General features: G+C 43.5%; 1 protein-coding gene across 1 annotated transcript; it reads right to left on the bottom strand.

The window, feature by feature from the left end:
• Positions 1–19108: 19108 nt before the first annotated feature.
• On the bottom strand, positions 19109–68123 carry mei4 (meiosis-specific, MEI4 homolog (S. cerevisiae)). Its single transcript, XM_035421039.1, has 5 exons — positions 67962–68123; positions 65575–65817; positions 63698–64215; positions 52729–52860; positions 19109–20075 (listed from the first exon to the last, which is right to left on the bottom strand). Exons 1-5 carry the CDS (start codon positions 67975–67977, stop codon positions 19800–19802), a joined length of 1185 nt encoding a protein of 394 aa, XP_035276930.1. The 5' UTR covers positions 67978–68123; the 3' UTR covers positions 19109–19799.
• Between the last annotated feature and the right edge of the window lie 3966 nt (positions 68124–72089).

Here is a 72089-nt window from a genome sequence, read left to right as displayed (position 1 = left end):
CAATTTGTCATCCATCTGCCGTATTTCAGGTCATTATGAGAAACACATCGCACCTCAGCAATTAAACAAGTCTTTTGTTTGAGATCCTCGTGTCTGGGGAGCGTATTTTGTATGCGTAGGCCTCAGGCATAGCTTCCCCAGCCATATGCTTTCTTCTGATAGGTGAAGCTGATGGTCTTATTGTGATGTCAATGCTCCAAGCGGAGGACGTAGCTGCTTTGCTACAAAAACTTTAACCCCCCATGGAATCGTACTTTTAAGACAGGATCAAAGATAACGGCTACAAATACGAAGAAAGCTCCTTGTCGAACGCTATCTTGACAGCCTGAAAACACTTACAGCATCAAGCGGGGCCCATTCATGTTGCCAGAGGCCCTAACAGAGCAAGCACAGGAAACACTTCTGAAAAAGAGACCTGCCAATTAGGCAAAGCTTTAATTATCTGGCAGAGACAGGCATCACAAGCAAGAAACAATTTCATCAAATGAGAAGAATGGAGTCTCAGCATCCAATGTCCTGTTCAGAGAACAGCTCAGTCAGACCAGGTCTATATGCACAAATGTGGAAAAAGTGAACAGAGGGATAAAACTGTAACTGAATCTGAACTTAATTTTGTAACATTCTTTAGCTTGCATATCTATAGTTTGATGGCTAATTTGTGTGAGTCGATATACTGTGTGAGAACAAATTATTGTAACCAGTTTATTTTTTAACAAGAGAGATTTATTTCCATTTTCTATTAATCCAAACTGACCATATGACAAACTGGCGAAACTGATTACATGTGAACACGAGCAAAGCAGTAATAAACCACGTGAACGGCATTTAAGCAACTTATTACAGCGTTTATTTATGGTCTAACACCTCAAACCCTGCGAAATACAACATAATCCAGGGTTTTTTAGGCTTGATATGTGTGATTCGCCCTGTAGCAGCTGTTAGTGATCTGCAGCATTGCAGCTACAACATGTTATCATTCATATTCCATTTCCATATAATTAAAAATAAATGCTCAAAATAACAGGGGGAAAACATTTTGCTGTCGCGTCTGGCTCATTTAGCCTCATTGCCCTCCCATTCCACAATTTAGTCCATTAGAGCTGCACGTTCGGCAACCCCGTCCGTCGATTTGTCAAAAACGAACCCCATCTTGACAGCCCCTGGTGAACGACGCGCGCGTTTTAGCTGTCGCGCCGATGAGCGAATTTCGCCAGCGTCAGGCTCTTCATGTAAACCAGAGGCAATTACGTATGCAGATGCTGAGAGTCGAACCTGTCAGAAGCTTGGATTGTAAAGTCAATTACTGGCATTGGGCTGCAGTGCATATTCCAGGCATGTGAGCACCCCTTTCAGGAACGGCATCAATGTCAAATTATAACGAATATGAAATAAGGCAAACAAAAGGCCTATCATCACCTAAAAAGGATCAAAAATACATTCTTTAAAGTGGGTATGCTGCCAAGATGATTGGCTAATGCATACCTGTCTGGTTTATTGAAATAATTAATACTATGCTTATTACCTTGAAAGAGTAATTACCCCTTTAAAGAGATGAAAGCAAAGTTAGCTTATGAAATAGTCATCAACATTTTCCCTCGACAATCTTCAAGTGAATGCCGTGTGAATGCCTTCCATAAAAGTCTAGTAAATCTTTTTTCTTTACAAGAGACTGGGCATAAAAAGGGTTATTTGTGTTAAATGGTGTTGGGAAGATACATTCTTCTGAGAATCAAAATAAATGAATAACATTTCAGGTAAAACTGGTAACAAATTCTCAAGTATATTATGACAGAATCTCTGTTGTAGCAGAAGAACTGACATTTGTATCTGAGAATGTATCTGCGCTAAGTAAGCGCTGTCATTAACAACACCGATGAACAGGGGGTTGTACAGCCTCCCAGCCTGTGGTCTTTCATTGGTGTTTAACTTAATATGAAATATTTAAGACTGTTTGGGTTGCAAAATTTTAAACTACTGACTGTAAACAACTTGCACCGAAAGACAAAGTGCACTATTGACACCGGCAGCTCAAAGGAAGTTCTGTTGGTATGTAAGGAGAACATTGGTTTCTTTCTGTGCTCTTCACCAGGCTTGCAATAGGTTAAACAAGTTTTGACATTACATCACAGATGATGTGTCCGAGCAGCCGTATGACAAATGAGGTAATGGGTGGCTTATGCTACAGTTAGATTGAATTTTCCATCATATGGTCAGTCATGGGGCGGCACGGTAGTGCTGTAGGTGCTTGGTTTGAATCCCGGGCCTTTCTATGTAGAGTTTGCATGTTCTCCCCAGGTCCGCATGTCCACATGTCGCCCCATTTCCTCTGGGTACACCGGTTCCCTGGTTTCTTCCAGGTACACAGTGCAAAGACATGCAGATTAGGTTAGTCTAAATTGTCCCAAGGAATGAGTGTGGAGTGAATGGTCTGTGTGCCCTGCAATGGACTGGCGGCCTGTCCAGGGCATATTCCTGCCTCTCACCCATTGCATACTGGGATAGGCTCCAGAACCCCCCGTGACACAGACCAGGAGTAAGCATGTTAGATAAGGGACGGGTGGATGGTCAGACATGCATAATCAATATTTGACTTTGAGCTTTGAAACATATTTATTCAACTTCCAGCCATAATTTATTTTTTAAAAGTATACATTCATAAACAGGGTGAAAAATGTATTTTCATGCTGTGTAATTAATTGTCCTCAAAATGACTAGCCTAAACTAGCACCAATGTGAAACATCCACCTGGATGATGCATGGCAGCCATTTTGCACCAGAGTGTTCACCACACATTAGCTGAGGTGGAGAGAACAATTTTTAGCCAATTAAACTAGGGGATGATCAGGTGGCAAGTTCAGATGGAAGGGAATTTAGTTTGGCAATTTAGACTGGACACAGAGGAGGCCCCTTCCTCTTTTCAAGGAGTGTCATCAGATCTTTAATAACCACAGTGAGTCAGAACCTGGGTTTAACGTTTCATCTGAAAGACGGCGTCTCCTATAGCAATGTCCCATCACTGCACTGGCACATATAATTCTTACAAAACTGAGGTTTATTTGACCTGAGGGAAGATCACCTTCCGGCCCACAAGTATTTTTTCATACCGAGAATAGCAGTTTATAGAAAATTTACTTACTTCATCATCCAGGAATTGCTTTTGAATTTTTTTACTTTAAGCAGTGTGTTTCCATAGTCAATGGAACAATGTGTTTTTTTTCCACCTCCAATTATTCTAAATTGATTTTTTTTTGTTTAGTTTGGAAGTTAATTTGAATGCCTATGAACATTGTTAGCTTGCACACACCACCTGGGGTTATTACAGAACCTGTTTTAATGTGCTAATTGCCCTCTGATTCTCCTAATTATGCTACAATTAATGGGCTTCTTTCAAACTATATTTCTTTAGCAGTCTGTACGCATTTAATCTCTTTTCTCATTGGTACAGGCAGCAAAGAATCAGCCACAGCCAGAAAATGGCATGATGAAATGGCATGATGTCGTGGGGGCATGTGGAACACGTTTCCCTGGTGGCACTCTTGTACTACTTTAGCGTAGTTTCCCCCTTATAATTGGAAATAGTTCATCACTGCTATGCTTCCTGTATGCACAGAGGGAGAACTGCAGTAGAAAAGGTGGTTTGAAAAGGCAAATTTTGCATTCAGTGTCTAAAAAATACTTTCCCTTAACTATGACTTACAAATGAACACAAGTGAGATTTTTTTTCTTTAAAAGTAGTTTGGCAAGTTGATAGTCATGATTGCCCAACTGGCCTGATGTTATTTCTGAAGACAGAAAACAACATTTATTGTCAGGTCTTCAAGCTTCAGCTGGAAAACACAGAAGAAGAAGTCTAAATGCTTATTTTTGGATGGTGAGGAGCTTAGTGTCTTTTCATGCTTTATCCTGAGTGCTACAGGTGTCTACCCATTATTCTCTCTCCTTAGTCTTTTTGAAAAGCAGATGTTCTTTTGTCACACTCGTGTATTTAATTGAGTCAAGACTCACTTAATTACATCCCACATTAACATTCTGCACGCATAATATGTTATGACCCAATTATGTTGAAATCTTTTTTTTTTTTTTACATTTGTGATCAATTGTTTGTTCATGAGAAAATCAGAAATGAAAAACCTACAAGAATCCCTTCAGAGAGAGAATATATTTTAAGGGATATATCCCGTATGGGATCAACACCAGCGCAGAGGGAGGAGCAACTGCACTGCAATACATGATGGCCATGCACAAACATGGTCCGCCGTGGTCTGAAGACTCCTCTCTTCAGACTATACCTGGACTAACTAACTATCACCACTCTGCGGGGCACTCCCAATCTGGGATTTTTTATCACTTAAATCCCCCACTTTCATGCTATACATATACCTCCTGTGCCACTTTCATGTTACATGTACCTCCATCCAGCACTGATATTGTAATTTGTATTATTATCTTGATGTTGCCTCCTAGTTACACTTAGCATAGGTTAGGTCAGAGAGTATTATTGTGTGAACTGGACTCAATATGTTCATGGCTATGAGTAACTGTTACCGTCTATCTTATCGGACCTGTATTTTGTAGTTGTTCCAATGACCTTCGGTGTGCACTTACTGCACGTCGCTTTGGATAAAAGCGTCAGCCAAATAAATGTAATGAGTGTGTACTATATTGCAGAGGGTGTTCTCTGCTCTCCCTGACTGTGTCTGTCACAAATACAAAGAAGTGCGTCACAAACTGCCTACCCTGGGTCCTCCATATCTCCAATCCTTTCTTCTTTCTTGACAATAATGTATTGTAATACATGAAATTACTTTTCAAGATAAATAGGCACAGGCATGGAAAATGAGAATAAATGATTATGAAAATCCAAAAAGAATGCAAGACAGTTCTGAGTGCATCTGTGACGATAGAAAGCCACTGACGTGTGATACCTGAACAAGCAGGAAAAAACCTTGGTCTCCACTCGACAAACTGATTTACAAGTGGTGAGAAAATAAGGTACCATGACACCAAAAATAGGAGCAGATACAATCGGCTGTCAATCGCCAACTTTTCCAGTCAAAAGGTTCTGCTTTTCACAATAAAAACACAAAACTTTTTAAGTCATTGGGTTACAGGCAGCATATGTTAGCTCAACCCATTTTAGGTGTCATGTGACCTAATTCTCCCATCACTGATATAAAGCCTACAACCTGGAGAAAGGAGATTTTGTAAGCCCGTTTAAAAAAACTGTCTAGACTAATAGTTCTTGAAAATAGTTCTTGAAATTTCTTGAGGTAGAACAGAACATTTCATTTTTCATTGCTTGTCATTTAAGATTAAGCAATGTTCACTTCCTTTTCCTGATAAAAGAGAATAGGCTGAAGATATGAAAATATAATGCGCTGCTCTCACATGCTAGGAAGGTGATTCATACACCAAGGGCAAATTCTTAATCCAACATTGACACTTCCTGTTCTGTGACATTGACCTCACTGACCACTTAGGGCAGTACCGAGCTTCCCACTCTCATCCCAAGATTAAGTTGTCAATATGTTTTAATTTTGTCAATAGGACATGTTCATCTCCTCAGTAACTTCCATTGCTTTTTATATCACATTTTTAATGGTTCAAAAATATTCCCACATGAAAAAATTTGGGAGCATTGACTACATTGGCATGAAGTGCATTGGTTGGGTGTGTGTTTGTTGGGGGTGGGGGGTGGGGGGGGGGGGTGCAAGCATCTTGGACAACCAGGAGTAAGCAGAAAAAGCCTCAATATTACACAACACCAGATAACAACAAAATTGTTGCTGTTCATCTATATTGTGAGAAAATCAATAATTAATTTGACAGCAAGTTTGCTCTTCAAAAAGATTTAGCTGGCTGGTGAGGCATCCATTCTGATTACCATCAGCTGAAAGTGATGATTTTCAGTATAATTCAGGCCTGCTGTTGATTTAAGGTGCAAGGGGAGAGAGTGTGAGATTTCAAATATCCTGCTTTGTAGTTGAATACAGTAGGATGCACATGTAATAACAGTATAAATACCAAAATTAACTTAGTCACTGTGTGGACAGTTGCATAACTATGTATAAACACTCATGTGTTTCTGCTTGTCTCTGGATGAGCGGTTCAGGATATTCACTCCTGCCCACAAGGCCTGTTCCTATACTTCTGGATGTTCTGTGCTTCTGGCTCTTCGTATTACTCAGAAGGTTGGCTGTATTTTCATACATAGATTCGGCTATAAATGCATCTTACCTGCAGTAAAATACAGAGAAAATAACAGTTGCGTCATTTTTTATTTCATAATCGTGTACTGTAAGACATCAACCTTTCAAAAGCCTTCATGCTTGGTCATTGTTATTTAAATTCTGATACTAAAAAGTATGCTATAAATGATTTTTAAAAATATAACGTAAATGTCTTTGAGAACATGTGTTACAATTACACCCATTGTTTATGGTTCAGCTACATATTGTAGATGCTGGTAAGATCATAACCTCCTTATATGGAAAGCAGTAGACTGCATGCATCATTAGACATTGAAATCAGCATTCAATGGGCAGTTAGACAAAAAGGCAAGATGCTAATAAACTACATTACACCGCACTATTTTCACAATACAATGTAGACAGCATATACAAATGCCAATTACAACAGCTGCATGAACTGTATACATAATGTGGAGGCAAGAGAATCTCAATGGGGTTTTTTTGAGCTGAGAGCAGACATTTACATTATTTCAGTTTCTAGAGCTTCTAGAGAAAAATCAGGCTTGGCTGGAAAACTGCAGCTGCACCCCCATTCACCCCAAAAATTGAAAAACGTGATTGATCTAGAGAGTCCAATAAGCAATTATCCTCTTCTGTGTGGTATTGTATTGTTCCTGTTATTCACCTGAACGTGTGTATAAATGAATCCAGGGGCTTAGTGAAACCAAAACTTTTGAGGGGGCACAAACTCAAACAAAATGTGGGTAGTTTTGTGCATACATTCATCCATCCATCAACCCTTCCATTATATAACGTGCCTATTTCCTGGTCAGGGTCGCAGGGGGTGCCGGAGCCTATCCCAGCATGCATTCATGAGCGAGAGGCATGAATGCACCCTGGACAGGTCGCCAATCCATTGTAGGGCACACACCATTCTCTCCCTCATGCATACCTAGGGACAATATAGACTCTCCAAACCGGAGTTAGTTTATATCCACAATACAAATATTTCTTTATTCAATCATTTGTTTCCCTTATTTTATTGCTAAGAGTGACAGTATTACACTTCCAGCGGTAAAAACATATGACCTAAAACACACTAAATACTGTATTTCAGCAACATACTGTGCTATATGGTGGTGCTATAAATCCATGAGGACAGCAGTGATCACATTTAGTTCACATTAAAAGTACAGACAATAGTAAGTGGATCTATACTGTACTCTGCATCTCAATCCCATACTTTCTTTCAAGGAAAGAGAGCTGCATCAGGACCCTAATTTTTCTAAAAGAAACTGTTCTGTCACATTGGCTAGCTACCTAAACTAGATAACATTATTCAACTAGCAATGACGCAAAGTTGCTAATAAATAGCTACAGTAGCAACAGAAGAAAACATGTCTAGAAAACTTGCTGCCACATGTGAATTCACAACACCGATCACCAACTTTTCATATCGATACAACTTTCTGAGCGACATTTACTTGGTCACTAAACATACCCCAAACCCAAACTTTAAACTCTGTCGTGTTTATTTTGTTTGTCGTCTTGCAGTGCGCTTTGCTTCATTTTATAGCAATCACTGACTGCCTTTTAAACCATTCTCCCATTTTCCTTGCGTTCAAACATGCTAATAAACATGAAAAAGTATATATTCTCAGCCACATAGAATAATGCTTTTGACTCGTATAATCTGAGATCATCATGCATAAATATTACAAATGACGAATAAAAAAAGTAAAAAAAAAAAAAAAAACACATCTGAGGGTGCACGTTTCCCCTTTTTTGATTGAATGAGCACGGCGTCACTGATTAAGGCTACATTTTACTGAGAATGTTTGTGTGTCTTCTTCATGTCTTTTCACATTGAATTGTGTATTACAATCAAAGTAGCAATAAAAAAACATGGAATGAAAGCCATAAATGTTTTCATGTAATCTGTGTAAAACACAGTCAAGGGAAATGATTCTGTATGTGAGAACTTAATATACATTTTTGATATCATTACTTCAATAAAACAAACCAGACTGAACCTGATTTCTCTCTAAATGTTGCAGTTACTCTTGTGGCCCTGCAAAATACAATGGCATGAAAACAGTAAAAGCATCGTCGACACAATGAAGCCATTTGCAGGACTGACTAAAGGTGGCAGTTGTGGTTGTGATTAATGTGTGAATCTATAAATCCGGGCACAGCACTATTTTCAAATGGATGCCAGCTGCCAGCTAGGAGACATTTCATCATTATCTTTCTTTTTTGAAGAACCCTTCAGTTTTCTTTAAACTCTCTTGGGTCATTTTTTCAACAACGTTTCTGAATTCTTCATAACTTAAGACAAAGTTTCCAGGATGTGATGTCAAATGATAATTTTTCTCACTCCCAGAGCAGGGCTTTCCTATTGAAACCCGCACAAAAGTGGGGGGTCAACGACAGAAACAGGACCTCACAAAAATAATTTCTTTAGAATTAAATACTGAACTCACTCAGTGATAAAATTCAATTTTCATTAAGCAACGGAAAATGTACACAACACTACATAACCTATATGACATACATGTCTGAGAATATGACATGTTGCCATAATTATGTTGCTGTTGTCAATATTTATAAAATTAAAGCACTTCATCTAAAGGCCCACAAGACAGGAATATAATAAAGGATGCTATATATAGGTTGTTAATCAACACCTTCTGATTACTGAAAGCAGATCAACAAAACACACTGACAACCGCTTGCAAAATAATGCAGATTACGTTCATTGAATAAAACGGTTAAGCACAAGCAAAACACACCCCGAATAAAACGTGGGGCACATACTCATAATATCAGTTTTGTGACAATGGTTATTAGGACACCCCCTCAAGGTCAACACTTCACTGAAAGCTAAAATTGCTTGAGGTAAATTAAAGCGGAATTTCTGCATTCCGTGTCACGCTCGCCAAATTGAAAAATCTAATCACGGCCATCCAGGCAGCAGTAATTTATAGCTGAGCGAAGAAGGCAGCGAAAGTCACTTCAGGTTGACAAAAAAAGGCAAGTGAACTCAGAGTGCCAGAAACAACTTAATGTTTTGTACCCCTGGCTAAATCCGTTTGGAAGTCCCACTGATAATAAACATCATTCGTGGCGAGTGAACATAGCAATATTGCATTTGCGACAGTGGCATCCTAAACGCCACCTACAAAACAGTGTTTTAATTAGCGTACGTGAAGAGAGTGTCTGATTTATATAACACAAAATGGAACCTCAAATATGTATAAATAAATAAATAATATTAACTCTGCATTCTGTGTGGGGACTTAGACTGTAGTTTAGCGGCAGTAGCAGGCTCTTATGATGACACATACGGAATTTTATACGAGATGAATCATTCAAAATATATTTTGTAAGCATGAGCAAGACACAGTTATGCACAGTTGTCTCATATCATGAGTTATTGCAAAATTTAATTCCCCTTCCTCGGCACATAATAAATTGGAGAAAACTTTGTCAGTCTTTCGGGGGTTCAGTACTACAAGATTTAAACTCTGCCCTGATGAAACCACCCACATCTTATGGTGAAAGTGAAATGATTGTACTCTGAAGTAGGCACGACTATCTATTATACAGCACTCAAAAGATGATCACAGTAAGAAACACAGTAAGTATCACAGTAAGAAACAGTCCGATAATGTAACACAGCCAGCAGAGTATATTAAATATGAATGCTTCAACAAGGCATTATAGCACACATTCTTTGCTAACTAGCACAAAATTATAATGGGTTCATTTTACATGGGGTGGGCTGCCTGGGATAATACGAGTTTCAGAAATTCATATATACCGATATACATAATGATGTAGACCTCTCACATGTCACACAATCTTTAGAAAATTTTCCCATTTATGGTAATGCATTTACAATTACACCAGAGGAGGCTTTCTACTATAACCCTGTAAGCATCCTGTGAATGGTCTTGATTGTCACAACCAATATCAACAATATTTGCATACATATTAATCAAGCAGGATTATCTCTACATCTTGCAAGGCTATTTTATCCACATGAGATGGTGCCATGGCAGAATATAAATTAAATCAAATTTTCAATTTTGTGAAAATAATTCAAAATCTATAAGAGATGTCTGTAATATATTGGGAGAAATTCATAAATACCTACAGTGCCTCACAAAATCTTGGTGTCTTGGCTATTTACTGATTCATAAAAGCTGAAGTCAAATGATCACAGATCGGTTAATCACATACTTTTCTCCCTTGTTAGGCTAACAAGCAGGTGGTCATCAAAATGCTAAAAAAACCCATAGCATGATGAGGAAACCCATGAATGCCTGGTGATCCAGTATCACTTATGCCCGTCACCACAGCAACATTGACAGCATCACTTACGCCCGTCACCACAGAAACATTGACAGTATTTCTTATGCCTCTGTCACCACAGAAACATTAACAGTAACTCTTATGCCCCTTCCCATTTTTCTCTTCAGTTTCTCTCCTGTTGATTCCAGAGAGCTCACACAATCACGTGCTGTCCTCCAAAGCAAGAGATGCCAGTGGCTGCTTCTTGTTGCACAGACATGAGTTGGAGGAAGACCCTTCAGCTGCCGCGATGGCCATCTCTAGCACCTCCCCCTCTTTAGCACCTCCCCCTCTTCGCACCTGCACTTCCAGAACACGTCTCCTGTCTGTTCTGGCCCCACGATGGTGGAATGACCTCCCTGTGGAGGTCAGAACAGCTGAGACACTGACCCATTTCAAACGACGACTGAAGACTCACCTCTTCAGGCTGCACCTCTCCCCATCCCTCCCTACCCCCCTGTAAATGACTGTAAGCTTAGGGTTGTAACTAGGCAGCTGTTTCGTAGGTGACTTAGGTGCATTAACTGTCTTAACTACTGCTTGTATTTTTTCCATAGATTGCGTTGTTGCCGTTCTCGTTGTGTTAGTGTTAATCAGTTAACCTTCAGGGTCCAAGTTGAACTATGCGGTTGTTCCCTGCACTTGGACCGGTACTTCTCTCTAGGGGTTTCGTCATACTTGTTCCTGGTTATGGTTATACACTTTGTTGTACGTCGCTCTGGATAAGAGCGTCTGCCAAATGCCTGTAATGTAATGTAATGTAATCTCAGCCAACTGAAACCCTCCCATCCACATGAGAGGCAATTACATATCTCCCAGTGCGGCTTTAGGCCACAGCTGGGATGGGGATTGCCTGGACTCGCTGCCTGTGGGGCCCATCCATCCAGCCGAACTGTGACTCAACAGGATGAGCCACAGTGGAGCCCCCAGTTTACTTTTCTTCAGGGTCCATTTTATGGACACATAACTCATGGGTATAGGACCGGGGTGCCCGATGTTATCTGAAAAGGGCCGATGTGGGTGCGGGTTTTTGTTTTAGCCAAACACTATAAAAGCTGATTCTACTTACCAAGGTCTTGATTGAAGACCATGATGTTAATTTGTTGAACCAGGTGTCACAGTGCTAGGTTAAAACAAAAACCTGCACCCACATCCGCCTTTTTCAGATAACATCGGACATCCTTGGACACCCTTGGTACAGGATATGAATGTCTCTTACAACATCAGTGGTCGATGTACAATATGTTAAGGCGTTGCCCTCAAATGCGAACATGACGATGCATACAACGAAGAGCCTTGCAAACAAACTGCATCAACACAGCTGGTGCTTAATAACAGCTGTCACCAATTCTAGCACTACATTCAAATGTCGCTAAAGTGGACCTACAAGTGCAGCATGCTGCAGACAGACGGATATGGGAGAGTGATGGGCCTCAGGAACTCACTGCGTGCAATGGCTCTCTGTTCCCCGCAATCAAATGTGCAACGCAGTATTCTTATTCGTCTGCTAGGAAAATTATTTTGCCATCCAGCTAAAATGGGATTACATGCAAAATGAAGATAGAGGAGGAAAAGCCTAGCCTTAAATTAAAGTGTGCCCAGGCTAAATAAATTTCAGTGACTGCCTCAGACTGCACAAGGCTCATCAAAAATGCATTCGACAGAGATTAAAGTATATTTTCTATATTCATGGGACAAGATTACTTTATTAACATAAACATAACTGTCGCATAAATTTCTTAATCGTCTTCGGAAGACCCCCAAATTAGATATTCGCAATGGCAGTGATGTACCTTGCTAAAATCGACAATAAAATAACATTCTTTTCCCCCCTAGGGTCAAGAGTGCCGCATAACATGACAAGGTGCTTTCCTTTACTGACCTGGCATGTCTGGATATGAGATTTCAGAGTGGAAATACGATGCTGCTAATGAAGCTGTTAATCTGCAATCTGTAATCTCCACCTGGCCATCTTGTTTTTTTCACCTTCTATATTTTCCCAGTATTGACAATTTCTCCCATTAAATTCAGTTTATTGTACAGTTCAGTTATTCAGTTACTGTAAATGTGACATCCTAGTAAAACTGAAAATAATAATAATAATAATAATAATAATAATAATAATAATAATAATTGTCAGATTTGAAGTTTAGTCTTCAGTTTAATTTGCAAAGAATAAGATAGTTTGGACCAAAACTATCCCCAGGTTCCACAGCTGGATATGCGCACAACATTAAGGCCACAAAATCAAATTCTACCATAAACCTTGAGTCGATTATAGTTCTTCTTTGGACTTTACTATGGGTTCTGTACAGATTTCACACAAAGAACCTCCAGGGAAACAGAAAATCACAGAGTATTTTCCAATAAGGGAAAAGCATTCCCGAAGAACAATATTCTGCACTTTTCATAACATTTTGCAACAAAAGTGAATGGTCTTCGGCATCCGCCAAAATCGCACAACTCCATGCCAGTCCAAAGCGGACAGAAAAACCATCAATTGTGATATCAATCTGTCGCCTTGGAGGATAATAAGAAAAGACACCTGAAACGTAGGCATCTTATCTAATAAAGGCCACCTGCAGCAGAGCCAAAATAACTATGCCGAGAGAATAACAACATGGTATTAAAATACTATCAGGGCGAGGAGAGATGAAGAATACTGGCAGTAGTACATAGAGTTCGCACACATATGTGGAGCACAGAGCCAATCTATTTATAATGAACGTTCTATTATGAGTCTAGCCACTGATGTATTATTTTGGACATGCAATGTTTCCTACTTAATAATACTTATAATACTTTCCTATGAAGTATTATAATATTAAAAACTATTTATGCATCACAGGTGTCCTTGTAGAATTAGCAAATGTGGGTTTTGTCACCATGGTAATGAAACTTTAATTAGGCAACGACTATCCACATGTAATTACTTCAATATGGAAAATCGTGGCGGTGGTGGTGGTGGGGGGGGGGGGGGGGGGGGGGGGTGGAGGTAATCTTTTATTTGGAGTGTCTCCTATTAGCTTAAATTACTCTTGCTTAACATTGTTATTAGAAGTGTTCTTTTGTAATTTGATGGACAGCTATGAATATTTAAAGTTAATAAATGAACCTAATTAGACATGACTTCGCTGAATGAGATTTGATACAGTTTTAAAAAGACAACATGCAGCTGTACCCGCTGAATCATACTGATAAAAAAAGACAATGCCAGCTTAAACTCAGTGCATCACAAAATGAGCATGAGGAAAAAATCCTTTTGATAAAATAAATTATGGTTTACATAATTTGTCAAATACACAAATTACGTTTATATCAGGAAAGTTATAGCAATATTAATTTTAAAAACTGGTTCCTGAACGTGGTCAGTGTTAATATCTAATGACTCAATATAATTTAATGTCAAAATAACCTCCCTTCCAAGCAGTTATTATCTTCAATATCTACCTTATTATTTCAAACCTCCAATTTAAATATTCAATCCCTCTAAAGTTTCACAAAATAGAAAAAATAAAGTGAATATTTAACATGCAGATCATATTTATTTGATTTACATATATAACTCAAGGAAAGAATCCCCATGAACTTTGAAGTCGAATTGCAGTTAAAGGTGAGAGCATGTAGTGGTAACTTGTTTAAACTCATCATGATATTCAGCTAGTCTTTGAATCAGTGTGCTGAGAAACTAATGAATTCCCTAATTTACATTTACATGTAGCAAATGGAATCTTCCAGAAGTCCTCAGGATTCATCTGACATTCAGCTAGAAGTTGATTCCACAGGCTCTCCTGCTTGTCCTTCTTCATGATAGTTCCTCCCATAATCCTTCATCAAAATTTAAGACCTGGGAAAATTTGAGCACTAAATTGTTTATATATTGAATAACCTAGTTTGGTTTGTTCATCAAAAATCAAAAATCCATATTAAAGAGGTGGGGGCTGACAACCAGTATGTCAAACATGTCCTCGGGCTCATAAAGCAATTTTAGGACACAGTGTTGCAAACTTATTTTTCAACCACCTACTTACTTACAAATCTCTCAAAATTCTTGGAATGCAAAGTGGTATCTTATTTTTGCTTTAGACCTCAAATTCTAATATTCTGTGATGTCAGATGTCATTTGCTACTGCATGTACTCTGTGTGAGGTTCTTATCAGGAATTGCTAGAGTGGTGTATGTGTTAGTATCATGGCTTCTTAATTCTGAAAGTAGTTTATGTATTATATAGTAGGGTATTTGGTGCTGTTAAAACAATATATGTGACCTCCTGAAGTTGAGTGCCCATCATTTAGCATAGAAAGTAGATTAAACTGCTTCTGACGAGTAATTAAAACATTGATTAAAAAGCAGTTAATGTCTTCAACAACTGTCAATAAGAAGTTCAGTGACATGAAACACTGCAGTCAACTGGAAAATCTTGAAACTATTACCGTGAAACTTCAAACTCTTTTCTTCTTCTTTTTTTTTTTTAGAATGAAGCTGCCAGGAAGGATTATAATCTTTTCTTCTAATCCCTGCAGAATTTCAGAAAAAAATGTCTCCTGTATTAACCAAGGTGCTGGAGCGCAAGGCTATATAATGACTGCTTTTTGTACGTGAAAGTGCAATGAAAGCTCTTATCTGATTGGACGCGAGTGATAGAGCATGTGACACCGATCTATCAGCCTGGCACTCACGGTTAAGAAATGACTTTAAACACCGTTCATTGTGCCTACAGTCCACTCTAGTTTCCACTGGCTATCTGAATAAACAGTCCTGCAAATGACTTTGGGGTAAGTATGGCCCACAAGGCATATAGCTCCACCTCGAGTCATTCACTGTATAACCTTGGCCCAGACTGGAAACCCACAAAATAAGTCAAGCTGATTCTGGCACTTTCCCTCGCAATAATGAAATGTATTAAACATTTATCAGATTAAAAAAGTTCCTTCAACTCTAAATATTGAGATAGTGGACTTTGAGGGAATAAATCGAAAAGCAAGCCATGCATACCTAATAAAGAAATAGCTCTCCTCACATAATGGTTTGACGAGGTTGCAGGCTTCTGTTAATACAAATCATAATATAATGAAAATAATATCAATCTATCCTTTACATGATTTCACTGGCAGTTCACAAACACTGTTTTATTTTCATTGATGAAATTACATGCACAGAAATATGATTTTTTTGCGTGAAAAAAATTGCTTGGACAGTAAAAATATGCTGCATCAGGTGGCCAAAAAAGAACCTGTGAAAATGGTCATTTCTTAAGAAGAGACTAAACTCATTTAGTCTCCGGCACGTTTGGGCACTGGACGTGGTCGTTTTACAGACTTTACAGTGAAACACGGCTCACGAACTTCAAAAGCTGTCAACACTCAGAAGAACATTTAAAATGTCCTTTTCTATCTCATGATCGACAGCTAAGCCCCGTCCTGACCTTGCACAAATTAAAGGTCCCAGAAAAAGTCAGTCTCCACAGTCAGGTCTCTTCATCCAGGACCCCTTCAAAGCCCCAACCCGTGGCCTGTATTTCCCATCTCACAAACATTCCCACAAAATAACTCTCCTTTCTTGTGAGACAAAATCAAAACTGCCTTGACTCACGTGTCTCTCTCTCTCAGATCCTACGATAACCTTTTTTTAACCATAATTTTGATTTGTAGATTAATAACATTCATATTTTTCACCATAAACACAGCAATCAAATAAATTAATCGTGCCAAGAAAAATCGCTTCCGTACATTCATGGGAAAGTTGAGCGGAAGCATTTATAGGGTCCAGGTCAGCAAATCAGCCGTTGTGGATCTCATCAGGTGGGAGAACTGACTGGAGATGGATTAACAAGCACGCCATAACATCAACCGACTTAATATGGTGCAATAACATTTGTCCACATTGATGCTGACAGGATTATAGCCAGATCTAATGAACTGAACCTTATAAAAGCATAATATATATAGTGATGAAATGCAAAACGTAAATAACGTTCAGCATCAGAAGTACCTTGCTGACCACGAACTTGGCATTACGTAACTTATGAATAATTCATTATTATGTTAATGTGGTCATATATCACAGTCAGCACGCGCTAATTCGGATGCTACGTGCTAATTTCGCTGTCACTGGCGCGCATTTATCTAATCCCTGCCGTCTGGCCCCCTCGTCCCGCTTTTCTGTGACTCTGCATGCGGTACAGGATAACTGCATTAAGGCTAATGAAAGACTATGTGACAGGCATGTGAAGAGCAGGCACTAAATGGAATCATCTGGAACCGCTCCTTTTCGGTTGTCTCCAGACCTATCAGGTTTAAAGTTTTTATCGACGTCTTCTGTCGCCCTTTGCCACCACGGCTAAGGCCAGAGGCTAGCTTATACCCGCTGCTTGCCAATTATGTGGAGTCCAAAGTATTAGCTAACATTTCGTTTGTCTACACACGGTTCTGTTTTGTATAATGCCTCATATTTGAAAGGTTCACATGCTTTTAACATTGATTTGTACATCTATTGATTTGCTTAATATTTCAACGCTCACTCGTCTAGTTTATTCAAAAGTTAATTCAGAAATTATTAATTCGGGAATGGTTGGTGAGGGACTATTTATTTCTAAATGCATGTATATGCATGATTAAAATGGCGAGGGCACAGCACTGTAGTGTGGCTCATCCAGCTAAAGCACTGTTCTAGCGCTCGGATGCGAGTTTGTCTGGCGAGCTGCACATGAATCGCCTTCCTCCCATTCATGTCTGCGGTATGCTGAAGAAGACAGCACACCGCACGATTAGTTCATGCAGACATTGAAGAAAGAAGTGGAAAATACTGAAAATACTTTTTGCCATTGTCCACTTGTACAGAGCAGTTTTAATGTATAATACCATAAAACCCAGCATATAAAATACATACATAAGTAAAATGCATATATAATGCAGTATTTTATGGATATGCCAAAGAACACATTTTGGAAAAAGCCCATAAATTATATATTTTTTCATTACTTGTATTAAGTCATTTGTCTTATTGAATAGATATATTCAATATTGAATAGATTCTAAATATATTAATTTCATATACAGCATATAAATCATAGAAGGGGAATTATATTAGTGTCAAAGCACATACCGATACTCTGAACGTTCAAAACTTCAGTTACAGCCAGTTTTAGGACGCGCACCTATCAGTTCCAGGGTGAGGGTGAAATTGCCGTTCTGAAATTGCTCATGGGTCAGGCCATGGCTTGACCACCTCAGATGAGCTCAGTCCTAACAGACTGCGCCCCCCCCCCCCCCCCCCCCCCCCCAAAATCCAGTTCCCACTCACGGCAACATGCTGCGAGACAATCCGGATTTTCAGGGGATGGCTGGGGACATAATAAGCTCTTTATGTTCTAAAAGATGAAAAAAAAAGTCTGGGAAATGCTTATCCGAAAAGTACAGCTAAATATCCGAGCGAGCGTACGTCCTGCAGATATAATTTTCCCCGAAAGCAATGATGCCCTTTTCACCGATGCACGATTTCACAGGGGGGATATACTGGGATACATCTGGCATCACGCCTACAGTGGTAAAAAAAAAACCTCAGAGCCCTCACCGCTTCCTAAACCTCTTAAATTCTGACAAGTTTAACGAGTCTAAATGGCCAAGCGGTTGTATTAAGAAAGCGAAACGGCAAAACAAAGTCAATTTAACGCTGGCGCCATCCATTCGCAGCGCGGAAGCGCCACACAAAATGCCGTAAAGGTCCTTGGGAGGGAGCGGGCGCGCGTGTTTTTTTTATTTTATTGTATTTTTATTTTTTTTCTGAAACGAAGCCTGCGTTGCGCATTACGACGTCTGAGCACGTAGGGCCTGTCTGTTTCCCGTTCCCCCCCCCCCCGTTCGCTGCCAGGAGCAGGATATGAAAGATGAGGAGATGGCAGGAGCACCGCGAGCAGAACAATGGAAGTGATGGCTATCAGCCGAGCCGAGCCGAGCCGGAGAGAGAGAGACGTCTCTGATTCGCCGCGCAGCGGCGAAACTCGTTGAGCCCGGGCGCTCATTTTCGCCGACGTCACCGATTCGGCGCTTTTGCGGGGATGGCTTCGCGTTCGGAGCGCGTGATCTCGGGACCCGTGTTTACACCGTGCCTTTGCCGGGGTGCCGGTGGCGGGGGGTGGGGGGAAGGGGGTGACGGGGGGCTCCGCGGTGCCGTTACGAAGGCGGAAGTGGAGTGAGTCAGGGTGTATGGGGCTTTTACAGCAACAGACGCGGGGCACGACGGACCCATCTGCCACACGCCCAACGCCACACGCAGCCAGATCAGTGGGTCAACCGGTCTGTCCCGAGGAATAATCTAGTGGGCGGTGTGACGAACGTCACTGAAGACCGGAAATGTCATGCATTTCACACTGTAACAGAAATACATATCTGATACTATATATATATATACACACATATGAAAATCTGACTGTTTAAAACACAGAAATATCCTTGCAATCTGATATCAAATGCTAGTTTAGAACACCCGCTATAAAAATGAGCTGACTTAAAGAATAAAAGTCACAATATTCAATTAAAAAATGATCAAGTTTTGATCATGGCAAGGGTGACAACATTTTAAGCTTTTATTTTTCTTCAAATCGTGTATTTACATGTTCAACACATCCAGCTGTAAGCAATAAAACTGACATACACAAGTGCCTGGCTTTAGCGACTGTACAAACCTGCCAAGCTTGCAGCTCTCTCTCAGTTGTTCCCTAAGAAAGCCCTCATTAAACATACAATATGTTCATACGTATTTTGTTTATTTTTGCTTAGCAGTGTCATGTACCAGGCTTCTCTTTCTGTAGACACTATAAGGATGAGAGGGGCTTCGTTTCCGATGAACTGTTAGACACAACGTATTCAGATCTTCCTAAGATGTGCAGTTACGAGTAAAGCTCGATTCGACTTGTGGTCCGTTTCCCCCTCAGTCATCAGGTCATGTCAATCAAAACCCCTCCTAACACTAAGAGCTGTGGACGAAAAAGTAAAAACCTAAAACAGAGGTCTGCGGCTCTGGTCCTGGAGAGCGACAGGGGTTTGCTGGTTTTGGTTTTCACCGTCTAATCAGCAGCAGATTTAGACTCAAGAAACCAGGTCGGACGAGGTAACGGCGTAATAATCCGCTTTGACTGATCAATCAGTTGCTGGGTAACAACGGAAACCAGCACACCCATTGGCTCTCTCCAGGGTTGCAGACCCTGGTGACAGAATAATAAGAAAAACCTTCAGAACAGACAGGCAGGTCCTCTCATCTCTGAACTCGCGTGGAGTCCACGGTCTCGACCGCGTGGGCGGGGCTCGGGCGCGCGGCCGCCCTCCAGGCGTGGATGGCGAACAGGGGGAACTCCTCGGACAGCCGCAGGGCGTGGCTCTCCAGCTGGCCCAGCTGCTGGCTCCGCCCCTCCCCTCCGGCCCCGCCTCCGACTCCGCCCTCGCCCGGCAGGAGCTGCTCCAGGACCCGCAGCAGGTAGAAGGAGTTCTCGTACTTCCCCACGTCGAACCTCCGCCGCCCCTCTCCCTCGTCCTGCCGAGAAGCACATCCAGACGGTCACGGCGAATTCCATTTATAGCTCACATACTTACACACGCGCCTTGAGTACATTTTTTGCTAATTCAGTACGGGACGGCTGCGAATACGACCGCACTCACACAGGGAGGAGCAGCAGACATGCAGTGAAAGACAGGGTCACCGTTTCCCTCGCACCTCATCTCCCTATCCGCGCAATGTGAAGAATTTAATTCCCCGTGTTTGTACGGAGGCCTAGACCCAGGAGCAGGACTCGCAGACGTAATGAGGCAGCCGGCTCCGCTTTGGGAGAACGCGGCCTGACGCGGGGGGGTTGAATTGTTACCGAGGAACAAAGAGCCCGAGGGAACGGGCCTCGTTTATCTTCTCCGCGTAGCGTCTCCGGCTCTCTTCTCGCAACGCGCGCGAACGAGCGCTGTCAGGGAACAATGGCGGCCAGGTGGCCGTCAGGCGCCTTCCTTTCCGCTGAGAACGCGGCGGAGGCCTGACAAGGTGCGACTTTTTTAGAGCCGGTCTCGGGCCCCGTTTCCCGCTCCAGATACCCGGGTCGTCTCTCTCTCTCTCTCTCTCTGGGGTGCAAACGGAGACGCGGGGAAGCGGCTATTTTAGAACAGTCCTGCCTGTAGCCGCCGCGCGTGTTTCTCGGGGGAGAGATGGGTCCTGCTTCCGTTAGCCCCCCCCCCCGAGAGCACAGAACCGACTACTGGAAACGCCGAGGGGAGCTCAAGTGTAATGTAAAACGGATGAAGAGTAACGGCTGTGCTCCAGGTACTCAGTCCAGCGCTAGCACTTAACCCCTGGCGGTGAGGTCACTTGGAGACGAGGAACTGTATCGCGCGCGGCGCGAGAGGCTAACGGTTTCTCGCGTTCGGGAAAAAAAAGGCGATCCGGCCTGACACGCTTAGCCTTCATCTCCGAAACTGATGAAGAATAAAATGCACTCCGCTGGAGCCCCTACACCTCATGGAAGGCTTTAACAAACACACCCCTGAGATGCATGAGCTGACAACTAAACAGATTATCTTTCTAATGACACGATCAATACCTGTTGAAGCAGCAACTAATGAACCGGATCAATAGGTCTTGCGTGTTTCCGCGTCGGCATTCAAAACAATCCGATGGGGCACGGTTAAGTGGCTCTGGTTAACAGTCAATAACCTCGTTCCGTGTTTTCACCGTTTCGAGGCAGATGAAATTTGTCCCAAAGGTCACCGGCACTTATTATTTTTTTTGATTATTTTCCGATACGCGTTTCCTTCTCGCACAAGGATGATTCGCTGGGCTTGTTCCGTTAGAAATTTTTCCTGCAAGCGACTATTTCCGCGTGCAGCTTTATTTCCGAAACCCCGAATTTCACGGGCTCTGTATTCGCGGACGGTTTATTGCAATTTTAATATTCCTGCCAACTTCAAGAGGCATAAAATTGGGACTCGCTTAGAAAGCCGGATTCAGCCTTTCTAAGGTTGCGTGAAATTCAATTGCTCACGTTGCGGGTGACTGAATGCTGTGAGAGATCAGCACGATGGAATCAAGCTTGCTACGGGAGAGGAGCAGACGCCTGACAGGTTGGCTGATTCACAAAAATGAAGCCCCTACAAGTGCTTCAGGGCCGCACTTACGAGGACACTGAGACTCACGAGGACACTGAGACTCACGAGGACACTGAGACTTACGAGGACACTGAGACTTACGAGGACACTGAGACTCACGAGGACACTGAGAAGCCCTTGCTCTGGCAAAATAAACCAGCCGGCGCCGTTAACGTGTACGACTGAGTTACTGGCAATTCTGGACGGTGTGTATTAAATTCCGGAGATTTTAGATTTGCGGGCTAGTGTCATCGTCCTGGACCAAAAACCAGAAGGCAGTGAGATATGATACAGGCTTGGCAGCATTCTCCATTTTATACTTGGTGATTAGCTACATTAGGGGTTTCCGAACTGGGGGATGGCAGTCATTTTAACCATCGTGCCATGATTCCATATGCATCTCTTCCTGTGATGACCCTGAGATTATGGGTCACCCTAAATAACCATAACAGTTGACAATACAGGGCTCATTGCAACAGGCGTAGAATAGCAACAACAGGGGGAAGTACACTGGGAAAAATATGCTGAAAGAACACCCCTAAAATTATGCTGAAAGTAACCTAGACTAAAATCTGTTTTTTGGTTTCACGGGGAACCTTGCCACCGAAACAAAGGCTGTGCGTGCGATTCGTGGAGAGATATTGACAAACGACAGCACGACAGCATGAAAAAGGATGAAAAAGAAGCACGTCTCTCCCTGAAGCGCTAAATAAAAGTTTGTGGACAAAAAAAAAAACCACGAGGAAGCCATTTAACATAATGGACATTCTTAGAAAAGCCAGGAGTGGTGCAAAGGAGGCCCCAGAGGCTGCTTTTCATCAAGTGAGATCAGCAAAAACACAACCGAAAACAGACAGGGGAGGGATCGGGCTAATTAAACCAGCGCGTACCGAAACGCTTCAGACTCTATTTAAGCCCTCAAATTACATCTCAAAAAAATAAAAGAATCCGCATGACGGAATTAACAAGACGCGGCGTGCGGGGAAGATGGAGCGACCGAGGCGCCGAAAGAAAGGGGTCTCTGCCGGACGGGCGGCCGCAGAGGCGCTCCTTCTTCTTTCGCGGCGCGTCGGAGATATCGAGCGGAAAGCGCGGGGCGTGCCGACTCCCGCTAACCTTTCCGCGACGGTGGCGGGAGAGCGAATTCTTCTGCGCGGGCGACGGCCTGTCATCTGGAATCAGCGTCTCCCTCCGCCGCTCTGATCGAGCCGGCCGGACCCGGACCCGGACCCGGACGACGGGCAAAAAGGAAGGATTTGCTCGTCGCCCTGACGGTCCAATGAACTCGCTGCGTTGCTCTTCCTCTGGACCGAGCTGAACACCTCCATATACGCTATACTTACGGCTGCAGTTAAGACTGTCGTTACTTAAAGGTGATGAACGCTGTCTGTGTAATTATGTAAAGCTGAAGCTCGTCCTACTCTCCCGTTACATACAGATGGCCTGGTGGCTTTCATAATGCAATGTGCCAGTGCGCGCCACTGAACTCAAAGAAAAAAATCAAGGGACAGCCTGGCTTTTCTGGCTCGTGCTACAGATCAGTTTCTCATTAAGGCCTCTTACCGAACATATTTCACAATGTTATGCATTTAAGTGCAATGTGAAGTGTTCAGTTTTATAATGACGCAAAGGAGCACAGTCCAGGATTTAGATGCCAACAATCTATAGTGAAAGGAAACAACTTATGTGTTCGCTCAGAAACCAGAGTGCATGAATCAGCGAGCTTGACAAGGGCGATATTTCTCAGTTTCGCTCCTGTCAAAACAGACTGAGGGCTAGCCACCTGTAGCTCTCAATGACTGATTTGTGAGTCATGTAACGGCAAAGTTAAAATCCCGCTTTTCAGATTCCAGTTCTTCAGAGTTACTCAGGCTCTGGACCCGTTTCTCGTAAACACTGATGACGTCGAGTATTTCACACAGTCGGGTGAGCTTACAAATCAACACGGAAACTGCTGTCTACGCATTCAAACTGGTCCTTCGAATAGGAACCGAAACCTGCATTCCCTGCCCTTGTGGCAGTGAGAACAAAAGCATGCAAACTGACTGCGTGGAGCAACTTCCAGCTTCCGTCAGCAATGTTGTCTCAGGCATTACATTTCTGCAGTCGGATTTGCAGGCTCAAGGTTCTCGCTAAGATGTGCGTGTTTGAAGTGTTTTATTGTATAAGAACACCTGTATAGCATTTCTGACACAAGTACCGCAAATTGTATGATAAATTGAATGTTTTGACCGGTGTGTCAAATAAAACACACACACACACGCACACACATACATACACACACACACACACGCACGGTGCTGATATGTTATAAAGTATTATTTCAACCTGACTGTTTTGATTTACATTGAAAACAAGAATACATCCTTTTCAAGGGTATGCAGGCCTATTAACAAATAACAAACATTCTCCCCTGGATAATTAAAACACTAAAGATTGAGTAGCTACATTATCGCATTTCCAAAAGAACAAGGCATGGGAATTAAAACTACACGAAAAACACACCCAAATTACCCGCCCATTACACATTCATATTCTTAATTAATAAACTGTTTGAATGTGAGACGACTGTAAACAAGCCGGGAAATGTCGATTGACGTGCGACAAGCCAGAATGTAAAATTTGCAGGCGCGCGCAACGCTAGATCAGATAAGAGACTCTAACAAGGAGCTGCAAGACAGGGGAGCGTGCAGACGAACGGGGAGAAAATGGCGGGCTTTTTATTGCTCAGATTATCTATGCAGGGCGTGTGGGTCCTCGCCGGAGTCCCAAGGCAAATATCTCTATTACGGCTCCATCCTTCTTAATGAAGCCAGGAGAACTGAGCCGGCTGAGCGGTCGCACAAAAGAAAACAAAATAATAAAAATGGAATAAAACCGAAAAAAAAAACCAAAAAAAAAACTGCCAACTTTTGACTCAAAACTTTGAAACTCGGAAAACGTTCAGAACTAAAGCGAGGCTTAGAGAGCACGACGCTTTCTGGAAAAAGTTTGGAGCCGACAGAAACGAGCGGAGAGTACAAGCTGAGAAAAAAATGAAATAAATAAATAACGAACGAGAAAACATGTCCGATGTTATCCTCCGAGCGCTCTGCACACTGAGGGTGTACGTGCCCTGGGGAACGAAGGAGACGGCCTGAGTTGCGGAGAGAGACGGAGAGAGAGACCGACCGCCGTGCTCTCGCGGCTGGGTAATTATCCCGCACCTCCTCCTCCTCCCCCCCTTCGCCTCTATTTTTACCCTTAGCCATGGTCAGTGCGGTGGAGAGAAACACAGAGCCGACATTTCTGAACTCCTGCACCCATGCAAACCGCTAACACGGCGTTGGCACGGGCAACGGGGGAGAAAAACAGACCCATCGGTCAGACCGGGCAGTCGGGGGTTCCACCGCAGTGCCCTCACAGAAACACGCACGACGGGACTTTCTTTTTTTGGGGCCACTTGGGTCCTCGAGCTCACGCTCGGCTGGAGATTTCAGAGTGAGAAACACACGCTTATGCACCCAAGCGTAATCCCCGGTGAAAGGAAGTAACGTATCAGCAAAATAATACTTAAACCACCTACTGTTCTTATGAGGGTAGCTCTAATACTTCAAGGACTCGCTATTAAAACAGGAAGGAATTTTACAGTTTACGGGATCTGGGGACAATCAGGGGGCCAATTATGTAAACGTAAAAACCACACTTTTTACTTGACATGCATCCCGCGATCCATGAGGCATTTCGGATGCTGTTGCGACATACATGTTCCGTTATCACACACTTAAATGACTAGAACTGCAGCTACATACGGAAAGGTTTATAGGCTACCTTATTAATTCCAGGGGAGAAATTTCTATAAACCACACTTGAAAGTAGACACATTTACTACAGGCTTTTGCTCAGAACCTAAACTTGGAGATAACACTGTATTAACAACTGTAACTCTTTCCTCAGACATGTTTGTTTTCCATATTCTGCTTTTCCCAACCTTGCCAACAGTCTCTGCAGAGCTAAATGCTTGGCCTTCACATTATTTTGGACTTCAGAGGTTGGACTGCAAACACAATAATCGACACCATATGCAGTAGGAATATCATTCAAATGACACAGACCACAAATGCGCTGTTTTAGTCTATGTGGTGAAGATGTTATTGCATTAGACTGTGGAAAAAGGAGACCGTTAAACATGAAAATGTTTTTGTGGGTTATTTTCTAGTGGGCCTCTAGTGGAGCCAACCGGCAGACTGAACAACATCACCAAGAACGGTCAAACTTTGATTAAAAAAATAAATAAAATTGTCCATACTCAGCCTGTAAAAACAATAACAATCAGAGGAAAACGATATGATTCGGCAGAACTGAACATCGACTACTTTAGAATTCTGCTTTAAAAAGAAAAAAATAGGGAAAGTTTTGCACACTTCAAGTAAATGAAAGTCCGTAACTGTTCTGCAACTACGCCAAAAGTTCAGAGATTTTGAATCAGAGAGAGAGAGAGAGACGGGGGATAACAGAAGAAGAATGTGAGCAAGATGGAGAAAATGATGGGAGGTAGTACAGTAGTACAGTCAAAGTTTGCCACAAATCCTTCAGTTATGAGGATTCCAGTGGCAACGCACCAAATGCAGAACTATTTGAGGAATACACATACTTGTGTGTGTGTGTGTGTGTGTGGAAAAATAAGGTTATGAGGAAGCTGTCTGTGGGACTGCACTGCTCTACAGACAGATAATACAGTGTCCCAGTGATAATGCGCTTCATTTAAATGCATAGCCTTTGCCCGTGGTACGCTGCAGTTCTGTGCGCCCAAGACACTGGGTAACAGTACAGTGGTCCGTGACTGCTAAAGAAAGCTCTTCACAGCACTGAAAACGGCAGTTGTGGTTTGAATATTCTAATAACTGGCTTGTGTAAACGCTCACAGCAATGTGTTGCGGCTCAAATTTAGCTAAAAATACCGAAAAGAAAATAATTGTCACAGGGTCACAAGGTGTAACTAAAGGCGTTAATGGTTTTCTCTCATTACAGGGGTTTATTGTGTTATCTAAGCTATGAGAAAATGTCTTTGAGAGAAAGTAGGCCGGAAATTAAGACACAAACACAATGTAGACCTATGCTGATTAAGGGAAAATATTCTGATGAAGTTCACACTTTCATAAGGTTATTTCAGTTTTAATCAGCACACACACACACACACACATACAATGTGGGCTAGCCACAAAAAGCTTCAGTAATACAAATCTAATGTTACATCACAAACTGAACAAGCATCACAATTATAAATCAATATTATCGAGCCTGAGGATTTCCTTACAGGCAACATCATACTGCCCCTTATCACAATCCATTAAGGACCAACACTACAAAACCCACAAAAATGCCAGACATACAAAATCATTTGTATCCTCTTCCGGAAAAATGTATCCCAGCATACCGCATTCCATGTCAATGTCATACTTTTTTTTTTTTAAATACAGGCAAGTCTTTTGTTATCTGATGAACAAAAATGTCATCAAACATTGAGGGCCAGTTTACCAGACATGGGTTGAGCCAAGTCCCAGACAAAAATAAAAATTCAATAAAGATCTCCACAAAAAAAAAAAAGTTTTTAGTCGATAACTTGGCTTAATCCACGTCTGGGAAAGCTGCCCCAAAAGTACGAACGTAGGGTCATTTATTTTTAATGAGAGAAATGGAAAACCCCACATTGATAACTGCCAAAGATGTTGTCATTTCTCGACAATTATGTTTATCGAACAAATCAACATCGCTCGTCCGTGGCAGTGAGTGCAGGGAGGCGAATGAGCTGAGCGTAGACGGTTCAGTCGAACGCACCGAGACCACGCCTCCACCGCGAGGCGAGGCAGGAGCGTGTGAGCTGCGCCTGTTCTCATGGCAGCGGTAGCGGGCCATGCGCACGCGGTCCAGCACTACTCCGCTGCGTGGGCTGAGCGATGCGAGCCAGAGCCCATGTGACACGGGCGACGCGCCGCGGAGTGAGAATGCGCGGGCGTGACCTTCTGGGGCGCGCTCGACTGCCAGGCGGCCTCTGACGCGCCCGGAGCGCCGAAAGAGGACGCGCTCTCTCCACGGGTGACTGGCGGAGAAACCGGCGGGTTTCTCGCAGGCCTCGCCGTGGAAACAGGGAACGGCGGCAGCGACGCGTCCGACGGGCCCCGCCGGCGGCCCTGGAGCCGGGGGGAGCCGGCGCTGATTCACCGCTACGCCCCAACGAGCCCATCTGGGCCTCCCACGGACAAGCGCCCCGCGCTCCGGTCTCTCTGAGCAGCGGCTACTGCTGATTCACAAAGCTGCTCGGAACGGCAGCTACTGCTCCACGTCCGCTCCCAGGGTCCTACACTGCTCCCACTTCAGGAGCGCTTTCCCCCGAAAAACTGATGCGCTCCGACCGGAAAGATAATTTAGGAGCACGTCCGCTAATTGGGATAAATTAGCGCGCTCCTGAAAGAATGTTACATTCGCCCCGACTACGCAACACGACCAGATGGCACCGATTCCGCAATCCGTCAACACTCTTTATTTCTAATAGATGCGCATAATACCACGAAACCTTCCATCCATATTCATGCTTTTCTCTTAACAAAAGTTAATAGCAAAAAATACCGCCTCGGTCTCTCCCTGGGGGGGGGGGGCAAGGCCCCGGCTATTTCTCAAACTCCATCGCAAAAAAGGCGAGGCGTTTCCGACGCCAGCGCGTGGCAGATAATGAACTGAAGGAAAGTGATAAGCGCCTTAAAGGACACAGCGGCGCGCGCGTCAGAGGAGGGCGAAGGGGGCCTCCGGGCTCGGCGAAATTGATTTTCGCCATCCGTGAAAGGCCATTGTTCTGACACGTTCTGGAAATCGCGCGCCGAGCCGCCGCGCTTACCGTGAGACAAAAAGACTACGGAACGGGATTCTGCGTTTCCTCGAGCGCCCTGTCGTGATTGCTATCTACTGGAATCTCAATTGTCTTGTCATACGAAAAAAGGTATGACACGTTTTAGTTTTTGTAATGTCTCACACAAAAAAATTTGACACGAAACCGTTAATTCCTCCAACTGAGAGGCATCTTGGATGTTTCTATATGAGTGAAAAAGACGCAATGTAAATTCTGATGCTCTACCGGACTAGATACTGTATATTAGGCACCAGGCAGTCCATCGTGGGTAGGCAGATACAGTACCCAACTGGACGAACAGTTCACAAAAATAAACATGGAAAATATTGAAATATTGCACACATACAGCTTATGCAAGATAGAGACCTGTAGTCTCGAAACCGGATTACATGTTCACCGGCTCTAGGGTGATGAACAACTTAAGGCATCATGGCTGCACTGCGAAACTGTACAGTGGTTGCGCATCGATATTTGTTACATGAGAACTGAGAACACACAAGCTTTTGCGTCGTACAATGTCCTAGTACTCGGTAACCTTGATGTTTGACCTGTTCACAGGAGGATCGACAGGATTGCGGGGAAAACTGGAAGATGGACGTTAATGTAATGACTGGTTAATGCCCCAGTGCCGGCTGGATAAACTGAAATTGAAAAACCTTAAACCTGGAACCTTGACCTTTGACAGAACGACTCGGTGTCGTTTTCACGGAACTCGGCGGGCCGTTCGTGACGAATTTCATCAAACTTCATACGCCGTCGACTACGGTGTTACAGATGAGAAATGTGTCATCTCGCGACTGGAAAACTAAAGAGCGTTCGTGGGGTGGGGGGGGGGGGGGGGGGGGGGGGGGCGGGGGAGCGGCGAGCAAGCGCATCATTCACTTTGGGTCATCAGGTTTATGCTTCACCGGCCATGTCTGACCAGAAAACATCTTTGTCATGGATGTGCGTTCCCCAGGACCCAGAGTGGCCCGAAGGACAACCTGAGAACGTAATACCCCTGTCTAATTTGACAGCGAGGCATAAATAACCCGGAGGGAAGTGTGTTTAGCTGACCGTACCGAGCTTTTTAAAAATTATACTGAAAAAAAAGGACTTTCAGCCGAGTGCCTGGCGTGCTCCTGCTCTCCTGCGTTTAAAACCGAGAGATTCGTTTTCAAATATTTACTGACTTACGCAGAAACATTTCAAGCTTCGAAATGCATACACGTTCAAATACGACGATAAACAACTGATCATTTTCCGTATCATTTTTTAAATGTCAGTCAGGAGAAGGCTGGATTTGACATAATCAAATGTAATCAATGCGTGTAAGTAATGTTCATAGTATTCAAAACATTAATCCAACACCTGATGTTACAACACTGTCCAATATGCAACATTACAGCAACTAAACTATGAAAGGTTGTCTTCATGATGAAGACATAGCAATGCTTGTCTGTTTTGACCACACTCACTCAATCGTGATGAGATCCTTGATCTGGGTTAGTCCCTTGAAGACCCCTTATTCATTCTCCTGTCCGTATCTCAGAGAGATAACCATTACTCAGGTCTCAACCTTTCACTACAAGTTTGCATTATATTTCAATGCACAATAAATATAGATCAATAAAAATAATTATTAAAATTCATATAGGGTCTTTCCAGATCCAAAAAAGCAACAGTGCATATAACCACAGAGTTTAACCGATTCATTTTTAGGAATAAACTGTTCACAAATGTGGAATGCCCTTTCCACCTCTACACATCCTTCAGAATGGCTGACCTGAGGTGACCACTCTTGGCTCTAGTCTCAGAAGAAAGCCTGTATACTCCAGCAGGCTCTGCCAGGATTTTTTCGAGCGGCTATGAGGGCTCCAGGTACGAACGCATTGTTCTCTTTCTTTTTGTCTGCGTCCGTCCTTCGGCTGGGTCACTTGTTTACCAGGGTTGCTGCTGCTGGAAGACTTCGCATTATCGTTCACAGTTCTCTGATGAGGGGGCAGCGCATGAAAGAGAACTCCTTTAAAAACAGGCAGTTTAACATTAAACAAAAGCGACTGAATTCGGCTTGTTTGCGTTGTGTCGCTCAAAGATGTTTTATAACTTCTAATTAAATGTGAAATGCCAAAATCCCGTCGTTTTTTTCAGAGAAACACAAAATACATTCAGAAAGCCCTGAGATCTGGGTTTCCAGTCTTAAATCCCAGTGTACACTTAGTTCAAAGAATTGTAATCGGTCACGTTCAAGTACACCAAATAGTCTGTCTACTTTTATTTTTGTGGGGGGGGGGGGGGGGGGGGGGGGGTGTACAGATCCATTCCCAAAGCAAAGGCAGTGTTACCCAGGAAATGTGATCATTGTGTATTGGAAAAAATAGCGTCAGTTCCACAAATGTAATGGTGGATAGTGACAGTGAGTCACAAGACTCGGTACAGAAGTAAATAAAGTAGAGAGAGTAAAACTACACCCGATGACAGACGGAGAGGAAAGGCCCGTGAGAAATGCTCGAGAAACGCAAGGCTCGAAACGAGCGCCGGCCAACTCGAGCGAGGCTCCTTTGGATTTGTTACGGCACTGTTTGCCAAGGAATGAGCCGCAATGGTGGGCGCTTCCTTTTGTGTCCTTACGAGGAACGTTCTGGAAAGAACGCGGCAGACACGCGGGTATCAACAAAAGGACGGGTGATTCACGAAGCGCCCGTGGTGGGTGGAAATCAAGCGTGACTGCGCTAACTGAAAATTAGCGGCACGGCGAGCCGTCTGGGTGATATGGGCGTATTTTAATTACAATGTCCATTTCACAAAGATGATCGCAAATAACCACTCGCAATAACCATGGACTTTTTAGGTGACCTTGACGGCAAGGTGCTGCAGTCTATTGAAAAGTCGATCTCGATATCATGCAATGTGTAAACTTTTCAATGTCCATAGCAGTTGTTATAGTTGCAAGAGGAACGATCTCTTTAAACAGAAATGGTTCCTCATTACAGTACGTGCCATACTGAAATTGCTTGACAACAAAGATGTCATTGAACCTACCCACTGTATTTTGTTTCTTACTATAATTGAATTTGGTTATTTCATTGTATGGAGACAAATAACCGTTTTACTTCCATAAAAATTCATTCGAAATGGTCCAGTTTTGTGAACTGAGACAGTAAGTTGTTTCAAGGAATACTGAAGAGACCCATTTGCTGGTCATTCAACAATCTCATGTGTGACTAAATGGTTCCGTGTTCTAAATTATTATTATCGCTGCACCATTACATTTGTGCCAAATTAAAATGAATTCCAGACAAGTTTCCAGTTAATGTTATTGAATCAGAGCTCGCTCAACTACAAATAGAGGTATGAGCAAAACCAGCCTTTTTACTTTGGGAATTTTCACATTTGCAATTGCAATAGGAATGTGACTCATGAGTGAATGCCGCGGTCTTGGTTCGAATCCGACCCATGCCAGAGCCGACTGTGGCTGGCAGCCCCACAGGGGCCCCGCATAATTGGCTTTGAGTCACTCAGGAATATGGGAGGGATACAGTCGGTCAGGATATAGCATTGTTCGTTGCTTTAGCGACTCCGCTGGCCTTCCAGGCGCCCGTGGCTAGCTCTCTCTGCGCAAGAGTATTAATGGGTCTCCTCTGCCCCCACTTTAAAAGCGTGGCTTGTGGCTGCGGTGTAAAAAGAAGCAGCTAGCTGGCAGGCACAAGCATAGCTTACGGACTACCTTCGCTCTCCCGAGCCGAGCCAGCAGCAGGAGCTGTACATGAGCATGCTTGTACATACGTTGCAAATTGGACATCGGAAATTCGGGAGGGACGGAAGATGACAAAAAAAATGAGCGTGTGTGAGAGTGTGTCTGTGTGTATGTGTGTGTGTGTTTGCATGTGCGCACATGAGCGAGCGCCTGCACATATGTGCCTGTGAGAGAGAGACAGAAATTATTAAAATGATTTTGCTTTGAGTAAAACTCCGATTCTGGTTACTGTATACAACAGCTTGCACTGTCAATCACTAAAACTGCATATCCCAACGACAGAAATGCCCCTCTCTTAGCTTCTCTTCCTCTGCAACGGGGTCGGCCCTCAACTTTGCCCTGTGACACGCACATCTCTCTCTACACAGAGGCATCTGTAAAATCATTGAAAATGTCAAAAAAATAAATAAAAAAATGACTTTGTGCTGAATGACAGGCATTTCTTCACGGGCAAACAGGAGAAATTATATTTAAAAATTGGGAATAAATTACTGACATTGACCTTCAGGGGTCCTCTTTGTAATGTAATTCACTGTTACATGAATATCATCATGCAATATGACTTAAAATTACCTGGGAATTTCATGTTGCTGAATGACATTTGATGAACTCCATGCGTGTTGTTGACAAAAGTTACTTTAATTTCTTGATATAAGACAAAAAACATCTTGATCATTCTGATATGTCAGAAACATATCTCAAATTATGCCAGGAGTGTTCATTTCTTCTTTATTTATGAAGATTTTGTACATTTTATAATGGTTTATCTAGCTTGATTTTTAGTGCAGACAAAATTACAGAATGACATTTTACCACTTAAACACTGTAAAATGAACATAGCAATAAATATAATTAATTATAATAGGATAAAATGTATTGCATGTGGACGCACAAATTCACTTGGCACGTCATTGACCCATCTACACATTATACAAGATGCTTTGATTAAAAAATTTGTCCTTGATAATTCAGAGCTACTTTAATTACACTTACAAATTAGACTACTTTGCAAGTCAAAATGGCAGAACAGGCTACTTAGCCTACCTGATTCAGACAATGAGAGATCTCTCCAGTTGTGTGGAAATAGATTTTTTGAAGTGCTCCTGCGTGAGAATTTTTTTTGTTGGATCAAGATATGTTGAAAAGTGTACACAGCTGCTGTTCACTGAGCAGCATGAACCGCAATGTTTTAGAGGATCTACCATTCGATCCATCCTCTACTACTACTTAGTGGAGTGTGTGATGACACAGAGCTACAATGAACAACAGCACACCATCCCAAGGGCTTACCTATGTATGCACGGGCGTAAGCATAATCAAAAATACTCATTTTGATGCTTTACGTGTGCTTATTGTAATTCCAAAGCTGCGTCTTGGCAACAGATTACACTATGAATAAATGCCAAAATCACTTTCCGTCAAGTGTTCCTGAGCAGACAAGCCTAGTGCATTTACAGGGAATCAAACCAGAAGCAAAGATGCTCGTTATTGATCGGGCAAGGAAGGCTTCTGAAATATTTAAGCTGCGATTCATGCGGCAATCGTAGGACGAAGATCAAGCAGTGGCCCCAACGAACAGAATATACAGTGAGCCTCTATAAAACAGGCAATGCAGACATATTCTTGAAAAATGCACAGTGAGTGCTAAATTAAAGTCATTTACTATACTGTAATTCAGTGGAGACCAAATCAGACTGGGTAGAGTTGCTTTTTGCATTTACTGTGGAAGACGTTTTAGGTTTCACGGAAAAGAAGGTTCTGCATTTCAGCAGTGTGTCTGTATAACTATCCTATATGAGGTCAGACAGGATTTACTTTCTTCCTCCTCCTGCTTTAAACTATACAATACTTTACGCTACCCAATCCTCGGAGAGCATTTTATTGGATTCGGATTATGAGAGAATGAGGATTTGGCCCGTAAGTGCATATTGGTCAAACGCGCTGAATAAGTAATACGTTATTATGAGCGCAATAAATCCATCGGGGACACAAATCACGGCGTCTCCGAGCCCTGAGGCGGGCCGCGGTGACAGAGCGTTAACGCGCTTTAATCCATCCCGCCCGCGCGCTCCCATAGCCCATCCCTCACATTTACATCCCAGAGCCGCCATTACGGCTCTTCGGCGGACGGCGCGCGGCCGCCGCCGGAGCCCTGATTCATGTCGACAGAGCCGATAAATGTCCGCTAACCCGATGAACGTTCGGCGGAAGCGATAAACGTCTCGCGCTCGGCCCGGGCGCTTCGGAGACCGGCGAACGCGCGAGGAACGCGGAGAGCCGCTGTCCGAAACAATGCGCCGCGCCTCCGCCCTCGGCTGAATCAGCGGAGCCTCACCTGTACCGTCGGCGTTTCCGCGCTCCGACACTTTCCCGGGTTTCCGGTTCCCATGTCTCCATGAATACTGAGCATATTGAGTTATTGGTACGGAAGATGAAAGTGCTGTCCATCATGATGAAGTACAGCAAGACCTTGCAGTGCCTTGTCTGTAGCCAGCTTTCCTTCATTTGAATAATTTTGAAGTGGAAGGGTGGGGGCAGAGTTCAGGTGACGAGACTGTGTCCCCAAAATTTTACCTTTTGCTCATTTTCACCTTTGGCCTCTTGTTCTACTGACAGAACTGAAACTTGGACAAGCTTCATGCACTCATTAGATCTAACTGCATCAGGGATTTCAAAAAATGGCAACAAGCTTGGCCATTTTCACGTTTAGTGGAGGTTAGCGCTCATACTAGCATACATTTAATATTTAATATTAAAGTTTCTTACCGTTGCCATATACTTAGGGTGGTACACTGCAATCGTCATATTAAAGATTTGTGTAACCTAAAACAAAAATAATATATATATATAAATATATTTGTATAATAATGTAATGAATATGGGCTGGATCTTGTGCTGTTTTGTGAGCCAAACAATTCTAGTTGTGGTGAGACAATGGGGAAGCAGGGAAACCTTTCCCCAGTCTTGAGGCATGGGGTTTCTGACCCTGTCATAATCAAGCCTCGGCATCATGTTTTCTGACATCACAGGAAATTTGGCTGTTGGCCACGACCGAGTCTCCACACGCTTCAAAAGAAAACTCAAGCTACACCCATGAAAGAAAACTTATATCAAAGTGACTAGCTGAGTTCAGTAAGCCCAAACTCAGTAGGAGTCCATTAAAGGCCAGATAAATAGGCGGTACCGCCAATACTTTCCCTCGCTTTTATTTTTTTTGTCCACAGAGCAACGTTTTTTGTTCCTTTTACGGGAGAAGTCAGGCCGCAGCCGAGCAGTTGAGGAGCCCGGCGTGCGGGAGGAACGGGACAGGCGACGCCGCGCGTTTCCTCTTCCCCTGTTGCTTTAAGAGGCTCGCATGGCGGAGCGCAAAGAGGTTTTTAAGATTTAAGAACGCGGGCTTCCTCTTCCCGCCCTCCTTCCTAAAAATAGAAACCGGCCGAGAGCGGCGCGTTTCGCCGGGCGTCCGCCGCAAGGAGCCGCGCGCGGCGTCCGCTAAGATCTGACAAGGGGGAGCGATTTACGATCATAATAACGGTGTGAGCGCGCCGCGGACGGCGAGGAACCCTTAACAGGACTTTGATCAAGCGGCTTCATTTTCGCTCCCGGTTACGGTTTTAATGAGATCCTCGGGCCGTTGTTGGGGGGGGGGGGGGGGGGGGGGGAATTCTGATATTGGGTATTTAGCGCCCCGCTGGTTCCCCCAGCCGTCGCCCCGAAACCCGATCGGGTCTCCGGGTCTCTCTCGGAGAGGAAAAACAGACGTCGTCGGCTGGAGGCGGGAAGGCGCAGCGAAGCGCCCTCACCGCAGCCTGCCCTTTTCACAACAGGCTCCTGTTGAACGCAGGCAGTCGTCTAATGAGACGAAGTCCAGGCGACGGCGCGGGAGGCGATATAATGAGGGCCGCCACGAACCGCCGCGGTGTACGCGTCCCCCCCCCCCCCCCCATCCCCCCCCCCACCCGGTCGCCCCCATCCTGCCCTGACCCACATCTGTGGGGACGCGCTAACAAGCCCCAGCGCGCTCTTACGCAAGCGCCTCGTTTAGGAAGGAGAGCGCGGCGTCCGCGGCAGCAATCGCGCTGCATATGTAGCGATGCGGTCGCTTTGTATTGCGCTCCAGGCTGGAAACATACCGCAGGCCAACAGTGAATTTTCTTCTTCTTCTTTATTTTTTTGAGGCGCATGCGGTACTCTTGGACGTCGGTCACTGGGAAAGTGAGATTATCGGCGCTAAAAGGGCACGCGCGCCATTCTCTTATCGTATCTTCACAGTTCCGGATGCTCCTTTTTTAGCGGGGTCAAAAAAGAAAAAAAAAAACGTCTGCGGAATTCTGGAAAAGATGGAGCATTTACATTAACCGTACGTTTTAATTTGCAGTTTACGCAGGTTTGAGAGAATTCAATTTAAGACTTTTTTAAAAAAAAGAGTTATTAAATACCACTTGGCACACAATTTAAGACCAATTTCACTGCCAGAATGATCGCTAAAAAGACTTACTCAAATGCATTTGAAATATTGCCCCTATCAAATATAGAAAGGTAAATTAATTTTCATCCCTGAAATATTTTTGTTAAGGACACCGTTAAAGGACACCATTTAAAATGATAGCAATAACAGAAGTTTAAGGACATTTTGTTCCTTCTCCGGTTAATTTAAATGAAAAATCAAAAGAAAAGATCAATCAATCAAGTTCTTAAGAAACCAAGCACTAGGAATGAAAATCACCACATAAGAAAAGCCAGTGTTCCAGGGCAGACCCCTGACACCTCCCCAACCTCTCGGAGGTTGCAGTTTGTTATGGTGAGACGTTAATTCATTCTAGTCATTGCTCAAAAGTTTGTTTCTATTAATGAAAACAAACTGATTGTTGACCTGCCACATGTTTTTGCCTGTTCCTTCACTGCCAAGGGTATATGGTTAAAGCTGTCATTGTAACCTACGGTAACCATGTTTTTAATAAGCTAGCAAGGGAACTTGCACTGCGTTTATGATGTTCTTGTTCCTTAAAGTAAAGCCTATTGTGTATGACAACTAGACTGCATGAGCAAAAGTATCTGGACACCCATTGGTCTGAGGCTGTTTTTCATGGCTAAGCCTTGCCCTGTTAGTTCCAGTCAAGGCAAATCTTAATGCTACAGCTTGCAATCACATTCTAGAGGATTCTGAGCTTCCCCAACATTTTGGGGAAGGCCATTTCCTGTTTCAGCATGGCAATTCCCCCAGGCACACAGCGAGGTCCACATAGAAATGGTTTTGTAAAGAATGGTGCGGAAGACCTTACACAGAGCCCTGACCTCAACTCCATCCAACACCTTTGGGATCAATTGGAAAGCAAACTGCGAGCTAGGCCTAATCGCCCAATCAGTGCCCAAATGTTCTTCTGGCTCCAACATCAAGTATAAAGCCTTACCAGAAGAGTGGAGGTTGTTATAGCAGCAAAGGGTGGACAAACTCCATATTAATGCCCATAATTTTGTATGAGATGCTGGATGTCAGGTGTCCATACATTTTTGCCCATGTAGTGTATCTAGCTGATCAATATAAGAAGTTATTAGCAAACTATTTTTATTCATACCATAATTAACTTTAATAAGCTATTAACATAATGTGTTCATATAGTCTATCCTGCAAGCTTGGTAATCTATGTTGGAACCAGGCTAGTTAGTGAAGTATATTATAAGAAATCCCCTCTGAGTCCACTAATAAAGTTCAGTCGACAATAAACAAAACTTTAGCACATTAGAGGCTTCTGCCAAGGGAGATGGCATTGCTGACTTGATCAGACAAAACAAAGTGAGCAGAACGGGCTAACGTACGGCCTGGCGGCTGGCCTGGTGCTGAGGCGCGGCAGAGAGCAGGAGGTGCAGCGGGGCTGGAGGTGCCGGGGGCAGGAGCAGGGGGCCCGATCGACCGCGGGGACTCGTTAACGCTCCAAATCAAGGCCAAATCCGGGTCCTGGGAAAGGCTGTTTTGTGAGACTGCCTGCTTTAGTCCGGAGGAAGGCCTGCCGCGCGCCGGCTCCCCCGCCGACCCGCCCGTCTGATGGGATTACCGACCCTGACCGGACCGGCGCGACCTCTGAACACCGCCCGCGCGGCGGGGTTAAGCACACAGCCGCCAAAACAAAAGCCAAACGACTCTTCACAAACACGGTCTTCTTCTCCGGAAGAAGGGATGCAAAGTACAGATGTGCACTTCCATACACACACACACACACACACACACACACACAAAAAGACAAAGGACAGGCTCTACTGCGGGCGTATCTGGTACGGAGGCAGAATGTTAAAGCAAAGCGATGCAACGGCGATGTCTCTCAGGGCAAGGCCTGCATTATTTATTTATAACTGAAAGAAAGAGGGGTCTCTGCTCGGAAAGAGCTGACCGGCTACTGAGTCGACAGCATTAGCGGAGCGGAAGGAGCGCCGTGCTGTTTCTCAGTAGGCTTCAGCACACAGGTGGGGGGGGGAGGGGGGGGGGGCACGGCATCGTTCCGACGGTCTCACCTCTCGAACGGCAGTGGGGGGGGGAGGGCTAGAAAGGGCTGCCAGCGGTAGGTCTGCCGCTGCTTTTTCACTTGTGAAATAACAACGTTCAAATGCGTGCGCGCGAGTTTTTACCAGTTCGCAGCGGCCCTCGGCTTCGCAAGGAAAGTGATGCAGGGCACGGGTAACCGCGCCTAATGGGCGTTCTCAAAATGAGACCGATGGATCGGCCTCCGAGAGGCTCGTTTTTTTAAACTAAAAATGATCGCGTTAAAAGGCGAAGTGACAAGGAAGCGCTTCGGAGTGGATCTGATGTCATCTCTCAAGCCAGGCAAAATTTTTCTCCATCAGCAATTTACCGGGACATTCCAGGACACGAGCGCAGCCGAGACTCGCAGGAGAGCAAGGATTCGAAGTGCGTCAGCGACGGGCAGCGGCGGAGACGCAGTTATGATTGAGCGGCCTCAGGATTTGCCGCAGAGCTACAGTTTAGCTCCTGAGTTTTAAGTGCGAGACACCATTCGTGCTGAAACCCTCGCACTATCACGCCAGGTAATTAGGAAATATTTTTTCCCTGGAATGAGTTTGCCTCTGTGACTATGCCCACTGCCAGTGAACAGTTTATTATCTTCTGTTGCTCATTGTATTATTCCTGTTCTGTAAAAAAAAAAAAAAAACTCACCTCTTTCATCCCTTATTCTACACACTCATGTATCATGGGTTTATGGCCCACTAAGTCAAGAGCAACTGCTAAATGAACAACAAAGTAACAAACAAACTAACAAATATGTTTGATAAAATTCAGGATCATACAATCCTGTCAGAGCAGAGGAGCTGCTAGTGCTAAAGTAAGCAGTATACACCAGACGACATATAAACTTTTTGAAAAAGAACTACTGGAGAACATATCGCTGGACACCATTGTCAGTATACTGAAAACATCCAAACTTTATCCCACCCAAACACGACCTGCTATTGGCCCGGCCAGTCAACCGTGACGCAACCAACCATGTGATATTTGGATGGACCAACTGCAGACAGCGGGACGTCTGCGAACTTGCGAACCGCTTGCAAACAGTCTTTTTATTTTGTCTCGTGTTCAAAATAGTTCTTTCTGAACAGAACGTTCTGTTTTGTTTTGAGTATACTGGTGCCTTAAGGGTACAATTGGCTGGCTCAGCCCTGCGATGATTTCAATAACGCTGTCTTTTTGGAAGTCATGGAATTTGAATTTCAGTGTTCGACCGTGTGAGCAGCACACACATTGGCAGTTCCTGCACCCCATAGCTCTAAGAGCAAATCCTACAGACGCTTTAATGTTGGGGATTTCTCCTCATCTATTTTTAATCGGACTCCTTAACAAATATGATGCAACAATCCCTTAATTATACAGTGATCAAACGGTTGCATTATGCAGATGCCCATTTTAAATGTACAATGCAACGAGGCTTCGTCGCGGTTATTCCATTCCGGAGCACCATCATTATCCCATTAAAATGAAACTTAAAAGAAGTAAGAAGCTAAGCATCGCTAAAACCGCACGCAAGCAAGACTGTTGCAGTACTTTTCTGTATAAAATTAAATGAAATGCTTCAGTGGTTTAAAATAAAAACCAGCCAGCCATTCCTCTTCTGAGATAAATGTGTCCATTAACCAGTCAGTATACTGTAAGCGAATGTACAAAGTGTTGCGGGTCAAATGAGCTATGGCTTGCAGAATAAAGTAAAAAAATAAAATAAAAAATAAAAAGACTAGCTCAGGAGTAAAACTGACAAAAGGCATATTCACGGCTGAACGGTGCCAAGGGTGACATGTGTTAATGGGTCTGAAATCTCTGTGACTGTGGGGTTATTAATCAATGTTGCATAACATCTACTTTAGATTTCTGAGCAAAGTTACTCCTCGATCCTGTCAGGAAAAGCGGGCTTAACACAGGCCTGATTGAATTGTCCATTCGGTAATGCTGAACAGCCACAAGACGACAAATTGGATCGTCCTTGGCCAAAGGTTCCAATTTGTTTGAGAGACAAACTGAGACTTTAAAATTAAAGTATTCTGTCTTACAGTTCTGAGATATTGAGCTTTAAAGTTTTTCGTTTGCGTATCACACAGCAGAATGGTTTCATATAGGCTATTTTCAGTCTTTCTTACCTCCAGGAATGCATTACCTTACAGGTACTAGTACAGCAGTCTTGATGACATCAGACAATAATTTCCTACACTTAACTATCTCAACAAAAATGGTGATCGTACAGACCTCGATAATTACTGTCCCAAAACATTTGGAATCCTTAGGCAACACTCAAATTAAAACAACAAATTGATGACGGTACACTTTGTAAAGTGCACTCTGGTTTCAGAACTGGTTATGGTACAATTATTGCAGCCTCAGTAGTTGTTAATATTATCCAAGCCCCTGACAATACACAACATTGTGCCGACCGAAGTATTGACCCTCCCAAGGCCTTAATGAGGTTGACCACACTCCCCATTAAAATACTAAGGGACCCTGGTTTTGGGTTTGAGCATTCTGTCCTTACAGAATACTCACATATAGACGGCCATAGGTTCCCCTTACGTAAGGAAGAACCTTCCGGGTTGGCTCTGAGACAAGATAGACGCCTAATGTTTCACATTTTGCTCATTTCTTTTATTTATCATCAGTAAATGGTAAGTTCTAAGTTGCTGCATAAAAAATTAATCTCATGGAAAAGAGATCTGTTGATAAAATGATCCCCAGCACTCCTTCCCCAAATTCTAGAACCCAGGATAAGAAATGAACAGAGGCACTTAAATTCAGGCTGCCATAACCCCTTTGCTTCTAGCTCCCCTCGCTGACGATGAGAAAGATGGAGCTGATTCCCCACTCATGATTAAATTGCTTCATCTGGAAAAATCCCAAACAAGTTCCTTGAACAACTCTGCGGGAGAACTGAAGAGCTCTCTCAACAATGTCTCAGCCATCCGTAAAGACCTTGACTAGTTCAAGTCCAGATTTCAACAAATCGAGACAGAGGGTTCAACTCTGACGTGGCCGCTCTGACAAACTGAACCAACGTGTGGCAGTAAAGCAATTCAAAATAGGGATGGCATTAAGGCTAACTCAAAGTAGATTCATAATCTCCTACACCATCTGGCTGATGGAAGATTGCACATAGCTCAAATTCGAGGCAGGTTATAATTATGAGTAATTATACATTCGTGACCTTGAATGTTCGTGAAATGAACTCGCCAATCACCCAGAAGTTTGGATTTATTATGCAGTAACTAATTTTGTTCCAGGAGACAGTTTTATCCAAGAGACTTATCCAACTGATGTGGGGAGGATGAGAACAAGCATTGCATACAATTATTGCAAATTCTTCCATTGCAATGAAAACCAAGGGTGTTTTAATTGTGATTAATAGGAAGCTTGGTGTCAAACTGGGAATTATTGGAGTAGAGAGTAGAACTCAGAGGGTAGAAATTGTTATGCAGGTGCTAAACTGAAGGGCACCAAAAATTGTGCCTTTTTAATGTAGATCTAAGAGTTCAACTCTTCTTTTGTTTGAGAGTTAAAACTTAAAATTTAATCAATGCTACCCTAATTACAAGGGGGTTCGGATTTGTGATTTCAATGCTTATTGTGGACCTGGATACCTCTCATACTGTTTCTATGCCCCAGCTAACTCCCACTATACAGTTTGAAAGCTCTTCAGAAGTACTATTTCAATGATTAAATGTGGATGTGCGGTGCCCAAAAAACCATGATCATGGACTATGCTAACTTCTCACCCCGCCACAAGACTGCAGAGGTTACATCTTTATTTCTCCCACCATACTAAAGTGTGTCCACGCTGCAGAAACTCCAAACCAATGCTGATCTTTGACCACTCACCAATTTGGCTTTTTTGGGAAATCTCACCTCAGGAAGTGGTACAATGAATTTTTTTTTTTTTTGCTGCAGAATGAAGAATTTCTTAAATATATTTCTAAAGGAGACTTTTTAAACATTAATGTCGGCCTGATATTAACCCAATAGCTGGAAAGTAGCAAAATTCTTAATGAGAGGCAGCATCACTTTCCTTACAGTCTTAAGAGAATAAACTTTGAAACATTACATAAATCAGTGTGTCAGAAGATAGGACTAGAAGTCTCACTGCCATTATGCTGAGGATAAGATGCATACAATAGAGATAGATCTTAGAGGTAGACCTAACTGACTCATGACTCTCATATCAAGCACTCGAAACATTCGGCCTCTATGGATGTAGATTCCAGTGGCTCCTTTTGTGCTCCTTACCCTCACAAAGCAACAACATATTTATGCTGTTTAATTCTGCCATTATAAGTCTGAACGCTGCACTGACACCAAAGGAATCCACTCCATCTAAGTGCTTTGGACCTCCCATTTCTCACTAAGCAACAAGCTGAGGTACTAGATGTCCCGATTTTGCTGGGTGAGATAACAGAAGCAGAAACTATACAGAAACACAAATTGCCAGGACTGGACAGAATTCTACTGGACAGAGTTATTATCAGTGTTGTGAGATTTGATTGGTCCATTGATTTTTAGATTCAATAAATCATCCAAACAAACTGGAACATCAAGAGACCAAAGGACTGCCCGTCTCTCATTGCTTCTTCAGAACAGTGAGGATCCACATGAGTGCTCGAGTTTCAGACTTTTGTTGTGCCTCTTTTCATTCATCATGATCAGATGGGTTTTTATTAAAGACAGACTGGCGTCTAATAATATGAGATAGCTTCTTCACATTACAGATGAAAAATCCCACATGCTGTGTTCTTGCAGGAACAAGTCTCTGCTTTCTAAAGCTATCTTCGTAAATATTCTCAGGGTACATTTACTAAGATTTGTATAAATGCTTTAAATGCCAAGGTTAAAGTCTTAGCTTTACCATGGCTGCCTTGGAAGGCCTTGTAAGCATTACCATTCAATATGTGAATATGAGAATATTGTGAATACTGTGAATAACAGCAACAGCAGAACTGTTTTCTTTGTGCAGCTGGGTATAACAGTGGCCTTCTGTGAAAAGCACACACATTCTGACTGTATTCACTCTTACTCAGGGTGACTTGCAATTGTAAAAAAAAAAAAAAAAAAAAAAAAAAAAAAAGCCATGTAGCTGTATTTCTCATGGAGAGCTACTGCAGGTTTCAAATACTGCATACCTGCCGTATATATTGTAAATGAAATGACTTCTGACGCTTCGAAATACCCTCTGAACCCTTGGCTACATAATGTAGTACCTGTGGAAGAGAGAGAATCACTGCTTTTAAGGTTGAAGGTGGAAGTTACAGCACAAGAGTTAATAGCAAAAGATCAAGCAATTACAGTAATTTGAACCATTACTGGAGAAAAACGCACAGACTTTAGAGTGCACATGTGCTGGCAATATTGTCAAAATAGTAAAGCTATTTCTTCTGCTACTTTCTCCAGTAGTTTTTCACTACTGACCATTTCACTGTCGTTGTTTCATCTTATTTCTCTGTGAATGTTATGTCATGGATAAGCAGTATCACTAACCTCATGTGCATGAAGGAAGCGTAGTACTTCCAATGTAATAATGCACAAAAAAGGGGCCGTATTAGTTTTTTCAATGATATATACTTCACAGCGCTCATGATTAATTGGTACAGTATGGGCTGAAATAACCATGGGTTTTATTATATACGCAATTTAGAAAATACAACTAGGAGGACAAAGGTTTTAGTCAGCTTCAGGTGGCTAGGCTAGCATTTCCATTTTGTTCTCTCTGGCAAATATAAATCAAGGATACTAGCATCTCTTGGCGGTAGGAAATTTATTTAAGACAAAGAAACGTATTCAAAGTGGTAAGGGGAAACCGTTAGTTGTTTGTCCCTTTGGGGAACCCGAAGACGAATACATTACAAAATAAATATCATACGAACGCAAAATATACAGTACAGTATCAACACATGTGGTAGAAAATGTGACAAAGTTGTGCCATTCTCTGACCGTCTCTGATAAAGATGAATTGTGCCGACCCCGCGACGGTTTTAAAGTTCATTTCCGAGCGGCCGTATTTACGGCTTCGCCCTTCGCTTTCATGGGCCGGCGGTGATTACTTCGCCACATAAGGCCAAGTTACGAGGGCCCATCGCTCACCGAAGGATTGAGCGCTAGCACTGAGCTCCAGCGGCTAACGGGGGTGCATCGGCTTACTCAACACCGGGAGCGTGCGCTAATTCGGTCGACGCTCCCCCATAAAAGTGCGCCGAATCCTGGCGGCGCGTGAGTTTGTGTGACGGGCCTCAATTTTTTGCTCCGCAACGCACGCTCTCATTTTTCACAGGGGGGACAAGTGTCTGAGCATGACCGAACCCTGATTTCATGCCCGGCTGCGGTGTACACCTACACCGAAGCACACGGCGTTTTGGTGTCCCCTGAGGAGGGAAGAGGATGCACGGCGGTGGCGGCGGTATTTCGGTTCGACCGTTCGTTAGCGCTCTAGACCGATCCGACGGCACTGACTGCGGGCCGCGCCGGACGGATACCCTACAGGAGCGTGGCGTCGGGCCTACAGTACAGGCCTCTTTTTTTTTATCTCAGGAGGTCTTAAAATGAAAGGAACTTCTTACTATTGTTGCGATGAAGACGCAACCGGGACTGAACAGACCCCAGGGCTGGGAGAGGATTGTGGGCAGTTTCCACATCCCTTCAAGCTGACTCGACTGGTCCCCCCACCCCCCACTTCCCCCTCTCCCTGTGAGGCTACTACCCACCGTTGTGCTCTTTCTGGGGGAAGGCGGGCGGTAAAAACATGGCAGGGATCCAACCGCTAGCCGACGGTGGACAGCCCGCGGAGGCGGCGTGAGTGACGGGTGCGGTCACTGCGCCCCCCCATCCCCCCACACCCCCCTCACCTCCAGGCGACACAGATCCGGCGGGCTGCTCTCTGTGTAAAAATGCCAGCGGGTGCCCCGAGGGGAGGCACGGTAGTCTCCTGCTACCCCCCTGTAGGGGGTTAACCGAATCTAAGCGCACAGATAAATCACTGTCTCGGACGTCCTTGACGCTGTCAGGGAAAAAAGGCTAGAAATATCCATTCGCGTGCACCTTCGTGAAATAAGCCTGAAGAATAAAAAGACAGCTGGGTCTCACTTGTCCTTATAACGGTTCACGTCTTTCCCCCTGTAATTGCCGAGACAGAAGAGACCCTCTCACAGAACTGGAATTAAACTCAATTAAGCCGGATCCACAAAGAGCAGCGCTGAGAGAAAATGGACAGGAATTACAAACCAGCTGACACACAAGGACGTAATGGAAGAGTTCAAATAATCCTGCGACATAAAAGGCTCAATTTTAAAAGAAAAGCCCAAAAGAAACGACCGCAATCCACGCAATTTGCAGGCACTCACTCCTACGTAGACGATCCGACCAACGCTGGCACCAGACCAACAAAACTCTGAAGCGTTTGAAGCGAGTTCAAGTAGCGGTAGGAAAGGTTATAAATTGATTTTATTCCCTAAACAAAACATCAATAGCCGCGCTTTATGAAGAAGAAGCAGAATCAAACAAAAAAATTTTTTTGCCACTTCCTAGCGAGGTCTGATTTGAACAAAGAGCAGACGTAGCGTCCCTGATCTTCTGAGGCTTTCCCGTCCTGCACGCGTCTGTGAACACGGGTAATAAATACGGAACACCACCTGAGAGCGGAGAGGACATTTGGTCTAAATTACGGTTTTGCGTCCGAGATTCTCCAAACCTGGACGACGGCCACAATGTGACACTGAGAATGGATGTGCGGCAATATTTCATATTTAATGATGAGGTTCACGGGTATATAGGCTACACAATAAACCAGAATTTATATGCTTGCTATTAGGCATGCCCCCATCTGCTATTACGTACCGTTTTAAAAAAAAATCCAGTTTCCAGCACTTATGGGGGCTTGATGGAGAAGGAGATAGATAAGCTCCTTGCTCTTCGGTGAAACTGGTCAGACAGAGAGAGGTCACGACCCCACACAGCACTCCGCACCGTGGTATCCCGAAACAAAGACGGGAAAGTGCGATTTACGAAACCGCGACATGTTACACAATCCCCTTGCTGATGTGGAGTGCGTCTTTGAAATGCAAATCTGCAGCCCCTGGCCGCCCAGCGTATTACACTGTATGTACTATTTAAGTACAATATGGCCCGCAGAGAGCTTTTGAAGGTTTAATATGATGACTCAGCGGATTTAAATACCAAATTCAACCCTGGATTTTTTTCCATTTTTACCAATTTGGAACACTCGATGCACTCGACGTCGGTCATTCTCGTAGCTGCAGAACCTCCACTGATTCAGGAGAGCGCAGATGAGACCCTAGTTTAAAAAAAAAAATAAATCACTTTGTGGTGTGATCCTTAGGACGGCCCACTCAACCCATATTGAAATGGTCCATATCCAAATTGTCTCTCTGCCATGGCACTTATTGTACTGTGATCCCTCTTCTGTCCGTAATAAGGATGTTAACGAGCAATCAATGATCGATTATTCTTCGTTACACAGTCACGTCAATAATGTTTACCAATTAAAAAGAATAATTGTACTTGGCGTCGCCTAACATTTTCTCTTTTCGCTTTCTCTATAGCCGTGGTCTACACCTGCGCTGTTTTAACAGACAATTTACGTGCAGCAGGCAGAAGGAAGACACGTTAAATGATCTCAACTGTGTTGATTAGGTTGCCTTTTCGTCCACATTTAACAGCCGTCTGAACAAATATTGTTCTGTGCTTTCACATTGGCCTGCTGCTTTTTGAATGTGGGTGAAAAAAAAACCCATTCATGAAGCCTGGAGTTAGGAAAAGTACTGCCTCTTGCGTCACTCGCATTTTTATTGGTGAGCTATATATATACTAGTTAATGGAATTTACCTTAATTACTATCCATTACAAATGAGGCAATATAAAAATGAATCGATCAAAGGAATTATTGTAAATTTGCATTCCTAATTTGTCACCCTCTCTGCTTTCCCCCTTAAAGTAAAAAAATAAATAAAAATACATAAGGAGGGCAGACAGTCTGCTCTCTTCTCATAAAATAAATAAATAAATAAATAAAAAATAAATAAATAAAAATGCACCACCAGCCACTGCTTATTTTCAGACTGCTGGCTGTGCAGTCACTGTCTTGTGAGAGAAGTGCACTTTACAAGCAATTGGTCCAGACAGAGGACTGCTCTTGAGGACAACATGAGGACGGTCCTGCCCACATCAATCCTACTGACAGCAATCCTGCTGACATAGACCTGAAGTCTTTCTGTGGCCGAGGCCAAAGCCGAATCTACATCATCCCATGGGGCTGAGAGTCACAGTCAGTGCCAGTACGCTCTATGTTCACCTCTATGTTACCTCGACCACGGGACACATCAGTACACTGAAGGTCCAGTCCTTATTTGGGTGGGAGGAGCCACCAAGTAAGCGCTTTGAGAAATACGAGGTTGTGCGGCAATTATGAGGCAGACATAGGTGTGGCAGTCATTACACGCTCAGAAAATTTGTGAAAACACATCAACGTCTCTCTTGTCTGAACTCATACGGATGACTGTGATTACACAGTCTGGTGGTAGCAGCAAAAGGCAGAACTTCAAAAATAATAAGAACGTCTGCAGTTGGAAAGAAATATAAACATCTCATCTGAAGTCAAGCAGATGAATCGGATTACAGAGTCTGGTGGTAGGCAGCAGCAAAAGCCAGAACTCTTCACAGTAATTTTAATGCCGGCATTGACAGGTCAAGTGCCCCATTTATCACTGGAGAAGATGATAGAGAAAGTATTTCAGAATCGATGCTTCGTGTCACAGGTCACCCGCCGCAAATGCATGACTGAACTGTACAATTACAGGTCAGCTGAATATGTTAAACCAAATGACAGAGGCTTCACCTCTGCCTTGGAACAGGCTGATCTTTTTGCAGACTCCTACAAGAAGAATAAAACCCAACTTCCTACATCGACCAATAAATTACAGTACATCATAAATCCTTTCATTCAGAAATGTCATTTAAGGTAAAAGAACTCAGAAAGCCAGTATAATATTTATTTGCTTAGCAGACACCTGGGTCAAGGTAACTTACTGTATGCTGTGTACAGCCAAGATATTCCAAAAGCCTATTTATTTGGACAATTCATTTTCTTTTGCTTGCGCAATTACAGTAAAAATAATATACCTCAAGGGTGAAATGGCAATGCTTTTTTACCATTGTAGTACCCATTAGGGGTGCTAACCCAAAAACCTAGCCTCCAAAATGCTCCAAAAAAGATGAAGTGACTCCTTGCTTTGGTCTTTATCGTAATTTCTCTTGCCCGTACCTGAACACGAGCTAAATGTGAGAATTTAAAAAAAAAATGCAGAAATGGCATCAGAGCCAGGGTGACTCATGCTCTATGATAAGAACGGAGCACAAACAGGAAGTGGGAAAAGATCTGCTTTTGGTGTTCACACCTCTTCACTACGCAAATGTTCTGGCCTCCCGGCTCCGCACAGACAAAAACAGACTCAACAGCCCCGGAGGACAGAACGCAGAGCCAGGAATAAGAGCGCGTGGTGTTTCAGACTTTTACCCACTCGGATTCCAAACGCTCTGAGGCTCTCTGGCACCGTCTCTTCAGAGAGGCAGGAAATGGTCTCGGAAACATATCGGGGCGCTTCAACAACTACGGCATCTACGGCAAGACAAAAAACCGGACCAATTCAGACCAGAACAACAAACGCCTTCTCAAGGGGAAATACAATTTCCTAATTTTGAAAAAACTAAATAATGTTCAGCTAACTTCAAGAACACCAAATGAATGAGGACTGTACTAAACATGAAATATGAGGACAAATTTAAATAAAATTGCAGGAAATTTCCTTTCACAAAAATTAACAAAAACTTCTAACGCTAAACTACAAAGTACAAATGCTAAAAGATACATTACTAAGTCAGCACTATGAAAGTTAGATACCTTTGTGTCAATATGTTAGAACAATTTCACCTTTTTATTACCAAATAAAAACATCTAAGAATTTGCAAATGCACCTACATGTACTTTTGCTAGCCAACCACCTTGCCAATATTTCAGTGTGCCAGGTCTGCCAAATGCCAAGGATGAAGGTACTCACCACAAGTGCAAGCTCAGCCATAAGGCCTTGCCAATACAGCTTCAAACTGTGACAATGTCATAAGGTGCCTGACTAGGAGTCTACAATAATGAAATAAAAACACACCCACCTTGTCCCCATAGGCAGAGAGTGAGCTTAAGATGGTTAGAATACCTTATGGTTTAAGCTGGCAGTGAAACACTTCAAGGTGTTTCTGTAAATAAGTAGGGTGAGTAATGGTTTAATTTTCAAAACATTACAAAGGCAGCAGCTAGGTTTGGATTTTGTTTGGATTATTGTTGCTTGACTCAATGTTTGAATAACGCCTGAATGACCACATTCTCTTTAGGTGGTAAGATAAAAAAAACAGGGCCAAGTTATATTAAATAATTTAGGAAACACTGGGTAGCACTGCTACCCAGAGTTTGAAGAGAGCTTGAAGAGAGCTTGTCTAATTTGTGTCAGCTAAGATAGCCAAAATTGTTGTAACTTGGCCTCATTTTGCTATCAATACTTTTAATGGCAGGCCTAGATTTATAGACAGTGCTTTGTATACATGAGTAACTTGGCATTTTTGTACATTTGAAAACATTTTTTTGCTGAGATATGATTACTTTTTGTACGGTATCTGTTATGAGTAACTGATAATTATAATTCATATAAATTTACATATTGCAATTTGCATATAAAGGTGCAGAAGTTAATGTTCTTAAGAGCTGAGTCTGTGGTCATTGTGGTTATTTCTGTAGGAAAAGGGCCAAACTCTCCATGCTATATAGGTACGGGGCATGTTCCGCCAAGCCGTACCTTAGCGGATGGTATACTTGCCATCCCAAAGTTGTACCAATGCTTCCCCAACATTTATTTTCTACAACCCCAAAAAACCACAAGTCTCCAGGTACATTGTAAATGGAACCAGATCACACCGATTCCTTCTTCAGAGGAACATTTTAAAGATATTGCATCCCCACAAAAAAATCGCAAGAAAACTAATTATAAACAACAATAACTTCATTTGTCAAGCTGGAATGGCTCCCCTTTGAAGAAAACACCGAGGCACGCCTTTAACTCACAATCAACACCAGATTCGATGTCCGCTAAGTAACGTCAAAATGTGCGTGGGAGGTTTGGTTCGGACGTAATAGGATCGATTTGAGATGTGAGGGGGAAGGAGCCTGTCCAGTCTGATGAAAGAAAACCTCAATCAATAGTGCGGCCGGCGGTGTGGTGGGGGGGGTGGGGGTAGCTCGCTGCGGTCCTCGTGAGGTGTGTAATAAGGCCCGAACTCCAGGAATCCGATCTCCTCCGTGCTACTATTTTTTGCCGTGCCTCTCTCCTTTATTCAAAACGGTTAGCATTTTTTCACAAGACAGCCGATCGACTCCAGACTTAGCATACGTAGCGGAAGGTCTGAAGTCCGCTCCGTGTACTCTCGCCAAAGGCAACGCCAAGAGCGATACGAATCCTCTGATGTATGTAGAGCATCCTGGGAGTACGGAGCGTGATGATGCGTCTGGTAGGGGGTGCGAGCGCTCGAAGCTGGTTTTTTTGGGGTGGGCGGTCAATAATGGGCTAAGGCTGGGCAATAAAACTCACATCTCAGTAATCATCATGTTATAATTCACTATAATAAAAAGGAGAGTTATTTTCAACACAGTCATTTTCGTGCCCGGTTGTGTCTGTTTTCCACAACCCACAACACCGCGTAGTTCGCATGCGGAGAAACACAACTTGGACAGCCAATCACGGCGCGGGAATACCCCGCGCAGCAGTTTCCCCGCTGTTTATGTTCCTGCACAGAAGTGCTCAGAACGACCACCCCTGTTGAGCCAGAGAGATACCGAGACGAGCCAGCGTGACAACAGCGGCAACAGGAGGACGAAGGACTACCGAGGATGAGGAAATGGCCGCCGCTGTTATTCGTTACCAGCGCTGGAAGCAGCGGAAGGTAGCCAGAAAAATCCGCAGGGAGCGGCTTCCTTTTCAATGTTCCCTAGCCGACGTCGTGTCTTTTATGACACCGCTTTGTACTTGCAGTTCGCCCCATGTGACCTTCTTTTCTTGGGCAATAGCATTCAATTTCTCTGCGACACATGCTGGGTACATTCTTTATGACAATGATCTTACAGTTCAAAATGTTTTCATTTTGAGAGCACAAGATTAGCTCCTGCTTTTTTTTTTTTTTCTTTTGCTAGTAGTTACATCTATAGTAGTCGAACTATAGATGTACAGACTGTTCTTACAGTGTGTTACGTCTAATTATGGAAAGCAATGTTGAAAAGACTGTTCTAATGAGATTCTGCATACTGGTTGTTTAAGCATTAGCTTTTGGTCATTAACAAAATAAGAGCCCTATTTTAAAACCATTAAGGCTAGTGTATTGCAAATAACCATTACAATAAATAAATAAAATTATTATTCTGACTCTGAAGTTATGAAAACCTCATTCTGGCAGGTTTTGTATCTGAGGCGCTACAGTATTAGTATAGTTATATACCGTCTATATAATTTTATCACTCAAAGTCAATGTCAAATCTTTAAATGTCAACTGTTGGCTCTGTTGAGGATAATAAATAATTTTATACGCAATCCACCAGTGAACCCCCTGACCTCTTCAGACGTCATCCAACATTTCTTACATCGAGTCCTCAGCTGATCGTATTTAAACTTTGTACAGAGAATTATTTGATGTACATCTCAATGACGGTTATTATCCAGCAAAATAACAGACATACCTAGATAGTAATTTTAAGTAACATCACCCAGAACTAAAATAGACTACGTAACTCCTCCCCCAACTCCTCCCCTTTATCTTTCCCCGGTCCTGTCCAGGTTTAGCCCCCGCATTCAGCACTTCCCACATACCTGGCATATGTCCCACAGCTGACTGGCAAAGCAGTTGATCTGGCAGAGGATGTGGCGAATGAGCAAGGGCTTCAGCAAGCTGCTCCCGCCCAGGAGGGTCAAACATTCGGCCAGGGTCTCCTGCATTTGAAACTGAGGGGGAAAAGGGGGCACGCATTAACACGACACACAGTCTCTAAAAGCACTTAGCCAGGGGGCTTCAACCTAGCCCCTGGACAGCCAGGACCTGCTGGGTCTGCTAGTTGCTGCTGACATTACATTACATTACATTACAGGCATTTGGCAGACACTCTTATCCAGAGCGACGTACAACAAAGTGTATAACCATAACCAGGAACAAGTATGACGAAACCCCTAGAGAGAAGTACCGGTCCAAGTGCAGGGAACAACCGCATAGTTCAACTTGGACCCTGAAGGTTAAACTGATTAACATCTGATTAACTGATTAACATCCAGGACTTGGGTAATTCAAGTAGCAGATTAGCCTGTCCAGGGTGTATCCCTACCTCCAGCTCAATGCACGCTGGGATAGAATCCAGCACTGCCTGCGACCCTGACCAGGATACGCAGGTATAGGTAATTAATGGATGGAAGCAGCAGATTACAGCTAATTACTCTCATCTGGTTTATTGGGTCTAAAGCAGTTGATGATTTTAAGGGTCAACATGACTGTGGATAATTTTTTGGGTCTGGGTTTGAAGCCCTGCACTAAGCCCTGCCTGGAGTGTCAGCTCAAGGATGAATGTAGTCAATCAGAGGTGAACAGTGACAAAAATACCAGCGTGCACTATTTAGAAAGTGTTACAGCTGACATACTTCAAGACCCGACAGCCAACAACCCCGAATGGCCCTTATTATTTACTGCCGTGAGCAGGAGATGAAAAAGGACTTGTTATGAGTCGGGAGTACACGAACCAGAAAGCAGATTAAAACAACAATCCAGCGCGCTGAAAAGGCTGGCTTCGCTTCAAAAACAAGGCGCGGTGCGACTTTCATAACGTTCGCAAAAGTCAAACTCAATCGCATCCCCGTGACGACCTGTCTAAGAACCGTCAGCCACCCCCACGTACAAGCAGGCATAACTGGCCCCTTTTATCATGAAAAACGGAAGAAAACTATGCACGTATTTCATGTTTTTTGCGCATAATCTATTGTCCAGGAAGGCAGAGTGCATCAATTACATTTCTGGGAAAGGAAAAACACACAAGTGGCAGATGAACAAATTTTATACAAAAAAAATCTGATTTCATCTGCCTCTGAGTACTGAGCATTGTTTGTCAGGTTCACCCAACTGTTTATTTTTCCATTGGCCATACTAGATGCATTTAAGATTTGATTTGATTTCGGCCGTGGTGCTCTATGACATTTTTAACTTTGCCTAGGTCAAAGTGACCTTGCCCTGAAAAATGATTACATTTGATGCCAGGAAATACATTGCATTTTAACCAGACACAAAATCAAATACCCTGCTTCATAAAACTAATACAGTGTGTACTATCAATAATTCCGCAGTGTCCTGTCCTGTGGACGACCTATGCATCAGCACGTAATAAGCGATCGCTCAGTTATTTACTGAAATCATTCAGGAGTGGAATGACTGTAAATAGTTGTTCAACAGGTGGATGAATCTCTCCGGAGGATTCCCGAGGTATTGTCTAAAAAAAGGACCAAACAAATTGGCAACCAGATTTGTACCATTTGTACCATTTTGAGCATCAAATACAGTGGATATGCAAACCTCAGAGTTACAGACTGACCAGTCAACCGAACCCGGTATGAACCAGGAAGTCGGTTAAGGAATTACCAGCAATTAGGCCTACATCTTTTCAATTTTCCCAACTGCACAATACATAGATTCTGTTTGTCAGTATCACTGGCTAAATAACACTGGTAAATACAGAAATTAGCCACTCTTTCCATTGATAAAAAAACTACACCTTCCTATGTGCGTGCTTGGCCCACTTAAAATCAGCGATTTGGGAGCACGTTTCAGAGAAGCCACATATCGGAACAAAAACAATGGTGCCTTCTTGTTTATGTATTGCTCAAGCATTTATCCGCCCAAGGGTCTTTACTCCTGATTAGCTGTCATGCCGTGTATACAAAATGTACAGTATATTAAACATCCACTTATGTGTCAGGTAGCTCACAGAAATTGTGAGCAGGGAAGATTCAGTAATCCACTATATTAATCGGTTTAAAAAACATTAGCCTAATGCTAATGCTTACGCTAAGGCCAAAAAGATTATAGCGGTAACCAATAAAAGTTACCACTGACGCTTCCGCGACCATACGGGCTTACACTGTGCTGTTAGTTTTGCTGGTTACTGGGGCCTTTTTTAGCGTTACCATGACAACCTGTGTTACTCTCACAGCTGCCTCATTCTTAGATTTACATGTCATTAAAATGCTTCCTAAAATGAAAACGCCTCAGGAAAATGCCACCTGCCGACGTGTGCAGTAAGGCAGAAAACAGGTGAGACATCACCAAATTAACAAATCAATCCGGAAACGTGTATATACGTGCGCAGTTGGCTTTAAGTGTTAATGAACGACAACGGGCATTCTCGTTTTGGATTGCATTGCGTAGGCATACCTATGAAGAGCTGCGCTGTTTTCTTCCGGTGAGCCATAATGACATTTCGCAGTTAAATTGCAATTTACACTTACGTTGCTATAGAACATACTTTTAGAAATAACTCCACATCTTTAGAACTCCATATTTTCCTTCAAATATTGTGGATTACATTCCTTACAATTCACATTCATTTCCTGCCACTTTTCCCTCTTAAAATATCTGGTTTGCGAATGTTGAATTTTAGCTTTTGTTATCCATTGTATCACTACCGATAGCCTAATTTAGTCTAGGTTCCACTGGTTGTTGTTACCCGCACATTAATGTGCTGTAATGAATTAGCCAATGATAATGCTGCTACAGTCGTGATTTGGACAAATAAGAGTTCTACCATTGGACAAGGACATAAAGACGAAAGACCTTCATAAATGAAAGCCCAGTTACCTGGTAACTGATACTAGGAATGTAATTTGTACTTTTTTTTAGACCTATTTCCTTATTTCAGATGTACTCAAAACTGGACACAGCATTCTAAAAAGGTTACCTGAAAATGAAAATGAAACATATAGGCCTAAGCTTAGCATTAATATAACAGTTTATGCTGAGCACTTCTTGCTGTACATTTCATCATACTGTGTGCATATAGTAACCTAGTCTAGCTTCAGAAGGACTTGGGTAAACTGCTACACCGCAGTCTTTTTTAAATTCTTGGGTTAGTGTCAAAACCATAAGATGGCTACACAAACCAAGAGCAACAGTATAGGGCACTACCTTATTATTCTTCTATTTGTGAGTGGTTTCACTATCTTATTTGTTTTTCAGCTGGTCTTAAAATGCCACAGACACGAATAGTAATAATAAATCACAAAATAGTGATTTATTCTGCTGAATGTTTGTCTGAATAACACTGGACATTCAATGCTATAACATTGTCAGGCATACAAACATTCCTACTCTTTAGCAATACGGGGGAAAAAGCAGTCTATATAACTATATTTACATGGCAATCCATCCATTTAGAAGTTCTGCGGAGAGTGTCTGAGTAGTCTGGAATAAGAATGGAGCAAAAAAAAGTTTACAAGAGACAAGTTCCAATGCGTCTGTTCTTCTGTGAGAGGTCACATTTCCAGACTGGAGTAGACAGACCAGACAGACACAAGCACGCACGCACACACACCCACAAACACACATGCACACACACACATACAAATGCACACATGTGCACACACTCACACATGCATGTGCTCATGCACACACACACACGTGCACTCACATACACACACGCACGCACACACGCACACAAATGCAGCAAAAGGTAACTGCCTACTATTCAAAAGGGTTACTGCGCAAAATGAGGCCATTTCTGTTTATGGTGATATTTCAGCAGTGGCGAATCACAGCGCCCAATTAGCACTGTCGAAATGGCACAAGCCGACCTGCTGCTCTCCTGCCTCGCCGGTCCAGGCTCTGGGGTAGCAGACCCCTTACGGGAGATCTGCTGATCCCCCCCCACCCCCCCCCACCCCACACGCTGAACAGCCACCAACACACATATCATTCTTACAGTAACTGCTCTTATTAATCATTCAGCATTGTAAGGAATGCACGCTCTGTATAGCATTACGGTTGATATCTAAGCACGCCAACCCCCCCCCCCCCCCCCCCCCCCTTCCCCCCCCCCCCGACTTCCCTCGCTAACCGCCTCGGTCGGACACCCCCGGGCATTCCCATCATGCCGCGCTCCGCCTCTCTTTCCTCCAACATGGATAAGATGATATTTTGCGTCCCGGCCGCCCCTCTCTCCCTGACGCCAGCACCGTCCAACCGCACCCCGAATCCCCTCCCCCCCGACCCACAAGGGGAGGGGGGGGGGATTTAATTTACACCTGTCAGTAGGGCCCGCAGTTCTATTTCCTGTCTCTGTATTCAGATAATAACCACTACTGTCCCTGTAAATGAGTAAACAGCCTCGTCTCTGGCTCAGCCTGGCCTTGACATCATTTCCCCTATTCTGTTGTTTAGCCTATAGCTTATTATATTCTGTAGTGCCCATAGGATCTAATAGAAATATGCTGGAGGCAGAAATATATGCAATACAAATAAATAAGCGGGACTATAATCACATTTTGCCTAGTATGTGTATACTAGACACACAAACAGACATTACCTATTTCCCTCTCCTTATGCCTGTTGAATACACAGGCCTATGCGCTGCATAAACTGTACCAGGCAACGACAGGCTAGATATAACTGTAAAGACTGGAAACGTTTCAATAAATCTGCGGGCGAATGGAAGGAATCCACCGTGCTAATGTTCTCTCATATCCCCGCCCACGACCATAAAACACGCACAACTAACACTGTCAGCCTAAACTAGATGAGACTGTCCTTATTTACAACGCGGCAGCCCCCGCCAAAAATGATGATTCATTCAGCCCGCTCCTCTTTTCTTCCCATTCAGAAGTTAATCTGCGGAGTTCGTCTCCCGAGGCTTTTAATTAACCCTGCCCCCCCCCCCCCCCGCGGTGATGCCCCATCGGTCGTCGAGAACGGAAACGGACATCGTAGCGGTGACCAAACCGCTACGCTTTCTCAATCAATTTTCTCCCCCCTGAGATCGTTTTCCGCGTGAGATTTTTCCAGAAGGGCGCCAGCTGCCGGCACTTCAGTTTCAGGGAGAGAGGAAGAGTCCGCAAACGCCCCACGTTCACGCTTAACGGAAGGCTTCCGAGCCACAGGCTGCAGAAAGGATCACCTGGTTAAAAAAAGAGCAAAATTATTTGTAAAAAATACAACCAGTTGAGCAAAAAAACTACAAAAATGGCTGTTTCTTAAACAGCGAGATTAATGTATCGTTTTCATTTCCCACATTTTAAAGAATGAAGACAGCACAGTCCAATTTTAATCAGGATGGTCCAATTTCAGGAACGGTCTCTCATTTGAGGCCTATTTGCCAGGCTGTACAGCTCAAATTGAGCAGCGCGGATTGAAGGATGATTGCTACGTGGTCGCTCGCTGTGAAAGGCTGCATCTTTGACGGCCTGCTCCCAGTCGAATTTCGCGAGCCGTCTTTGCGGAAACGGGAAAACACTTTTAGACAATGGGGCGATTTTCGAAAGAACCGGTAAGTATAACTGGGAAGTGGCACCAATGCTCCACTTACCTCGCGCGTTAAGTGTTCTATTTTCAAAGGTGTCAAAGTGCCTCTTCCACCTACACATCTTACCTGTGCCAAACTCAGTCGAATGCCATGGGAATTACATATGTAAGAACTGAAGGTGATTATTTTCAGAACCAATAGCACGGGTGGAATATCTTAAACCCGAGTTATGCAAACTGAAAGTGCATACGTAACTAGCCATAAAATTCTCTAATGGTCTCTTGATTGTTTCATAGGGGTACATATATTACCAAGAAAATTGAGTTCATAGGCCAGACTTGAATTTTTTGGACAGACTGACCATGTAGTTCACTCAAAACTGTAGAAAGATCACCTTTTTAATGCAATCCATGTCCCAACATTGCTTTTTCTGCTCCATAATGTTTGATGATATATAACACAAGTCAGTTAGCACGATATTCTATTTGCCGGTGCATTACTTATTAACTCCCAGATCAACGCTGTCCATCACGCTAAGAGCTACTCACGTTAGCGACAGCTTTATTTAAAGCTTAAATCAGCCTGATGAATGCGCACGTCACCAGTTACGCCTCTTACACGCTAACCTGCACCCACAGGAGAGCCACATTGTGAAACAACTGGGCTTCAGGGAGAGAGCAGTATCTCAGCATACGTACCAAACCGTGTTTTGAATCCTTTTGAAAATCACATCCAATAGCCTACATCAAATAAGGAAGAGTTGGAGTGTTTCTATCCTTAGGTTCTGTTTGGTTTCATGAATATCACAAATTAAGACACAGTGGAAAAAGAAACCTTTCTGAGGAAAAAAACACGACATCAACTCCGAGCTAAAGCTTCCCTTGAACTGAGCAACTTTGAAGCAAATTGGTTTTCAGCCAGCTTTCGAAAAGCACAAACGTCTTATTTTTTATCATGCAAATTCTCATTTTCTTCCCTTCACACCACGTTTCTCTTCAAAACGAGCCTTAACAAACATGAGGCTCAGTACGCGCCGAAAGCGACGCAAGTTCTAAAAAACAGACATTAAAAAACGATGGGTAGCCATGACTATGATGCCCAGCAAAAAAAATAAAGTAAAAAAGATTGTTCGTCAACGGTTAAAAACAAGGAAATGTGTTCGACCTGGGGATGTGCACGTCAGTGTCCGTCAAAGATTCATGATTTATGTCTTTCTCACAGGCAGCAGTCTTTAGAGAGACCTTGTGAGCACGGAACAGCTGGCGAACATGCTGCTTATAGCATAGCTGCTTCAGCTGCCTGTCACAACCTTTGGGGCTCTTCTCTCTCACACACATGTTCCATACAGCCATGCCAGTTTTTAAAAAATCTAATCTTTAGCCCTCGTCAGCAGTTAAAAGGGACACTTTCAATCTCACAATCCAGTGCCTTCTCCGGTCTTGCCCTCCCAAGCATATCGCGACCGTCCACGGTGATCAGTTTAATATGATCTGCATAATATTTTTTTAAAAAACGAGGAAATGGAGATGAATTATCATGGCTTCCCAAAGTCACATTGAAAGTCGTTAGAGTAATTCGAGCCCACGGCTTTCATAACACTGGTTTAGACTGGTAGAGCATACGCAGATGGTGGAGAAGGCAAATTCACCCAAGCCACGAACGGGTTCCGGATCATGCTAGCAGATTCTGTTCTAGTCACCCATGATAAGTTGGAGAACATCTGGTGCATTCCCATAGATGTGTGATTACAGTTCTCCTAAAGTCTTAAAAGTTTAATAAAATACAGGAAAAGCTTAAAAAAAAAAAAAAAAAAAAAAAAAAGCCAAACATTTCTTCAGAATCCCAGGTCCTTCCAATTATGACTGTCATGGGCTCTGACTGTTGTCAGCTATTGAAAGGACACCCTAAATGCCTCCCAAGTTCTTCCTACAGATCGTGAGCCAGCAGTTTGCTTTATGCTGTCTGAGTTGCGTAGACAGTGATAAATTGCGGGAACAACACTCAAGCTATGATGCAAGCAATCTATTAAAAATGTAGCTACCACTTTTCTGTTCCATTACCAGTAACCTATTTAGCTGACAGAAGCACCCTCTCTAGTCAATGCGTACTCCCATTCCAGAAGCCAGGGGCCATATATACTGCTTTGCACCTACCGCACAGTGTTTCAGTTTTTCAATTAACTTTAATGCATAACCAAATTTCCTCTGTAAATGGATGAAATTATACACAAAATATACAATATAGTACCAAGTAGAATCTGTAAGTGTTAAGATGCACTGTTATATCTGCAAAATGAAGTTCCTTGTAGTGTGAAAATAACAAATGTCATTTTTCTTGCCATCATATGAAATATACTGCATTGTACAAAGCCATTAGTTTCACGTACAGTACGCATACTCGCAAAACGAGGCTAATTTAAATGCTTACACAGAAATGCTAAAGATTTCCCAAGAACAGCTGTTCAAATCACAATCCATTTTTGCTAAATTGGTATTCAAACCAAAAAAGGTTATTTCCGTCTCTGCTCACAGGGCAGGGTGCTCTTCACAGTCTCCGTAACAACGTCTGGCAGCAAACTGGAAACCTCAGCCCCGCTCGGCCTTTTCCGTTTGGCAGGGGAAAGCTTCAAGGTGAACCGAATCAAATGTCTTCAGGATGGAGTCCTTTTTTCAAATACCGCCAGGGAGCCGAGATCTTAAAACTTCTGATGTTATAAGCTCAAAGTACGGAATTATGAATTTTTGATTATCGCTCTGGGGCCACGGTATCATTACCTGCCTCCCATCAGGCAACGCGCCATGCTTATTTATGTCATAAATCATATGATATATTTAGATATATAATGATATTTACTGTTCAGATTACAGGTATGCTCAAGGGTACAAGGGACAGACTAAACATCTGCCAACAAGTCAATTTCTGTAACAGCTCCTCCAAACCACTCCAACAAGCTAGGGTTCGTTTGGCCCTGAGCTCAGATAAATTGCACCAAGCTACGCCACAGTTTGAGACTTTAGCCGCCTTAGGAGCTGATTACTTAATAGCTTTTGTTTGGAAGAAGGCCGAGAGGACTTTGAGGGAATTCAAGCATGCGGTGAAACAAAAAGAGTAATCAAAAGCTAGGCTGCGGCTCGCGTCTTCTCAAAGACCCTGACGCGCAAAAACAAGATAAGGTCGTGAAAATGCAGGGCACACGGTTCGATGATATATGATGCAAATATGAACTGCCGTGACGACTATTGATTAAGCTTAACTTTTTTAGTTTGCGCAAAGCAATCACAGTGTGCTGCTGGATCTGACTTCATTAAGGCGAGGCTTTTTGCTGCGGTGCGCCATGCTATCGGGATGGCTCGTCAAGGTAATTGAAAACAAGCGCGATCTTGTACGCGGTATGATTAATGACTCCGTCCATCGCACCCCCCCTTGGAAACGAGGCGCGACTCCGAGAGAGGGCTCTGGCGCAAAAATAGCTGGCGCCGGCTAACCCCCACATGGATTGTTAAGCTGCCATGCCCGTCGCAGACAGAGTGACGAGCCTTAACACTGACACGGAGGGGGCTCGTCTATCTGTGTCTGTCGTGAGCCGAGCGACAGGACGGAATCGGGTGACACCGCCACCTGTTTCCTGTTTCCAGCTTCTGCGCAAATCCAGACGGGGGAAGAGAAGGGGAAGAAACGGGCCTTCGGGACCAGGAAGCCGGCATAAATCGTGAAGCCGGGGGCGACGATATATAACGTCGCCGCAAAGTGTCCCTCTCGTGTGCAAGGTTAAGCGACTCGAAAGTGGAGGCATTCATCTGACCAACCCCCCCTACCCCCCCCCCCCCCCCCACCCCCCTCAACCGTCAAAACTACTGCTCTCCAAATTATGTTCGCCGAACACCTTCCTGTTAATGAAGTTCGGGTCAAAACATATCAGCGTCTGGAGACCAGGCTTCGGCTTTATTACAGCCATTTAACATTCCGGGAGGAAGGCGGCAGACTCTGAATTAAAATGATCAGGTTGTAACATGAGCGGTGATTAACCTTCTTGTCTCTAGGTAGCTGCGGTTTTTTTCCCTCCTTCCTGAGGGCGAAGAATGTGGCGTTTCACGTAAAGAGCCATTCAGAATGCGCCAGGGTGGAAAATTAGCCGGCTTTGCTCTTGAGTCACGTGCCGTAAGGAGGTGAGAGCGGAGCGAGGCACGCGGGGGGGCAAAAGGACGCGAGAGGTCAACGTGCTCGAAACACGCTGATCCTGGAAAGGAAGGTAACGAACGTGCTTAAAATCCAGGACGACGCGTTCGAATCCGGCGTAGAATTTGAACGAATTACGATTCGTGTTGGTTCACAAATGAGACGTATAGAGGAACTTGCTGATTTTTGTCCGCATCGGACGCATCAACGCCATGCAATCTGGCAGGCACGGCTAACCGCAGCAAGCTCCCGGAGCCGGATCTCAACACGACCACATTCCCTCAGGGAACACCTCAGGAAACGGCGTTAAATGGATTTGATACTATTCCGAGCCTGCGAGAGCGGTGTGTCATCACAATCGGCACGGCTACGACAGCACAAAAACTATTAAAAACCCAGCCTCTGACATCAGAAGGATTGGCAGAGAAGGAGAAAGGGCTGCTTGAGCGGTTGGCAGTGGTTCCTGCTGTCCTTCGCAGCTAATAAGACAGGTTTAAGGCACGGTGACTCATGCAAGCGTTGTTGCCAAAGAAACTGTAAACAAGCAAATTAAACACACAGAGTAACTAGGCTGAGGATAGGCACCAACGAGCGGATAGGTCAGAGTGTTCTAACCCTGATTTATTCAGTCCGCCTTCTCCCAAAGCTAATGGAAGACCTTCAGTACCATGGACAGCGGCGACCTCTCCTGCAGGCACTTGAGTTTGAATAGTAGTCAGCCTGTTTTTTTTTTTTTTTATTGCTTTCATCAGGCACTTAAAAAAAGCAGTCTGACATGCCTTCAGGAGGCTGTCGCTGGCCGACCTCCGGTGTAGGATTTATTGTTTCTCCCCTCAAACCCAAAATAGCTTGGTTTTGTGGTGTGTTTTCCTTGGGCTTGATCACCCAAGTGAAATTGGAATATAACTGTAAACTGACCGCTTACAAATGTTTTGTTTGGGTGCCACTTATCACTGGTCGGCCAATTATAAAAGTCCTTGTTTAGGTTTCCAATCAATCCCCCCTCCCTTGTCCTGGCACCATGTGACGTGTGTACTGGTATGTGACCTAAAATACATGGACAAACAGCTATAGTGATTATGCAGGACATACAAGGAGAGGACTGAAGTTGTTCTTACCCTGTTAAGCTGGCTGTTATTCAGGAGCAGGTCAGTGAGCTCTTTCAGGGAGTCCTCCACTTGTGCCATGACGCCCACTGACGGCAGTCTGCCAGAGATTCCGCAGTCCACCGCCCGGGCCGCCACCCTGGCGGCCTGGAGGAGCAGCGGGGCGGGGGGCGGTGTGCGGAGCTCTCTGCACGCCGACGCCATGCCCGACAGCAACTGGCAGACGGAATCGGGCACCACGGAGCGGTCCCCGCCCGGGAGGTCCTCGCCCTCCAGCCGAGCCAGGCCCAGCAGGTTCTGCAGGAACCGCGTGTGGAGCAGGACGGCCCGGTCCCGGGGCCCGCCTTCGGGGGCGGAGCTCGACGGGGCCCGGGGGGCGGGGCCGGCCAGCGCGAGCTCCCCGGGGTCCGGGGCGGGCGGCGCTGCTTCGGAGTTCTCCTCCGTGTCGCAGCCGGAGTCCTTCTCCCAGGTTGGCGTGTCCTTCGCGGGGCCCCCGGGCTCCGGGCGGAGCGGATCGATGCCGCCGTCTCCTGAGACGCGCGGACGACAGCGAGCAGAAGCTTTAGCGTGAGCTCGATGCATGCGTCTGCAATTCCGCGCAGCGTAATTATCCTGCTCTCCTTGCTAGACATTGACCTTGAGCATTAGCCCCCGACCCCGTGCTAACCCAAACGTGTCATTTAAAGTCTTAGATAATGCGCGATCATCTGTGCTCCTCTCTACCCTGCCCTGGGCCTCCTTCTTCTATAGGATGCAATTGCTTCTTTTATGACTCAATTACCCATTTTCCACTGAACTTCACCATTCAGCTCTCGCCGGGCACATTCACCTGAGTCGTTTTCGCTTATTTAAAAATTCGGTTTGCACATCAAAGGAACCGGTTCCTAAGGCAACCTTTTGTGCCGATGATGCCAAGGCTCATTAGTCCACCCCTTTGTGTGGTCTTCATTCAATACCTTTGACACTCGAAAAATAAGACAATACACACAAGGTCTCTTCAGCCTTGTTTTTCCTAGGTTCAATGGCTAGTATTGCGGAATTCTGAACGCAGCCTTATCCCCTGCAACAATAGCCATTCAAAGCCCTAATGATTCATTCACATACTGATTTCGTACCCCTCACTGAGAGCTGGCAACATTTAATGAGCCTGAGTCCCTCGGCTCTACAGTTGAATAAAATAACACATTTGAGCACATTACAATAATATTCAATATACATCTGTTTTGCTACAGCCTATTGCCTGTAATAAAACAGTCTTTGTTTTATGACACTGCATTCCCTTCATGTTCACACCATATGTGGCTGTCATTTTAAAGTATACTGACATATACTCTGGTGGCTCAACACTAAAATAAAATACACAGCAAAATGTCCAGTGTTAATTCAGCTCTAACAGAGTGCATATGAGTCCAATAGGGACCCTATGTACTCCATGAGAATTGATTTACCACTGACCATTTTAGTGTGTAGGTTTTCAAGTTGTTTCAGTAGGGCCTCAGAATTCTATTATGGAACATTTGAATATGGCTTCTGGGAGGTTCAGTCTGATAAGACACTGTTCAAGCACAAAGACATGACTTAGTCTGATGTGAAATGAGGACCACGAAAGTGTTGTAGCCAGCAGCCAGGGCAGTAAGTTATTATCAGTGATGTCACTGAGGTCAGTCAATGGGTTTATTCTCTGCTTCAGAAAAGAAAATGTCTGCTTGTCTGTACCCTCCCAACTGATCAAGGTCACTGAAACAATTAGACAGGCCTACAAATACAAATGGGCATTCCAATTTTCTTCATTGCTCAAGCAAAGAATTGTACAAAATACAAATCCATCCAGCCACTGAACAGACAAAGACATTTGCATAGTAAAGACAGCAACGAGGGACAAGCGTTACCTGTTCCATCGCAAGTGCTAGTCCTAGACAGGATCTTGTTAAGAAACAGTTCCTGCCGCAGATGCAGGACTTCCTCCTGCAGGCTCTGGGCTTTGGCCTTCCAGTCCACATCCTGGCTCCGGAGCTCGGCTGCGAGGTGTTCGGCCTGCTGTCTCCCGCTTCTCCCGGGCGGCTTGCTCTTTATTACAGCAACCGCAGCAGCGAGCTTAACTGTCCGGAGGTACCAATTCTTCAGGTCAGCTCCTGATTTACGGCATCAAAGAACCCATTAGGGTGACCTACTAATTTCCTTAGGCAGTAAAGTTATACAGTACTTCAAAAAAAAAACTCTTTGCCTGAACTCATCACCCGGCTACCTTTATTAGAAGCAGTTGCTCGCTGTTTCCTAAGCCTAGTCATGGGAGAGCGCGCCGTGTTTGCTGAATTTCATTTCACCTGAGCTCGCACCTAAGCGGCGAGGTTTCATGAACCCCATACCGGGAAGAGCCATAATGAGCTCTCTGTGTCTGGCTTGTTTGAAATCAAGAGACTCTGCTCTTCACAACAAAATACAACAATTGGCTCAGAGTCACTGATAGCATATGGCTTCTCTGCCTGGTTTTGGTTCATGAAGCCTCACTCTCCCAGAAATTCAGATTAAGACAGATTAAGCTGTTATTAAAATACTGTGCTTTAACATTACTGGACAGATAAAGGCAGTTTTGAGTGAAAGAATTGTGTGTTTTGAAAGAAAAGGGGTGGGTCTGCTTAGAGTTGCATCTGTGGCTCATACCATCTGCACGAGACATCAAAAAACACTATTAGCTCGCAGAGCTAAAGGCCAAGCCTAGCCAAGGGAGCTAATCATACTCTTATTCAAGCTGCGGAGGGCACACCTCCTCCTGTAGCATATGTTCATATGTTCACTCACATTTCTGAACTCTGCTACATTCTCCACCTCTAAACTCCAGAAATAACCTGAGTGACGGTTATCAGTCTCATTATCTGAGTCACAGCAGTGACGCCCCTGTAATGCTGCAGGTCTGCTGCAGAATTTTTAACAGAATCCTCACTGCAAAACAAGACATAGGCCAACGACTTCCTCGCTGAGTGCAGACCGAGGTCCCCAGCCAAGGCAGTAAATCACATTATTATTTGGAATTTGGGTGATGATGTCATACAGTCACACATAGGAGAGCGCGGGGTCCGTTGTGACATGGGGTAAATTGCTTGGTGATGTCCTCGCCCGATCAGAAACAAGCTAGCGATCACGTTGCACACCCCCATAGACACCCTCTTCAACTGACCGGCATAGACTTAGACACCCTCTAGCATAACCCAGTAAAACATGGCCAGGCAGGCGGGGCAGATTGTTACACATAAGGGTCAGCGGTTACAAGTTGTTGTAGCTGTAATGAACTAAAACACACATACAAATTGAAACCATATAGTTACTGTAAGTACTGCCCAGAAAAAGTTAATTGGGTTGCAGTACTTTCTATTGTCGTTGCTTTTACTTAGAGCTGATGGAGATGGGAAAATCTGGACTGGATGGAAAACAACTGAGTTGCTAGTGTATGAAATGAACTTCAATGTAATTTAAATAAGAAACAACAGGCTGGATCTCCTATTAATCACGTCTAGTAATCCGTTCAGTACGAAAACATGAAACGTAAAATTCGTTTTAAAATGTAATAGTTTTTCCAACCTTTTTTATATTTAAAAGAATTATAACAACTGACCTCACCTATCATAACAAACGACCCATTTGCGGGGTCCATTCTTGCTATGATGAAAGTGCTTAACTGTGCCCTTCTCACACTCAACTTTCTAGGTGACAGCGAGATGGAAGATATTCAGCATAAAATATTGTTATGCAATGCGAATGGTCTGTCAGTAACTGAGTGAAATACAAAACGCGTCTCAACGTACCCCGATTAATTCGTCAAATTGTTTGCAGACACACCTAAGAATATATAAATGCAGTCCAATATAATTTAACTGTGATTATGCTGGTAATAGGCTATAGCGCGGTCCTTCCTGAATTATCAGTATCAGTTCTTCGATAATCAGATCTGAATTAAAGTGTTGATAGGAACTCAGGGAGTAGCTAAATTAATTCGGGTAACATTAGCCTTCCAGAATTCGAAGATCGGGACCCAAATCCACATGTATTAATGTCATCTTACATATATCTCGCTAGCTATTATCCAAAGTTCAACTAGCCACAGTAGTTTTATACGCAACAAGGGGATAATGCACAGAAAACGTTAGGATATTGGGGTACAGCCGGCTAGTTAGTTGAAGTTAGCACACTAGCTACGTAGTTGATATCCTCGTTAAAGCTATCTAGCTAACTAGTTGCTACCAAAAAGGGAAACCGGATAACGTCACTTTCTTAGTTGTACCTTTCCAACTTGACATGACCCCCTTCTGTCTCACTCATCGCTATCCACAGAACGAGTTGAAATGATCAGATGATTAGGTATATCCTTGCTATATCATATTTCAATATTCAAAAGACAGCGGACTGGCGAGGTAACCAGATAACACTGGCGGTACACTCTGATACCTACCGTTGGCTATTTAACTACCTTGCGCGACTTCTCTGCAAGCCTCGCGTCATTCCCATCTCGTGAACGCGGATATTTAACAGACGAACTCCTTCCTAACAACCACCAAAAGATGCCTTTGAACGCACGGAATTTTTCAGAAAAGATTAAGGAGCTGTCGAGCAACACTGTTTCATTCGGTTTAAAATCATCATGTTAATTACATTTGATTGGACATCTTTACAATTACTTTCAGCCTGTCTGAATTCCTGTTGCGAATATTAGGCTAACTGAATGGTTCGACAAGGTTCATGAAATCAGACAGCTGTGACAAGGGTGTTTAAATGTTTCATTTAGCGAGACACAAGGCTCCAACTAGGCCATCCCACCGCAAACATTAGCCTAGAAAGCGGAAAAACAGCCGTTAAAATGTAGCCTAACAACAAGGTTTACAGCAAAAAAACAATAGGCTACACTGTGAGGGAAAAAATAATACAACAGATTATTCAGATTAAAACTTTACTCAACAAGAATTGAATTAGTGATTTATCATATAGGCTACTGTAGAAAACTGGTATATGAAGCTGGAGCACTTACAGTATTACACATTTACTCACAGTAGGAATGCAGGGGGTTGTGCAGCCAGTCAAATTATATGGGGAGATCAGCCAGGTATAGAGACAGTCCTGTGGGAATTTGCCCAGGACATCAGGGTTAACACTCACTCTTTCAAAAAGTCCAACGGCACCTTTATGACCGCAGCGAGTCAGGACCTCAATTTAATGTCCAATCCAGAGGATGGCACCGTCTACTGCAGTTTCCCCATCGCTGTGCTGGGGCATTCGATTTTCAATTTGGTCCAGAGGGAAGTGTGCCCCCTTTTGACCCATTTACACCTCTTGCAGCAGCAGCTTTACAATCCCATGAGGTCTCCGATCCAAGTACTAACTAACCCACACTGCTTAGCTTCAGCACTTTGACATGAAAAAGTAACAGGGGTGGTATGGCTGCTGGCAGAATGCACTTATGGTCATTTTAATATTTCACAAATGAGTGAAATATTTAATGTGCCCTCCATTTGCTGCTAGCAATGCCCACTCTGCTCACACCTGCTTATGTATCCTCAGGATTATACAGTATATTCCTCTCACCAGGAAATAAAACGCACAACTCAGCAAGGTTATGTGTTTATGGTCTTGGTAATATGGCAATCTGTTCCATCAAGGAGCCATCAAGAAATCTCCAATCACCTGAGTTGCACAGTGCACATGGATAGCAATATGTCTCTCCCTCCTGCAGTGTACACTCTCTACCCGTCTCGGTGCTGGAACAGACTGATTGCACACATTTTTACCCGGCTAGGTTCTATTTTAATATTTGCATGGCCAGCCATAACATGCTGTTTTATTCCTGTCATTCAGGACCATGTCAACATGTGTACAGTAGGCTATGGTGCCTTTATCCTGAGTCTGTCACTTTACCGTACAGCAGCTGATTGGGATATCGCAATGTCCAAATCTCTCTCCTGTACTTTGGGAAGCCAGGAAACATTAACCCTCAAAATTCTTCAAGCTGATATAGAATGGTATGGTGGCGTGTCTGTTGTTCTATTTGTTGTCGGTCAGAAGGTACTGAAGCCTTCTGAATGTATCACGATTGCAGATGTGATATTGTTGCCTGGTGACACCAGATTCCGGTGAATCTGAATATTTTTTTCCAGCCATAATTAGACCGTGTTTTATACAGCTTTGTTTACCCATAGTTAGGGGTGCGTTAAATAAGGCAGCCGCCTCTACCATGTCCATATTTACTAATCTGCAAACCATTCTATTGCATGCGGTATGCTTCAAACACAATATGCATGATGACTGTGGTTCATTTTAGTATATGTAGGCCTAGCAAATTGATAATAAGTTATTGAAAATTGTGTGCATAGATTTCCATTGATAATTTTCGAACAACGCTTCTACAGTATGTAAAAAAATATGTTGCATTTTTAATACCGTATAAGATATAAATAGTGGGCTATTGTATTTTCATTGAAGCTACTAAATTCATAGGGTTTGGGATGCTATCCACTGTTTTCTGTTTAAAGTGGTTAATTTAGAATTATTCATTGTTTCTGTGTGAAAAACCATGTCAGATATGGAGATACCTGTCAAGACGTCTCAGCTGACAAATGCTTTTTTGAAAAATGAGACAAGTCATGGATGACTGTGAGTCTAGAGACAAATCCTCCAGAGTCACAGAGTAGATGCTAAGGGTGACTTGTGTGCTGTCAGAATCCTGTCTGCTTTAGAAAATAACATGTTGTCACACAGAGAATTGATTCTATGTGCCTTTGTGTAAGTGGATCAAATTGTAGCCCGCATTTTGGGCCAGACTCAAATCTGAAAACGGCCTCAGAAAATGATTTTAGTGCTTTTAGAGTTGTTAGAGACTAAATGACATGACTTTAAAAGGTGCCTAAAGTGATCCAAAGGGATTGTTTATTGGCCCAACAGTGTTTAAAAACTTGGCTCACTACACTTGAGAAGATGAGCAATTTATAGTTTCTAAAAATCTATTTGTCACTAGTGTTCATCTTTACATGAGAAAACCAGAAATCCAATATTGCTAACATTAAACAAATAGTAAAACAACATGTAATACAACTGTCTTGATAAAAATGTGATGTTGTGCACATATTTTGTCAATATAAGGTATGCAATCAGAACCTTAAGATTTGGAATCCTTAAGATTTGGTATCTGGTAATTTAATTACCAGATAACAAATGCTACCATTTTGTTTACTGTTTGTTCAATTTTAAATATATTGTGAGCCCTTCTTGGTACAAGCACTGGAAATTATTATAAGCAGTAAATGTTATTGTTCAATGGATCCGACGGCAGTATGTATCAGTCTTTATCAAATAACAATTCTGAATTTGTGACTACTGCTGCCCATTCATATTCTTCACCCATGCTGTAGCACAAGGGCAAGCACACTAAGCAGAAAGTCATTATGCATAGCTGAACATATTCCATCCCATTTAAATTGATAGCATCATAAAAATTGAATGGTCCTTGTTGAAACATTGGGTGAATCAACATGACCAGTTTCTGTTTCTCTTCCAGTTTAATTTCTGTGTCCTGTTACCTGACCATGGCCTACTGGGGACCATGCCCTTTTTTCTATCAACCATGCTTATCTGGATATCAACAAGGAGGTCATTGTGCATCGGTCAGCTGGAAGGCTCTTCCTGTGCTTCTCAGCTGTAGGGAAGTGCTATGAGTTTCAGAATGTAGCTCTGTTTTAAACCAGTTTCCTATTGGTTGAATCCAGATAAGACTGAATTCCAGAAGGAAAAGGCCTAGAGCACACGGATGCAATATGAGCCCTTTAACGGTGAGAAATAACACTGACGCGTTTCAACTCTACTGCGCCTTCGTCAGTTATGTAAAAAAAGAGTCATGTTAGGTAAAGATGCTTTACATAAATGATGAAGACGCAGTAGCATCGAAACGCGTCAGTCTTATTTTGCAGCAATAAAGGGTTCATATTGCATCCATGCACTCCAGACCTTTTCCTTCAGGAATTCAGTCTTATCTGGACTCAACCAATAGGAAACTGGTTAGAACATAGCTGGTTTTGATGAGAACACGAGTGATCACATGCCTGGAATCCCCTGTGTGTCTATGTCAATGAGATGGCAGTCCGTTCTTATTAAATAACTTTTTTTTTACCGAAACATTTCACTCCGTATTTCTGCTTTATAAACCGAGACACATGGCAACCAGCATTACCTTCAAGATTTAGAGTCACACTTGATTACAGCAAACATTACTACGTTTTTTCCTAGTGAGATACCTCCCAGCCGTAGTATAAACACACAGTCATGCATTTTATATAATTCTGCCTGACATGTATATTATTGTAATTCTATGGCTCATAAAATATTTGTCTTCACTGAAAATGTTCCCACAGTCTGACAAAAGGTTACA

Source organism: Anguilla anguilla, chromosome 6, assembly GCF_013347855.1.
Source record: "Anguilla anguilla isolate fAngAng1 chromosome 6, fAngAng1.pri, whole genome shotgun sequence".
Lineage (NCBI taxonomy): Eukaryota > Metazoa > Chordata > Actinopteri > Anguilliformes > Anguillidae > Anguilla > Anguilla anguilla.
Note: the sequence above shows the minus strand (reverse complement) of the source record. Positions and strands in the feature narration are given on the sequence as shown.

Bases quoted from the DNA above. Each gene is read 5' to 3' on its own strand.
- mei4 (XM_035421039.1), bottom strand. The intron at 52,861-63,697 runs GTAAGAACAACT...TTTCCCCCTCAG, and splicing joins ATAACAGCCAGCTTAACAGG to TTTCAAATGCAGGAGACCCT. The intron at 20,076-52,728 runs GTATGTGGGAAG...GCTTCTCGGCAG, and splicing joins AGCTGTGGGACATATGCCAG to GACGAGGGAGAGGGGCGGCG.